At 44.5% G+C, this 72,089-nt stretch overlaps 2 protein-coding genes across 3 annotated transcripts; one reads left to right on the top strand and one right to left on the bottom strand.

Moving 5' to 3' along the window:
* The first annotated feature begins 21,618 nt into the window (after nucleotides 1-21,618).
* Nucleotides 21,619-26,324, top strand: LOC125513772 (replication protein A 32 kDa subunit B-like). Of its 2 annotated transcripts, XM_048678956.1 has the most exons (10): nucleotides 21,619-21,934; nucleotides 22,020-22,130; nucleotides 23,833-23,930; nucleotides 24,022-24,063; nucleotides 24,150-24,227; nucleotides 25,163-25,241; nucleotides 25,353-25,424; nucleotides 25,504-25,589; nucleotides 25,810-25,878; nucleotides 25,955-26,324. In XM_048678956.1, exons 1-10 carry the CDS (start codon nucleotides 21,800-21,802, stop codon nucleotides 26,037-26,039), a joined length of 855 nt encoding a protein of 284 aa, XP_048534913.1. In that variant the 5' UTR covers nucleotides 21,619-21,799; the 3' UTR covers nucleotides 26,040-26,324. The 2 variants fall into 2 exon arrangements, with proteins under 2 accessions (XP_048534913.1, XP_048534915.1); XM_048678958.1 differs by lacking the exons at nucleotides 21,619-21,934; nucleotides 22,020-22,130 and adding an exon at nucleotides 23,531-23,650.
* A 745-nt stretch (nucleotides 26,325-27,069) lies between these two features.
* Nucleotides 27,070-31,735, bottom strand: LOC125513771 (probable metal-nicotianamine transporter YSL14). The gene is made up of 7 exons (XM_048678955.1): nucleotides 31,645-31,735; nucleotides 31,086-31,584; nucleotides 29,516-29,679; nucleotides 29,328-29,425; nucleotides 29,112-29,246; nucleotides 28,675-28,864; nucleotides 27,070-28,551 (listed from the first exon to the last, which is right to left on the bottom strand). The coding sequence occupies exons 2-7, from the start codon at nucleotides 31,528-31,530 to the stop codon at nucleotides 27,448-27,450; spliced, it is 2,136 nt and encodes a 711-aa protein (XP_048534912.1). The 5' UTR covers nucleotides 31,531-31,584; nucleotides 31,645-31,735; the 3' UTR covers nucleotides 27,070-27,447.
* Nucleotides 31,736-72,089: the final 40,354 nt, after the last annotated feature.

The raw sequence follows: 72,089 nt of genomic DNA on the forward strand, positions 1-72,089 counted from the left end.
CGAAGGTGATCGGGTAGGAGGACCAAGGGTTGAACTTTGGGGTGACTGGCTCTAACGCATATACGTCCCTAAGCGTACGCTTCCGCTCCCTCTTGGGGATGTGGGTTGCGTATATCATGTTCACCGTCCGCACTTGCGGGGGAAACCTCTTCTGTCCTCCAGTGTGCGGCTGCCGGGGCTCCTCCTCGTCATCGCTATGCGGCCCCTTGTCCTTGTTTTCGGCAATTAACTTGCCGGCCTGCTTGAACACACAACAATCCCCGTTGGTATGATTGGCTGGCTTGTCTGGGGTGCCGTGTATTTGACACGAGCGATCAAGTATACGGTCCAAGCTGGACGGACCCGACGTACTTTGTTTGAATGGCTTTTTCTGCTGACCGGGTTTAGAGCCTTTGAATCTGGAATTGACTGTCGTATCCTTAGTATTTTCGCTGTTAATGCGGCGCTTATGTTTGTTGCGACGTGACCTGCTATTGCCATCCTTGGTATCTGAGGTACCATGGTTCTTTGATATGTTATTACTGTGAGCCAGCCAGCTGTCTTCTCCCGCACAAAAGCGGGTCATGAGCGTCATGAGAGCTGCCATAGATTTCGGCTTTTCCTGACCAAGGTGCCGGGCTAGCCACTCGTCTCGGATGTTGTGTTTGAAAGCCGCTAAGGCCTCCGCATCCGGACAGTCGACGATTTGATTTTTCTTTGTAAGGAACCGAGTCCAGAATTTCCTGGCCGACTCTTCTGGCTGCTGAATTATGTGGCTCAAGTCATCGGCGTCTGGTGGTCGCACATAAGTGCCCTAAAAGTTGTCGAGGAATGCGGCTTCCAGATCTTCCCAATAGCTAATGGAGTCCGCTGGCAAGTTGTTAAGCCAATGTCGCGCTGGTCCTTTGAGCTTTAGTGGGAGGTATTCGATGGCGTGTAAGTCATCACCGCGGGCCATGTGGATGTGGAGGAGGAAATCCTCAATCCATACTGCGGGGTCTGTTGTGTCATCGTATGATTCAATATTTACAGGTTTGAAACCTTCTGGGAATTGATGTTCCATTACTTCGTCTGTGAAGCATAAGGGGTGTGCGGTGCCTCTGTATTGGGCTATATCGCGACGCAGCTCGAATGGGTCTTGCCCGCTGTGTTCAGCCCGGCCGGATTTGCTTTTACTGTATCCGGCGTGACGTTTATCGTCTCGCAGAGTGGTGCACCGTCGTGATCCGTATATCGATCTTGCATGCTTTGCTTTGTCCTCCAATATGTCTCGCAGGTCTGGCGTATCTCCCCATGCCTTTTTATTTGAATGGCGTCGGGGTGGAGGCTGAGCTTTTGGCTGGAATGCCTCTCTATCGCGGCCATGAGGTGGCCGATCAGCCGTATCATACGCTTCTTCCTCCAGTCGGGGTAGTAACCTGCACTTTGGGTAATTCTTGGAGGGGCGCTCGAGTTTATATTCCTCGGCCGCGAGGACTTCAGTCCATCTGTCAGCTAGCAGATCTTGATCAGCTTGAAGCTGCTGCTGCTTTTTCTTCAGGCTATTTGTCGTGGCCGTAAGCCGGCGCTTGAAGCGCTCTTATTCGACGGGATCCTCTGGTATGGCGAATTCACCGTCGCTGAGGCTTGCCTCGTCTTCGGAGGGGGGCATGTAATTGTCATCCTCCTCCTCTCCGTCTGCCGCTCTCTCAGGAGAGCTGGCTCCTCCATCCTCCTGCTCTAAATCATGCTAGAGGGGATTGTTGTTGTCTTCGGCACTATTCGGAGTGTTATTATCTCATGTGCCAGTATCACCACTTTTGCTTTGGCAGGACTTAGAGCGGCTCCGCTGACGTCGGCGCTTGGGTTGTTTCTTGGAGGGGTCATCCTCCGCTATCTAGTTGCCATTGCCTTCTTTGGGTGTATCCACCATGTATATGTCATATGACGAGGTGGCTTTCCAGTGCCCTATAGGCGCTGGTTCATGTTCGTCTCCTACATCGTCGTCCATACCGTCGATGTCTTCGGAGTTGAAGTCGAGCATGTCGGTTAAATCATCGACAGTGGCTACGAAGTTGGTGGTGGGTGGGCGTCGAATTTCTTCGTTGTCCGCATCCCAATCCTGTTGGCCGTAATCTGGCTCTCCTGACAAAGAGAGAGACCTTAGTGAATTCAGAATGTCGCCGAAGGGCGAGTGCTGAAAGATATCCGCGGTGGTGAATTCCATGATCGGCGCCCAATCGGATTCGATTGGCAGGGGCGCGGGCGGTTCGGAGTCAGAAAAAGAGTCCGGCACCTTGGAGTCACGGGCTGCGCAGAGGATTAGGCTGGTGTTCGGCTCGATCGTCGTTGAGACTGCAGCCCCTGAGGCGGTTTCTAACCACCCGTCCTCGATTGGTGCAGTTGGCTCCGAGCTAAGGGTCGAAGCTGATGCGGGCGCGGCCTCTGGGGTACTGTTCGGCAGCAGAGCTAGGTCATACCCATCGTGACAGTCCGGCGTGCCCGGCTGTGGCTCGAATCCGTCGAAGATCAAGTCTCCGCGGATGTCGGCCGTGTAGTTCAAACTTCCAAGTCTGACCTGATGGCCAGGGGCGTAGCTTTCAATCTGCTCCAAATGGCCAAGCGAATTAGCCCGTAGTGCAAAGCCGCCGAATACGAAGATCTGTCCGGGGAGAAAAGCCTCGCCCTAGACCGCATCTCTATCGATGATAGTAGGAGACATCAAGCCTAACGGCGACGACACAGAGGAACTCTCAATGAAAGCACCAATGTCGGTGTCAAAACCGGCGGATCTCAGGTAGGGGGTCCCGAACTGTGCGTCTAGGCCGGATGGTAATAGGAGGCAGGGGACACGATGTTTTACCCAGGTTCGGGCCCTCTTGATGGAGGTAAAACCCTATGTCCTGCTTGATTAATATTGATGATATGGGTAGTATAAGAGTAGATCTACCACGAGATCGGAGAGGCTAAACCCTAGAAGCTAGCCTATGGTATGATTGTATGTTATGGTTGTTGTCCTATGGACTAAAACCCTTCGGTTTATATAGACACCGGAGAGGGTTAGGGTTACATAAGGTTGGTTACAAAGGAGGAGATATCCATATCCGTATTGCCTAGCTTGCCTTCCACGCCAAGTAGAGTCCCATCCGGACACGAGACGAAGTCTTCAATCTTGTATCTTCATAGTCTAACAGTCCGGCCAATGGAGATAGTCCGGCTGTCCAGAGACCCCCTAATCCAGGACTCCCTCTGGTGTGTTGGGGACACAAGAGACTCTTTGTTATTTGGTTGCAGGGTTTCTTGAGAGAGACCATCTTCATCCTATGCCTCCTACGGATTGATAAACCTTAGGTCATCCACTTGAGGGAAATTTTCTACTGTCCTACAAACCTCTGCACTTAGAGGCCCAACAACGTCTACAAGAAGAAGGTTGTGTAGTAGACATCACCCGGTAACTCATCCAGAAATACATCGGGATAATCCTTCACCACTGGTACTTCTTCCTGGACAACTCCCGTAAGAGAGTTCACCTGAGTCCTCTTAGGCTTAAGCCTAGATACATACTTGATCCTCTTCTTCTCTGGGGTGGTGAGAAAAATCGATCTACTAGCACAATCAATGTTTCCCTCATACTTGGACATCCAATCCATCCCTAGGATTACATCCAACCCTTGCGACTCTAGTATAATCATATCTGTGGGAAAAACATGCCCCCCTATGTTCAAAGGCAATTGGAAACATCCCTGACTAGCCATAGACTCGGCTCCTGGGGAACTCACTAGAATGGGTGACTTAAGAGCTATGGTAGGCAACTTATGTTTATCCACAAATCCCCTTGATATGAATGAATGCGATGCACCAGTGTCAAAAAGAATGAGTGCTGGAAATGAATTAACCAAGAACTTACCAATCACTGCGTCAGGCTGCTCATAAACCTCTTCCACATTGACATGATTCACATGCCCCTTAGTGAAAGGATTGGGCTTCTTGCCTCCAGAATTCCCATTTCCATTCTACGCCTCAGGACACTCATTGGAGTAGTGACCTGTCTTCTTGCACTTGAAGCAGGTGATGTGACTCAGGTCCTTCTTCATCGGTGTGGAAGAATTGAAATGTTGTTGATTGCCATTTCCTCCATTGACATTGCCCTGCTTGTGACCATGGTGGTTGTGTCCATTCCCTCCATGATGAATGTGGCCTCCATGGTTATGGTGATTCCCTCCAAACTTGCTAGTGCCTGATCCAGAACTTCCTGAGTACGGGCTGTAACGGGGCTTCTGTTGAACTCCAGAGTTATACTTCCCATGACCGTACTTCCTCTTATGATTCTCCATCCGTTGGTGCTTGCCTTCAAGAATGGTAGCCTTATCAACCAGCTCCTGATAGTCCGCAAATGTTGTCACAGTCAACTAAACTCCCAACTCATCGTTCAGTCCCTCCAGAAACTTCTCCTGCTTGTCTGCATCAGTGGCCACGTCCTCTGGGGCGTAACGGGCCAACTTACTGAACTCATCAACATACTGAGATACCGTGCGTCCTCCCTGGCGCAAGCTGCGAAACTCCTTCTTCAGACTCATGGCTCCAGCTGAGACATGAGTAGTGCGGAACGCCCGCTGGAACTGAGCCCAAGTCACATTCTCCATGGGGTATGTGGTGGTGTAGTTCTCCCACCAAGCAGCGGCCGGGCTATCCAGCTGATGGGCGGCAAACTTCACCTTCTCAGCATCATTGCATCATGTCGTGGCCAGCTCCCTTCCTATCTTGTGAAGCCAGTCATCTACGATGATCGGCTCCGTGCTGCTGGAGAACACGGGTGGGTTCAGCCTCAGAAAATGGGTAAGACTGTCAACTGGGGGTGGCGGCGGTGGGTTGTTGTTGTTGTTGTTGTTCTGATTATGGTTCTGGTTCTGAATGAGCATCTGCATAAGAGCATTCTGTTGTTGGATCAATTGCGTGAGCTCCGGCGGAAAGTTGAATCCGGGGTCACGTCTTGGAGGCATCTGATGGGTTTCAGAGTGGATGAGGAGTTAGAATAGAACAAGGCCTAGTGAGTAAAATCACACTACCCATATGCACATGATAGCAATAAACTTCAAATCACTCCAATTCAATTTCAAACAAAGAGGTTCACATGAATAATCAAACCTAAGGTAAGCCATGTCACAAGATTTGACAAGGTCTTACAAATGAAATAAAACTAATCGGATAATGAAATCGAATTTCTAAGCTCTCATGGTGGTATAAAATCTAACTCTCATCAGATGAGGACCAGTTAACCATGTCGACATCGGGTGTCCTTGCATCGCTCTCCGTGTCATCATCTCTGAGCTCATCATTTTGGTCCCTCTCCTGGCTGACATAGGAACCATACGAGTGATCCTCCTGGATGTTTTCCCCTTCATCCAGCTTCTCCTCGGCCTCCTCAAGCTCAAGCTTCAGGTCGTCGATCTTCTCCTGCAGTGCGTCCAGCTCTCCCTCGTGCTCGATGTGAGCGTCCTGGAGCTCCTCCTCTAGCTCGGCCTTGCGGGTCATGAGGTTCTTGATGACGACCATGTTGTCAGACAGCTCCATCTCCATCATGCAAATGTGCTCCTCCATGTTGCGGGTCATGGATGCGTCCGGGGATATGAGCATCGATCCTCCAACGTGTCTCCTCCGGCAGGGTGGTTGTGAAGGTTCCAGTGAATGTGGGAAGCCCAATCTTCAGGTGCTTCGTGATCTTCACCGGCTGCCGTCCAAAGGGCATGGTCTCATCGGGCTGCTCGAAATCAACAAGGGCGGACGTCATCTACATTTTGAAAAAGAGAAGAAATTTGTATTGAAGCAGAGAAGGTACGAGACCAAAGGATATATAGGGAAAATGAAAAATATAGTTTTTATCCTATGGCTTTTCTCCATTTTTAGGGGTCGCGTCCTACAGTCAACGTGTGCTCTGATACCATCTTGTAGCAACCCGACTCGGTAAGAGTCAAAGTCTCTATGCTTACCGTGCTAGTCCCTGGATCGACTTGCTAGCACACACAGTACTCGATGAAATAACAGAAATAACACACATCTCTTTATTACATCGATAGTCCAGGAGCAATACATTTATTACAAAATAGGGCATAGAGCCAATAAGAAATACTGCGGAAGCAAAGAAGTAAATGAGTCCAACTCCACAAGCAAGGTTGAGTGTAGAACATCGACCTATCGCACCTTAATCTTCGTCAGATATATCTGCAACGTGATAAGTTGCAGCCATATGGGTCAGTACATTGACTGTACTGGCAAGTCACATCATAAGTGTAATGAACCTACTTATACATGCAATTTGGCTGGTGGAAAGCTCTAAGTTTAGTTTTTGCATAAAGCTAGTTTTCCCTATTAGAAAATATGTTATTTTACTACTACACATTTGCATAGGATGAGTTGGCAAACCCAACTACATCCGTTCCCAAGTTTCATTTAAAACCCAACTGTTTAATTAAAGGTGAGGAGATCTCCCAGCATTTCCACTACTAGATGCTCAAGTTGTTCGTAACCGGGGACACGGCTAATCGATTAGGTTGACACTCTACAGAGGTTGCGCACTTTTCCCCACAAGACTCGACCACCTCCATGATCGGAAGATCGAGACATAGCCTTTCGAAAATGTTCCCCCTTAACCCACGGATAGGCCGGTACACCTACATCATTCTACATCTGCTAGCCCATCCCGCAAGGGGTCACACTAACTACTCAACTAAGCCAGAGCCCATATTGGCTTGTGGCTGCACACGTAAGCTTCTAGACATGGGAATACAATTGATCTCTTTGAGCCTGAGCGGACGGTCCACTAGTGGTGCACCACCATGGATTCCCATGCATGCCCCACTGTACTTCGCCACCATTCCCACAAGTTTCCGCCCAGGTAGTTCATTAATTAACTTAGGTCCTATTTACTACATTGTCACTCAAACTTTACAATGATCACTCCCCAATCCACGTCTACTTAGCGTAGCAACATAATGTAAAACGATGGCGACAATGTTATATGGTTCAAACCTACCTCAATGAACTATTGGGTGAAAAGCATAGTCATGCGACATTGGTTTCCTACCATGCAGTCCTACCGCAAAGAACTAAGTGCATAATAAAAACATAGGTAATGAAACATGATCAAGATGCAACTTGCCTTGGTACTGCTGGTTGAATTCTAAAGACTGATAATATTCTGCTTCGCACTACGGGCAATCTATCGCAAAGAAGGTAAACAAACATAAGCAATCATTCCAGAGAACCAAAAGAACATGCATAGCAAAAATTCTCGGAAAAACCAAATGAACATACAACACACTAAGCTACTACAGAAATATTCTAAGTGCAAAACAACTTAGGCCTATGGTTCAAAGAGTGATGTGAAATACAGTGCATACTATGAATACTAGTAAAACATTAAAGGGCAAACTCTAGTGTGAAAGTTATTGTGACAAAGGTCCAGGTGATAGGGTTTTGCTACGGTGACAGCATGCAAAAGGAATCAACTTAATCGGAGCTACGGTTTGGGAGATATGGCCATTTGAAGTTCGAATTCGAATTTGAATAAATTCAAATTTGAATTTGAAAAAGTTTGCAAAAAGTATATCACTGGATAGATCTAAACAATACGAAGAATTTGCCGCTGGTTTCATCGAGTTTGGATCTACGGTTTAAAAGTTATGGCTAATCTAAGATCAGGGACTAATCTATTATAAAAGGGACTAAACAGTGAAGAAAAACTATCGCAAACAGGTCCCTGGTGCGTGGCAGATTCCTATTGGCCGAAAGGTGTTCGCCGCGTAGCTTATACAGCGAACGTTCACAATTTAACCAAAACGGCGGCGACGGCTAATTTTACAAAAACCGATCGGTTTTAAAAATAAAACCCGCGATTAACCGCGTACCGGTTCGACTAAAAAACAACCTAACCAATCTAATCTAAGCCGTTGATATTCGATCTAACGAACCAGAGGAGGTGCGGCGGCTTACAGCGGCTGGCGGCGTCGGCGACGAGCAGAGGACGGCGGTGCTACGTCTTGAGTTTGCGTTGGTTTTCCCCGAAGAGGAAGGGATGATGCAGCAGAGTAGCGTAAGTATTTCCCTCAGTTTTTGAGAACCAAGGTATCAATCTAGTAGGAGCCCACGCTCAAGTCCCTCGTACCTGCACAAAGCGATAGCTACTCGCAACCAACACGATTAGGGGTTGTCAAGCCCTTCACGGTCACTTACGAGAGTGAGATCTGATAGATAGAATATTTTTAGTATTTTTTATATAAAGATGCAAAGTAAAAAGGAAAAGCAAAGCAATATAAAAGTGATGGAGATTGATATGATGAGAATAGACCCGGGAGCCATAGGTTTCACTAGTGGCTTCTCTCAAGAGCATAAGTATTCTACGGTGGGTGAACAAATTACTGTTGAGCAATTGATAGAATTGTGCATAATTATGAGAATATCTAGGCATGATCATGTATATAGGCATCACGTCCGTGACAAGTAGATCGAAACGATTCTGCATCTACTACTATTACTCCACTCATCGACCGCTATCCAGCATGCATCTAGAGTATTAAGTTGAAAATAGAGTAACGCCTTAAGCAAGATGACATGATGTAGAGAGATAAATTCATGCAATATGAAATAAACCCCATCTTGTTATCCTCGATGGCAACGATACAATACGTGCCTTGCTGCCCCTTCTGTCACTGGGTAAGGACACCGCAAGATCGAGCCCAAAGTTAAGCACTTCTCCCATGGCAAGAACTACCAATCTAGTTGGCCAAACCAAACGGATAATTCGAAGAGACTTGCAAAGATAAACAATCATGCATAAAAGAATTCAGAGAAGATTCAAATATTATTCATAGATAGACTTGATCATAAACCCACAATTCATCGGTCTCAACAAACACACCGCAAAAAGAAGATTACATCGAATAGATCTCCACGAGAGAGGGGGAGAACTTTGTATTGAGATTCAAAGAGAGAGAAGAAGTCATCTAGCTACTAACGATGGACCCGAAGGTCTGAGGTAAACTACTCACACTTCATCGGAGGGGCTAGGATGATGTAGAAGCCCTCCGTGATGACGGCCCTCTTCCGGCGGAGCTCCGGAACAGGCCCCAAGATGTGATCTCGTGGATACAGAAAGTTGCGGTGGTGGAATTAGGTTTTTGGCTCCTGTTCTGATCGTTTGGGGGTACGTGTGTATATATAGGAGGAAGGAGTACGTCGGTGGAGCATCGAGGGGCCCACGAGGCAGGGGGCGCGCCCCCCACCCTCGTGACCACCTCTTTGATGCCTTGCAGTAGGGTCCAAGTCTCCTGGATCACGTTTGGCGAGAAAATCACGTTTCCGAAGATTTTATTCCGTTTGGACTCTGTTTGATATTCTGTTTATCCGAAACACTGAAATAGGCAAAAAAACAGCAATTCTGGGCTGGGCCTCCGGTTAATAGGTTAGTCCCAAAAATAATATAGAAGTTGAAAATAAAGCCCAATATAGTCCAAAACAGTAGATAATATAGCATGGAGCAATCAAAAATTATAGATACGTTGGAGACGTATCAGGCATCCCCTAGCTTAATTCCTGCTCGTCCTCGAGTAGGTAAATGATAAAAAGAGAATTTTTGATGCGGAGTGCTACTTGGCATAATTTCAATGCAAATCTTCTTAATTGTGGTATGAATATTCAGATTAGAAAGATTCAAGACAAAAGTTTATATTGACATAGAAAATAATAATACTTCAAGCATACTAACAAAGCAATTATGTCTTCTCAAAATAACATGGCCAAAGAAAGTTATCCCTACAAAATCATATAGTCTGGCTATGCTCCATCTTCCCCACACAAAGTATTTAAATCATGCACAACCCCGATGACAAGCCAAGCAATTGTTTCATACTCTAACTTTTTCAAAACTTTTTCAATCTTCACGCAATACATGAGCGTGAGCCATGGATATAACACTATAGGTGGAATAGAATGGTGGTTGTGGAGAAGACAAAAAGGAGAAGATAGTCTCACATCGACTAGGCGTATCAACGGGCTATGGAGATGCCCCTCAATAGATATCAATGTGAGTGAGAAGGGATTGCCATGCAACGTATGCACTAGAGCTATAAATGTATGAAAGCTCAACAAAAGAAACGAGTGGGTGTGCATCCAACTTGCTTGCTCACGAAGACCTAGGGCAATTTGAGGAAGCCCATCATTGAAATATACAAGCCAAGTTCTATAACGTAAAATTCCCACTAGTATATGAAAGTGACAACATATGAGACTCTCTATATGAAGAACATGGTGCTACTTTGAAGCATAATATATGAGACTCGCTATATCATGGTGCTACTTTGAAGTACAAGTGTGGAAAAAAGGATAGTAGCATTGCCCCCTTTTTTATTTATTTATTTTTTTGGGCCTTCTTTTTTTTGGCCTTGCTTTTTTTGGGACAATGCTCTATTGAATGATGATCATCACACTTCCATTTATTTACAACTCAATGATTACAACTCGATACTAAAACAAAGTATGACTCTATATGAATGCCTCCGGCGATGTACCGAGATATGCAATGAATCACGAGTGACAAGTATGAAAGAATTATGAACGGTGGCTTTGCCACAAATACTATGTCAACTACATGATCATGCTAAGCAATATGACAATGATGGATGTGTCATGATGAACTAGATGGTGGAAAGTTGCATGGCAATATATCTCGGAATGGCTATGGAAATGCCATAATAGGTAGGTATGGTGGCTGTTTTGAGGAAGGTATATGGTAGGTGTATGATACCGGCGAAAGTTGCGCGGTATTAGAGAGGCTAGCAAGGGTGGAAGGGTGAGAGTGCGTATAATCCATGGACTCAACATTAGTCATAAAGAACTCATATACTTATTGCAAAAATTTAGAAGTTATCAAAGCAAAGTATTACGCGCATGCTCCTAGGGGGATAGATTGTTAGGAAAAGACCATCGCTCGTCCCCGACCGCCACTCATAAGGAAGACAATCAATAAATAAATCATGCTCCGACTTCATCACATAACGGTTCACCATACGTGCATGCTACGGGAATCACAAACTTCAACACAAGTATTCTTTAAAGTCACAACTACTCAACTAGCATGACTTTAATATTATCACCTCCATATCTCAAAACAATTATCATGCTTCAATCTTTTATTAGTATTCAACACACTCAAAAGAAAGTTTCAAAAATCTTGAATACCAAGCATATTATTATTAGGCAAATTACCATGCTATTAAGAGACTCTCAAATTAATTTAAGTGAAGCATGAGAGATCAATAGTTTCTTTAAAACGAATCCACCACCATGCTCTAAAAGATCTAAGTGAAGCACATAGAGCAAAATTATCTAGCTCAAAAGATATAAGTGAAGCACATAGAGCAAAATTATCTAGCTCAAAAGATATAAGTGAAGCACATAGAGCAAAATTATCTAGCTCAAAATATATAAGTGAAGCACATAGAGCAAAATTATCTAGCTCGAAAGATATAAGTGAAGCACATAGAGTATTCTATCAAATTTTAATTCATGTATGACTCTCTCAAAAGGTGTGTACAGCAAAAATGATTGTGGCATACTAACAAACAAAGACACAAATAATACAAGACGCTCCAAGCAAAACACATATCATGTTGGTGAATAAAAATATAGCTCCAAGTAAATTACCGATGGAAGTGGACGAAAGAGGGGATGCCTTCTGGGGGCATCCCCAAGCTTTGACTTTTTGGTGTCCTGGGATTATATTGGGGGTGCCATGGGCATCCCCAAGTTTAGGCTCTTGCCACTCCTTGTTTCATGATCCATCAAAATAATTCACCCAAAACTTGAAAACTTCACAACACAAAACTCAAAATAGAAAACTCGTGAGATCCGTTAGCAAAAGAAAACAAAAGACCACTTCAAGGTACTGTATTGAACTCATTCTTTATTTATATTGGTGTTAAACCTACTGTATTCCAACTTCTCTATGGATTATAAACTATTTTACTAGCCATAGATTCATCAAAATAAGCAAACAACACACGAAAAACAGAATCTGTCAAAAACAGAACAGTCTGTAGTAATCTGTAGCTAGCGCAAGATCTGGAACCCAAAAAATTCTAAAATAAATTGCTGGACGTGAGGAATTTATCTATTAATTATCTGCAAAAATAATTAACTAAATAGCACTCTTCAAATAAAAATGACAGCAGTTCTCGTGAGCGCTAAAGTTTCTGTTTTTTACAGCAAGTTCAACAAGACTTTCCCCAAGTCTTCCCAACGGTTCTACTTGGCACAAACACTAATTAAACACAAAAAATACAACCAAAACAGAGGCTAAATAATTTATTTATTAATAAACAGGAGCAAAAATCAAGGAATAAAAATAAAATTGGGTTGCCTCCCAACAAGTGCTATCATTTAACGCCCCTAGCTAGGCATAACAAGCAAGGATAGATCTAGGTATTGCCATCTTTGGTAGGCAGTCCATAAGTGGCTCTCATGATAGTTTTATAAGGTAATTTTATTTTATTTCTTGGAAAGTGTTCCATGCCCTTTTTTAATGGAAATTGAAATCTAATATTCCCTTCCTTCATATCAATAATCGCACCAGCCGTTCTAAGGAAAGGCCTACCAAGAATAATAGGGCAAGAAGGATTGCAATCTATATCAAGAACAATGAAATCTACGGGCACATAATTCCTATTTGCAACAATAAGAACATCATTAATTCTTCCCATAGGTTTCTTAATAGTGGAATCCGCAAGACGCAAGTTTAGAGAGCAATCATCAAAATTACGGAAATCTAGTAAATCACACAAAGTCTTGGGAATAGTAGAGACACTAGCACCCAAATCACACAAAGCATAAAACTCATGATCTTTAATTTTCATTTTAATAGTAGGTTCCCACTCATCATAGAGTTTTCTAGGGATAGAAACTTTCAACTCAAGTTTTTCTTCATAAGATTGCATCAAGCCATCAACAATATGTTCGGTGAAGGCTTTATTTCGACTATAAGCACGTGGAGAATTTAGCACGGATTGCAACAAGGAAATACAATCAATCAAAGAACAATTTTCATAATTAAATTCCTTGAAATCCAATATAGTGGGTTTAGCAACATCTAGATTTTTATTTCTTTCAATCCCACTTTCATCAATTTCATCATTAAGATCTAAACACTCCAAATTTTTAGAACGCCTTCTAGGTAAAGGAAGATCATATTCAGTTTCATCAAGATTCATATTGCAAAATAAAGATTTAATAGGAGACACATCAATAACTTTTAGATCTTCATCTTGATTTTCATAGGAATTGGAAGAACATGCTTTAATAAAGGCATCTTTGGAAGCACGCATCCTAGCGGTTCTTTCTTTACACTCATCAATTGAAATTCTCATGGCTTTTAGGGACTCATTAATATCATGCTTAGGTGGAATAGATCTAAGTTTCAAAGCATCAACATCAAGAGCAATTCTATCAACGTTCCTAGCCAAATCATCAATCTTAAGCAATTTTTCTTCAATCATAGCATTAAAATTCTTTTGTGAAGAAATAAATTCTTTAATATTAGATTCAAAATTAGAGTACATCTTATTATAATTTCCATAAGAGTTGTTGTAGGAATTCCCATAATTATTAGAAGGATTACTAGGATATGGCCTAGGATTAAAATTCCCTCTATAAGCGTTGTTACCAAAACTATTCCTACCAACAAAATTCACATCCATAGATTCATTATTATTCTCAATCAAAGTAGATAAAGGCATATCATTAGGATCAGAAGAAACACTCTTAGTAGCAAATAATTTCATAAGTCCATCCATCTTTCCACTCAACACAATAATTTCTTCTATCACATGCACTTTTTTATTAGAAGTTCTTTCAGTATGCCATTGAGAATAATTAACCATAATATTATCTAGGAGTTTAGTAGCATCTCCTAAAGTGATTTCCATAAAAGTGCCTCCTGCGGCCGAATCTAAAAGATTTCTAGAAGCAAAATTTAATCTGGCATAAATTTTTTTGTATAATCATCCACAAATTCAAACCATGAGTAGGACAATTACGTATCATTAATTTCATTCCCTCCCAAGCTTGTGCAACATGTTCATGATCAAGTTGTTTAAAGTTCATTATATCGTTTCTAAGAGAGATGATCTTAGCGGGAGGAAAATACTTAGAGATAAAAGCATCTTTGCACTTGTTCCATCAATCAATACTATCTTAGGCAAAGACGAAAACCAAGCTTTAGCACGATCTCTAAGCGAAAAAGGAAATATCTTCAATTTAACGACATCATTATTGACATCTTTTTTCTTTTGCATATCACATAAATCAACGAAGCTATTCAGATGAGTGGCGGCATCTTCACTAGGAAGGCCGGCGAATTGATCTTTCATAACAAGATTCAACAAAGCAATATTAATTTCACAAGATTCAACATCGGTAAGAGGAGCAATCAGAGTGCTAAGGAAATCATTATTATTGGTATTGGTGAAGTCACACAATTTGGTAGCATCTTGAGCCATCGCGACAAACAAGCATTCTAACACACGGGCAAACAAAAAGCAAGCGGACAAAAAGAGGCAAATAGAGAGGGAGGATAGAGAGAGGGCGAATAAAACGGCAAGGGTGAATTGGGGGGGAGAGGAAAACGAGAGGCAAATGGCAAATAATGTAATGCGAGAGATAGGGATTGCGATGGGTACTTGGTATGTTGACTTTTTGCGTAGACTCCCCGGCAACGGCGCCAGAAATCCTTCTTGCTACGTCTTGAGCTTGCGTTGGTTTTCCCCGAAGAGGAAGGGATGATGCAGCAGAGTAGCGTAAGTAGTTCCCTCAATTTTTAAGAACCAAGGTATCAATCCAGTAGGAGCCCACGCTCAAGTCCCTCGTACCTGCACAAAGCGATAGCTACTCGCAACCAACGCGATTAGGGGTTGTCAAGCCCTTCACGGTCACTTACGAGAGTGAGATCTGATAGATAGAATATTTTTGGTATTTTTGATATAAAGATGCAAAGTAAAAAGTAAAAGCAAAGCAATATAAAAGTGATGGAGATTGATATGATGAGAATAGACCCGGGGGCCATAGGTTTCACTAGTGGCTTCTCTCAAGAGCATAAGTATTCTACGATGGGTGAACAAATTACTGTTGAGCAATTGATAGAATTGTGCATACTTATGAGAATATCTAGGCATGATCATGTATATAGGCATCACGTCCGTGACAAGTAGATCGAAACGATTCTGCATCTACTACTATTACTCCACTCATCGACCGCTATCCAGCATGCATCTAGAGTATTAAGTTGAAAATAGAGTAACGCCTTAAGCAAGATGACATGATGTAGAGAGATAAATTCATGCAATATGAAATAAACCCCATCTTGTTATCCTCGATGGCAACGATACAATACGTGCCTTGCTGCCCCTTCTGTCACTGGGTAAGGACACCGCAAGATCGAACCCAAAGCTAAGCACTTCTCCCATGGCAAGAACTACCAATCTAGTTGGCCAAACCAAACGGATAATTCGAAGAGACTTGCAAAGATAAACAATCATGCATAAAAGAAATTCAGAGAAGATTCAAATATTATTAATAGATAGACTTGATCATAAACCCACAATTCATCGGTCTCAACAAACACACCGCAAAAAGAAGATTACATCGAATAGATCTCCACGAGAGAGGGGGAGAACTTTGTATTGAGATTCAAAGAGAGAGAAGAAGCCATCTAGCTACTAACTATGGACCCGAAGGTCTGAGGTAAACTACTCACACTTCATCGGAGGGGCTAGGATGATGTAGAAGCCCTCCGTGATGACGGCCCTCTTCCGGCGGAGCCCCGGAACAGGCCCCAAGATGGGATCTCGTGGATACAGAAAGTTGCGGCGGTGGAATTAGGTTTTTGGCTCTTGTTCTGATTGTTTGGGGGTACGTGTGTATATATAGGAGGAAGGAGTACGTCGGTGGAGCACCGAGGGGCCCACGAGGCAGGGGGCGCGCCCTAGGGGGGCGCCCCCCACCCTCGTGACCACCTCTTTGATCCCTTGCAGTAGGGTCCAAGTCTCCTGGATCACGTTTGGCGAGAAAATCACGTTTCCGAAGATTTTATTCCGTTTGGACTCCGTTTGATATTCTGTTTATCCGAAACATTGAAATAGGCAAAAAACAACAATTCTGGGTTGGGCCTCTGGTTAATAGGTTAGTCCCAAAAATAATATAAAAGTGGAAAATAAAGCCCAATATAGTCCAAAATAGTAGATAATATAGCATGGAGCAATCAAAAATTATAGATACGCTGGAGACGTATCAGGCGGCGCGGCGGCGGTCGATGGCGGGGCAGCGACTACGGCGGTCCTCGGCGTCGGGGAAGGAGATGGGAGGTGCGGTGCGGCTTGGGCGTCAGGATGGTGGCGTCGGGGCTTCTCAGGGGCGTCGGGGTCGGCGAGGCGAGAAAAAGATGTCAAACGGATCCGCCTTGCCGTGGGAGTCATTTGACGAAGAAGATGGATGTCGTGGTGGCTTACTGGCGACGAAAAGCTCCGGCGAGGTCCGTTCGGCCGGCGAGATGCGTACGACAACGACGGCGTCTACAGGCGGCATGGGGAGAAGCGTGACGGCGAGGACAGAAGAGGGGGTTCGGGGCATTTATAGGTCAGTTAGAGGGCTCGGGGTCGACGGATAAGGCCTCATCCACGAGAGAGGCGGCCGACGGTTGCGGGCGGCGAGGCGCGGGTGTTTATCCCGCGCGATGCAGGAGGTTGGGGACGGCCTGACGGGTGGGGCCCGCCTGGCAGCGGCAGCGAGAGGAGGCGAGCAAGGGCGGGCGCGGAGCGGTCGACCGGTGCAGGGGTTTCGGGCGCGCGGGCGGCCTTGGGCCGAAATGGCCAGCTGGGCCGGTCGGGCGCTCTTGGGCCGAACCCAATTTCGGTTCAGGCTGCGTGCGTGTGTGTGTTTTTTTCTAACAGGAGACTAAATTGGCCGTAAATAATTCAAATGAATTACTAAAAACACCAAAATAATTCTAAAATAACTATGCAATATTTAGAACCTAACGAACATTTACTTAAGCACAGAACATTTTGAAAATATTTTTCCTAATGCAATTAATGCACTTTTGCAAAAAAAATACCAATAAACTCCAAAAACTTCAAATAATATTCAAAATAAAACTTCTCACTCTTTTATATTTTCAGGAAGTCATCTTATCCCCTCTCATTTGTTTTTCTCGAGTGAAAAAATATTATTTAAATATTTTAAAAACTCCAAAATGCAAAGAAATATGATATACATTGAATGATTATATTAACATCCAAATTTAATAAAAATTGGGATGTTACATCCATGGCCTCCATGGCGTGGGAGGGGCGAGAGCCCCTCCAAGATTGGATCTGTCTCTCTGTCTCTCTCTGTTTCTGCGTTTCAGAGTTTGCCCTTTCACCATTTCTTAAATTCCCTGAGATCCGTAACTCCGATTGGTCTGAATTTTGGACACGATTTTTATCCGGATATTAGCTTTCTTGCGGCGAAAGAAGGGTACCAACTGCCTTACGGGTGGCCACGAGGGCCCAGGGCGCCCCCCTTTCTCGTGGCCCCCTCGGGCATCGTCTCGCGTTGATTCTTCTTCCCAAAAATCACATATATTTTAAAAAAGATCATCATCAGTTTTTATCCCGTTTGGACTCCGTTTGATATGGATTTTCTGCGGAAAAAAAAACATGCAACAAACAAGAACTGGCACTTGGCACTGAATCAATATGTTAGTCCCAAAAATAGTATAAAAAGTTGCCAAAAGTATATGAAAGTTGTGGAATATTGGCATGGAACAATAAAAAATTATAGATACGACGGAGACGTATCAGCACCCCGGATGGGTGTTCTTCAAATGCGAAAACGACGGGGCACGTGCACTTGCGGTAGCTCATTTTGATAGCTCATTCTTTGGTTCAATTGCGGTAGCTCATTTCGAACATACTCATTCATGTGTGTGTGAAGATGGATGCTCATTTTTCCGCGAATTGCAAACACGTTTTGCGAGCCGGCGGGATGCGGAGACTGCTATAGTTGCTCTAAGAAAACGTTAAACATGTATTTGGCAAAATGTTACTGTATATTCAAAAAAGGTTGAAAACATGCATTTTAAAATGTACATAACTTATTTGAAAAATGTTGAAAGTGTATCAGAAAATGTTTCATGTGTGTGTTAATGTACATAATGTATTTAGAAAATATCAAAAGAGTATCAAAAAATGTTTCATGTGTGTGTTAACGTACATAATGTATTTGAAAAAAATTCAAAATTGTAAATAAAATTAGAGAAAACAAATAATACGAAAAAATGAGAAAGAAACAAAAGAAAATCAAAAGTATAACGAAGAAAGAAAAACCAAAGAAAACTAGTGAAAAACAAATTATAACGAAGGAAGAAAAGGATGAAAATAAAGAAAACCCAAAGAAAAAAAGGAAAATAAAATGGAAAAAATGAAAACCATAGCAGAGCGGGCACGCGAGCGACTGCTCTAATGGGCGGACCCAATTTGATTGCCACATCAGCGAATACCAGCGAAACACTCTCAAAATTTGAAATAGACGGGGATCGAAGAATTTAGTGCGTTGATTTCAGGGATTGGAAGTTCATTGTTCGATTTGGTTTTCGTCTACGAATTCAAGGTTTATTTTGGACTTTTCCCTTCTAAGCATCCAATGCGGGTTACTAAATTGGGCAAAAGGAGCACTGGGAGAAATTAGAGCTCTGATATTAACATCCCACACAAAACCTCATCGAGGGCACGTGCACTTTCATAATCCCACCCTTCTTTTCATGCAAAAGCCCACCTCCCCCTCCCCCGCACCCGTCAACATCATGATGGATCCTCCAAATCCCTTCACCATGTTCGACATCCTGTTGGACCCGGACAAGCTTTCCCACGTGGCCCGGTCAGCGATCAGCAAGAGTGGTGTGTGAGTGAGAGGGCCATCAAGAAGGTCGCGGCCACTCGAGCCACTTCTCCTCCTCCACGATGGACCACTGTGTCGGTGACGCCCAAGCAACAACATCCCTCCCCCCTCAAGCCGTCGTACTACTAGCCGGCCATCCAAATGGACAGCCTGAGACGCAGTCGTCGCAACACTCTGTTGTCTCCTTGACCTCCGCCTTCGAACGACTTCTACCATACACAATTGACATCAACACATACTACACGTTCATGGAGACACATTCACCGCAAACTCGTCCGATGGCGGTTTTCGTCCAAGGAGCCCTCATTCGGCAATGCCCAGCCACTGTTCGGCGGAATGTCTTCTGCAAGTTTGATGGCGGCCATCGACGTGGCGATTATGAACATGATCCACTACGACGGTGGCCGTGAGGACGACTACTCATTGCGGCAGGAGCAATAGGTGCCCGATTCGGACACCCATCAGTCGGAGCCGAATGTGCCCAGTTCAGCTAGAAAAGAAAGACGAGCAGTTCATCATACTCAATGAGAGATGATAAACTTTTGTGCGACGCGTGGTTGGGCACGAGTACTGAACCAGACACATGGCACGGAGCAGAAGGGCTTGTTATTTTTTGAGCAAAACCAAAAGACACCCCCCCTCCCCGCCCTCCCCCCCCACACACACAACAAAGAAGTGATACATGACCCCAGTGCGAAGTCGCTAGGCCATCGATGACACATCATTCAACATGAAGTCAATAAGCATTGTGACATGTATAAACAAACACAAAACCCTCGAAATAGTAAGTTTTGCTTCTTATAGCCCAATATGTTTATTATTGGATTGGTTTGCTCTATGTTGCAACTTGTTGATCGTGCCATTGTCTTACTCGAACCGAGCTTGCACCTTGTGCTGCAAGACCAAGAAAAGGTCATTCATGTAGATGTACTATTTATACAAGTTGAACAAAGCAAGTGGCAAGCATTGCTCATTCCACCTACGCCTCCACCCCCAAAGATGTGATGTTGATCCAACCATTCGAGAGGAGGAAATGAGACACGAAGAAGGAGAAGCGAGAAGGGGCGACGACCAAGGTGTCAAAGAAGTTCGAGGACATCGCGACGAAGAAGAAAGACCATGTGCCAAACGCAATGAGGCGAAGGACGAAAAGTGGTCGAAGATGTTTGACATTTCTATGGAGATGCAAACACAAGAAGATTAAGCTTGAGGAGATGAACGTAGTTATCAAGGCATGAGTAAAAACTGTTGTTCATGAATGCGACAAACTTGGGTCCGACATAACAAAATTTGTTCAAGACTTTCGTGCTAGCATGTACAAACCCTTTGCGCAAAAGGATGGTGAAAAGGAGGCCTAAATTTGAGAATTAGGCATGCACAATTCGGACTAGGGGGCTTTCGGTATTGTTGGATGTATAAACTCACAAAACATATTGGTGCTTTCGGTACTATTGCATTTATTTACAACTATTTAAATATGAGCAGCGCTACACTTTATAAATTGATTCGATCGGACGTCTTGACAACCATTGCATGCCGTCCGAAATAGAGGTCTAATCTGTCTCACCAGCGGACCTTTGCAACAACTACCTTGTTGCGTTAAGAGGTTTTGCAAAAATGACCTTGTTACGAAGGTCCACCATTACAACATCTAGCTAGCCGAGACATGCCGGCTAGATCATAGTTGTTGCGCCGCCACTACACCATGGCCCGAGCGGACATGGAGCGCCGCCGATCGTCGTTGGTCTCGCACGACGACGACGACTTGTCACATCGGGCGCTCCTTTGACGTTTTCTGCAACATGGGCTATGTTTCTAAAATGTCTCATGTTGCAACGCGTGGTCAGGGCTACGTTTTCAAAACAAGGCACATGTTGTGGAGAAAAACTTCACGATAAACCATTTTTTATTTCGGAAAAAAGAAAATCTTGTCATAGAAACCTTATGAAACAAGACCCATGTTGCAAAAGAAAAAAAAAGGTTATGCGGGACTTATGACCAGCATGAGCGCTCGATCAGGATTGATGCGATAGCTACGCAAACGACGGCTGAAGCGCATGCATCAGCCGTCTGAACGGTAATGTTTCCTTCAAATACATGATCAAATTGCTACTCTTTCTATTTCAAAATATAACACGCTCGCGCTTCCCGAGGTCAAGCTTTGACCGTAAATTTAACCAATGAGACCAACTGCGGCGGAAGAAAAAATTATATAATTGAAAACTTCTTTCGAATACGAATTCACTGATATAATTTTTGCTTCTGCCACAATCGGTCTTGATAGTTAAATTTACGTCAAAGTTGAAGCAAATAGATAGAGGAAACACTATATTGTGAAATGAAGAGAGTATTAATTTAGATAATAAAAAAGAAGATCAGACCAAAGATGCCACAGATCGATGATGTCTAATCCGCGTGGGAGATGCCCATGCCCTGGGCTCGCCTGACCCTGCGCAAATAGGCCACGCGTCGTCTGAGAGCTTTCCTGCTGCGCCGCGCACCGTCCGTGAGCGCACGAGTCACGATAACCCTCGAGCCGCACCGCTCCCGCGCACGCATCCAAACCAATCAGACGCGCGGCGCGGGGCCCGGCTGCAAATTTTTTACCCGTGACTTGACCCGACGCTGCGCCGCACCGCCACCCGGCGACCTGCGCCTGCCGACCCATTGGGCCGCGCGCCGCACTGCCATAACCATACCGGAGACCCAAGGTTTCGTACCGGAGAAGACCCCCTCCTTCCCCTCCCCACAAAACAAAACGACCGCCCCTACCCCCTTCTCCCGCCCTCGCCCCTCTCCCTCTCCCCTCCCCCCCTTCCCCGGCAAGACTAGGGTTTTCAGCCACCGGTCCGCCCTCACCATGTATAACGGGGGCGACCACTACGACGGGAACGGCGGCGGCGCCGCCAACGCCAACAGCCTCTTCAGCGGCGGCGGGTTCATGCCCTCGCAGACCACCAACACCCCGGAGGGCAGCGGCGGCGGCATCACCAAGGTACGTCTTCCTAGTACCCCCGCCCAATCTCCCCTTGTTTTGTTTCCGGCCCCCAAATCTGATGACGCCCTTCCCTCCCGCCCAGACTCGCGGCGCGCAGACGCTGCTCCCGCTCACCGTCAAGCAGATTATGGACGCGTCCCAGACCAACGACGACAAGTCCAGTTTCGTTGTCAATGGCACCGAGGTGTCCACGGTACGAATCCTGCCTCTTAGCCGGGTGCTTTTTAGTATTTTTTTTTGAACACCTCTTCACCCGGTGCTTAATGACATTGTAAATAATCGATTCTCCTTTTTGGGGAAAACAATCGTTTCTTTTGTTTGAGCACTGATTCGACTTGTTTTGTATGCTTACTGTGAATGGTTTCACATTGTAGTTGGCAGAGCGGATTATAGTCGGACCAACATCTTCCTGGGAAAAAAAGAACCTTCCTCCGGACTGAAACATGTCCGTTCTTAAATTATCATTACTCCCTCCGATCCATATTTGTACTCGTAGGGAGTACTATATATATAAGAGGAAACGAATCTCCTCTCGTAATTTTATTTAGCCAAGCGGATTTGAAATTTGAACATATAACACTGGCCAGGTGTATTGGTTCAACTATGCAATAGGGAAAGAAACAGTACCTTGGTTAGCGTCCATATTGCATTTGCTGAAGTTCTGTAATTTCTGTTCCTCTCCTAACCACACCCACCATCTGTACTGGGGGCCTAAATGGCCTACACCAATGGGACTGCTTGCTACCAGCGTTCCCAGAGTCATGAGTTGATGTCCGTTTGATGGAAGGGATGCCGGAGGCTCTTGCGGCCTCCCTTCCACTTGTCACATATACTCCCTCTGTTCACTATTATAATATGTTTTCGGTATTTCAAGATGGACTACATACTCAATGTAATGAGTGAACAAACACACTAAGGCCTCTTTTGGTTCATAGGATAGGATTATCATAGGAATAGGAATCTTGTAGGAAATGAGATGACATGTATCTCAAATCCTATGAGTAGGAATAGGAAACAAGATGTCATTTGGTTGACACCAAAGGAATTTTTCCATTGAGTCTAGGCTCTTTTTTATTTTCCTATGAAATGTGGAGGATAGGAACCAATCCTATGTAGGAATAGGAATCCATTCCTATGAACCAAAGGGCTCTAAAGGAAAAAATCCTATAAGAATCCTATCCTCTAGAATTCCTATGAAATTCCTCTAAACCAAAGGAGGCCTAAACCGTGTCTACATACTCCCTCCGTTTTTATTTACTCTGCATATTAGGTTTGACTGAAGTCAAACTTTGTAAAGTTTGACCAAGTTTATAGAAAAATATATGAAGATTTACCATAACAAATCTATATGATGTGAAAGTACATTCAATAACGAATCTAATTGTATTGATTTGTTATTGTATATGTTAATATTTTTGTTTATAAACTTTGTCAAAGTTTGCAAAGCTTGACTTTGACCAAAGCTAATATGCGGACTAAATAAAAACAGAGGGAGTACATCTAATTTAGAAAAAAAGTTAGAACATCTTATAATAGTAAACGGAGGGAGTACTTCCTAAGCATACACATGACTAGTGAGCCACTGAGGCATCCCGGTTAACCATACACATGTCCCAAATTGCTAGTAAAACACTCCTGATTCAGCCATTTAATCAGGTTGGGGCTGGCTGCAGTGCAAGTGCAAGGATTGTGCAGTCATGTACTGACGTGAAGGTATTCCGAACCTTGTGGTTTTGTGAAATGGACGCAGTTTAGAGGGCTCAATGGCAACTGACCTTTGGCTGTCTGTGTAGTGTGGTTTTGAAATGGTTTTTCTTTGAACACTTTGCTTCCTATCGAGATCGACAGAGATCAGCTCGCTGTTTATCTAATTGTTTTATTGCCCTGGATTGCAGGTTAGGCTTGTAGGACGCATGATGAATAAGGCAGAGCGGATCACAGATGTACGATTCATTCTTGATGATGGTACAGGCAGGATAGAAGTGAATCGCTGGTGAGATGTTATGTATTGATTTGGTTTGTCTACAGTCGACCAAATTTTGGAGTGTCACCCATATACGCTGTCCCTTATTTTATTTTTCCAGGGCAAATGAGACATCGGACAATACAGAAATGGGTTTAGTCAAGTAAGGACTAAAACTAATTGTCATATGATGGGAAATTGGTTTCCCATGCAATAAACTTTACATCTTCGTCTTCTTTTGTTTACAAGGGATGGTGACTATGTTATTGTCAATGGTGGACTGAAAGCCTTTCAAGGGAAGCGTCACATTGTTGCTTATTCCGTGCGGTGAGCACTCTGATCCTCCTTGTATGATATTAGAATGTGAGCTTTCAATAATTTATTTCGTTAGTTAGGCTGTGCTTGGCATTGTGATGAATTATAAAAATGTTGTTTGTCCAACAGTTTTTGCCTCTTTTATTGTTGGGTAACCACCCTTTTCCTGCCTTTATGGATACATTTTCCCACTGCAGATTATTAAATAGTGAATGTTTCTTTCTAAGTTGACTGAGAAACTCGTATTGCTAAGTCGATTGAGAAACTCATATTTCTAAGTCGCAACCACAACCCTTAATCCTTTATCCAATGGACACATTTTAGAAGTATGCAATGCCAGTTGCACACTTCTACACATGAAGTTCCACAAGAAGTTCTGTGCGACTCTAGGTCTCACGATGTGCAATTTGATCAGCTTATAAATGATATTTTACGGGTCACCTTACAAATGGCCAAACTGTATGAAGTTCAGTGTTGCGCAGTTCAGCTGCTGCAAACTGAGCCTTAGTATTTTAGTGAAGTTTGCTGTATAAAGATTTGCTCTCTATTGAATCATGTCACTATAAAGGTGATTTGTATTTGTGCAGCTTTTCCATGCGCAGAAGTAGTAGAACAATTTAAATGGCTGGTGTTAGGGACAACAGTCCCTCTGTTACGAATCATAAATATCTAAATGTTGTAGTACACATGCACACGTATGTGATTACCGTACTTCTGAGTTCTGACCAACATACTGATATGGTGCTGTTAATATTGTTTTAGTGTCGACTGTTTCTCATCCAAATGCGTTGATATATAAGACTGAAAGTGTTTTGCTGTATGATGCATGTAAAAGCAGTTAAGATTTTCTGTGGTGGAATGTTGTCTAACCTATGAGAATATTTTCTATACCCATTTGACATTGTTCAGCTACATTTTAATACTACTTTATATGAATTCTTTGTCAGGCTTGTAACCAACTACAATGATATAACACATCACTTTCTGTACTGCATTTATGTGCATTTGGATCTTGCCAAGGCTAAGGTACTGTCATCCAAGCCTTTCTTTCTAGTAGGATTTTATTTTGTACAAACTTAACAGTATCTATGATTTCTGAAGATGCTTTCATTTCTTTGGATCTCTTATTGTTGGTAGAAATCTGCGACGCAGCCCCAAGTAACTGCTAATGCATCAACATGGAACCAAGCTCCACCCCCTAATAATCAGGTAATTTGAGGAAGTATATCATCATTTTACTAGAATCCACTGAATTGCTGTCGAACATTTTTTTCTCCTCCTTACTCAGGTCCCAACACTATCTGCATCTGGGAATGCTGGTGGGCAAGAGTTAACTGATATGGTCATGAATGTTTTTCATGACCCAGTGCTTGTGTAAGTTAACTGTGCTGCAGTGTCATGTTATGTTAGCGCTTGTGTGTTCCTTTCCATATAATTTGTACCACCTGTGTCCCCTCCGGCCCTCCCCTTCCAGGCCTCCATGGTCATGCTGATGGGAAATATATAAGCTTTTCTGCTGTATATATGCCTCAATATTGTTAGGTATTCTCTCATTTATAGAGTGGAGAACACTGACTGCATTGTGTTCCTGCAGAAACCTGGACCATGGAGTTAGTATCGCACAGGTTGCAAGCCGTCTTAACATATCAGATGCAGTTGCCAGGTATCATCACCCTTTACCCCGGCCCCTCTGAAATACTGTACATTTGACTTTCTAATAATCCTGATTTTTTTCACAGGTCGACTGTTGCACATCTTATTGATCTTGGCAACCTCTATCCAACTATCGATGACAACCATTACAAGTCTACACTGAATGGTTGATATGGCTATGTCCACGCATGCAAGCGTTAGGCTCCCCTGGAGCTATCGAAATAATATAAGCACTCTTGCAAGAGTTGTTTTTGCAGAGTGGCTTGCTGGTCCTCTAGACAGTCGCAAGGAGAGCAACTTAACGGCTAGGTTAAGTTGCATATCTAAGTACTTGCGCCTTATGTGTAATGGATATGAGTAGGTTAGATCTCTAGGTGCTTTGTGTTTGCTACTGCAGTACCTCCAGAACATCCATGCCTGTGTGACCTGCAATTAGTTTCGACTTGTTTGTGGTTATGACCTTGGTGTATGCACTCTGCCCTGCATATTGTTTCTGGATTCAGTTAATGTTTGCCCTAAAAATGCATATCATGCATCTGATTCCAAATGCTCGGTGCACCTCAAAAGAATGCAATATCAAAAAGGAGAGAAGGTTTTTGGCACCAGATTATTTTTGCTGTAGCAGATGATGTAAAACTGCTGCCAAAATACGACTGGGGGAGGCTGGGAAGCTGATCTAAGGAGCTTGGCGGGGACGGTGGCGGGCAAGTTCAGTGATAGTGGCAGGAGCTTAGGGATGGCGAGGTATGGGTGGCCGTGTTGCGAGCTCGGTGGGGACGGGTGGCCGTGGCGAACAGCACCGAAGGGTGTGATGGTCCGGCCGGCGTCGACGGGACATGGCGGCTATTTTGCGAGCTCGACGGGGTCAGGGGGCAGCTGGTCACTGAGGGATGAGGTAATATATTTATGTTGGTAGACAAGTGGGATTTATATGGTATAGAAGCTTGTGTGTGTATGGATGGTTTGATGCTCACGTGAAATAATGAGTGCAGTTCTACGCACGACGAACTAATAAGTGCAGTTCCAACGCACGACTTCAGTTGACAAAAACAAAGAAGATAGCGCTAGCACCCGCATGATAGAGCGGCGGGGTTCATGGTGGCCGGCGGAGTGAAAAGAGTTCGAAATATGCAGCATTGGAGCTAAAATTTGGGGATCATAGGGCTGGAGCTGGTGTTTTGGGTAAAAATGCACTAAACCGTGGGCAAGGCCGCAGTTTTCATATCTGTTGGAGATGCTCTTACGATCCAGATCGAACAATGTTATGGAGGAACATGTCACAACTCACAGCCGCCACAGTTACACAAGACAGACAAAATGTGAAATGCTGCTAGACCTAATACTATGTCGTTCTGCCTCTAAAGTTTTTCCTCTTCCTTTTTTACATTGTGAAGGAACAGCTACAACCGTTTCAGAAATTTGATTCGTAGGGATAATTCTCCCTTGCATGGACCCAAGTTCTGGCTTTTCTACAAAACAAGTGGCCTGGGAAGTGGCTGTAATTACATGCTGATGCTGATGCGTGGCCGTGGCTTGCCGTTGTCCCTTGTCCTCCGTAGAAGACCAGGACTGACCATGACTAGCCACCAAGGAATTTGTCCACTTTGACGTTGTCTCCTCTTGTCAAGAACTTCATGCAAATGGGAGGATTCACCTTGGCAAGGGCAAGAATGGACTGAGGCAGGGTCCAGATCCCATCCCCGCAAATCAGCCCTGAAGCGACAGCAGGTCCGTAGGCATCTGCTTTTGCCTTGTTCATCTTCTCCCAAACAAAGAGTATGAAGCTGCCCAGGAACATGTCGATCGCAAAGTATGATCCTATGTAGAAAGGTATGGCCATTGCCATAGGGAGCGGGATGAACCTCGAAAACTTGTGCGGTGTCAAGTCTCTTATCAGGTTGATGACAATAGCTGCAGCAAAGAAGATGTAGCAGAGAGTCAGGCAGTTCTCCGGAAGCGTGTTGAAGCCATCCACACCCAATATCGCCATGTTTCGGTACACAATGGCATAAGGCGCTGGGTATTCGCTGCCGCTTATGCCGATGTCGCTGAAGGCCTTGTAGAACAGCCAGAAGACACAGGGCGAAATGACACAGCCCATTGATGTGCCTATCACCTGGCTGATAAACATGGACTTTGGTGACGCCAAAGTCAAGTAACCAGTCTTGAAGTCTTGCATCAGGTCAGAGGCAGTTGACACGATGCTCATCATCACACCACACGCGGCAAGTCCTACAAGCACACCGCCATTGGCAAGGCCAGCCCATGCACCGAAGACGAAGATAGCAAGCTTGCCATAGGTGGAGGCAAGGGACCAATCAGTGAGCCCACTTCCGTAGGCATTGCAGAAGGCCAGCACAGGTGCTACCACATAGGCAACTAAAATGTAGTACCACTTGAGCTGCGGGAAGATCTGAGGAAGAGTGCCGATAGATATAGAAGCAACTACGGCATAGCCTCCATATGCAACTGCCATGGGGATTTGATCTTTCAGGAATAGTTCAGTGCGACGCTCATCATCAAAGGACATAGCTTCAGCGGTGGGGCTGCCATTGTCTGAAACAGGAAGCATGGCTTTTGAATTTTTATGAACCATTGATATGAAGCCAGCAATTGTGCGGATAAGCACCTTGACAAAGTTATACAATCCATCCCCAAGAATCAAAGCAATGGATATAAAGACCTGTAATGGTAAAGCAACCAGCAATCAAAAATCTTGGTCGCAAAACTGTTGGTTTTTTCAGACAACATTGCTGGATTTTAGCTTAGACAAAACTGAAGACAGTGGCAAGATCAGAGTGCTTACCCTGTAAGCCTGCAGCCCATGAAGACTAGATTCTGGGAGAGAAGCAGGGTACCAACTCCCCTTTTTCTTGCCAATGAGGGGCCACATTATACCCCACGAGATGATACCTCCTAGCATAACAGACACATTCACGATGTGTGGGCAGATCATGCCAACCCCAATATATGTAGGAGAGAAATCAAAGTAAAACCTGGAAGACAATAAGTTAGGTTCAGTATAGGAGACTGCCTTGGAACTACGGTAAGCAAATGTTCAGACACTAGACATTATCTTGCAGCAGGTACATAAGCATAAATAATTTCCACCATGATATAGAAGAAAAACATAGTGTAGCAAGATATAGACGTTTCTGTAGATATATTAGTTAAGTTGTTCCCAGATATTGGACAAATCATAATCAATGCTGTCAGCAGAACCAAGATAATGCCATTACTGACCTATTCTTGTAAGCTTCAAGGCCTAATGTTGGGAAGTTCTTGAAACCGCAGTCATCGCCACCACTGAAGAACCATTGGAAAAAGCCCCAGAAAAAGCTCACCATAAAGTACCTGCCCAGTATCTTCACTTGCTTCCTGAAATAAGATGGTCACTGCTGTCAGCAAAGTTTTTTGGCACTTGTATAAGCAGTAGAGAACAGAACTGTATCAACATACTTTGCAAGCTTGGCGCCCTCAGGTGTGTGAAAACCATTGATGAGATAAGCAGTTGCTGTGCCACTTGGATAGGTCAACTTGTAGTCGACAATCATGATCTGGAAGCGCAACTCAGCTGATGAGAACAAAGTTTGCTTGTATACAGTTATTTAGTAAGAACAAAGGGAGAAACATGTTGAAGGTCTTACTTTTCTCATGGGCACAAGTGCAAAAATCCCAATAAAGCTGACGAGGAAAAGAAAGCCTATCATCCATCCAAGGTGAGGTTCCTTGATGTTCCAAGGATCATTAGCCTCCGTTGCTTGCTTAGCTATTGTGTCACTCATTCCGAATAGATAACTGCCAAACCCACCTGAACCAATCGTAACAAATAAGCATATCAACATGTCAATTAGCCAAATTTATTTGTTCGTGCAAAATGACATACTAGCGAGTACAGTTTCACAAGGCAGGCAGATCGATCAGCAAAGGTAAAAAGGGTTATGTGCTGTGTGCTATCCACAAGTACAGAAATTAATCAAGCAGTTGATTTCATGCATCGAATGATGCCCTCATCCTATGATCACATATTTTTGCGAATCATCCCATGACCAATTCGAAACATAGATAATCAGTTAATCATTGCTCACCATCCTGGAAATTCCTGCTGGTGCAGTTGCAAGAGAAACAGGAACATATGCAAAAAAAATGTAAGGCTGCTGATAAGAATTTCCACATAGACCAACTTATAAACAAAGGACATTTGCTGTCAATTTTCAAATCAGCGACGTATGTGCACTGTTGCGGCGCTCTCTGTATGACATCAGTGACTATCACATGAAAGTATTCCCATATAAGCTTGAACGTACATGTAACATGGTTCCAAAATAAACCCACAGACCATACTAGTTGTTTATGTTCATGTGGACTCAATGCTTCACATGCATGCGTCATGTCTATCATAGATAAATAAATACTAGAAAACAATGAGCCGTGCATCTATCTATTTTAAGGTGAGAAGTCAAAGCAAGCACGCTCCACCATTTTCAGCTTGTCCTCAACACTAGCTGTAATTTGCCTCTCCATCCTTATCACCAGCGCCAAAACTTCAAAAGATGTTGTTGACCATTGCACCTAGTTCCTTCACTCATTCACCTATAATGAACCAACCAAAAATGGTCCCTAATTTCGTGATACTTCACAATTCAGTCAGGTGCACGCAAGGACCGTCGTCTCCAACAGCTATTTCGGAAGATTAGGAGAACAAAAGGCACACTGCAGTCCACCTAACACACCTATCAAACCACAAGTCCGAATCCAAGAAGTTTCTTGTGTTGTGCTTTCCCTATCGTTGCTCTCATCATAAACCCACTTTGGAGGATTTGAATGCGACTGGTTCGTATTTTTCCTTTGGGGGCAAAAGAAACAACGGATTCCCTGATGCCCCAAGCCACCAACCCACTAGTGCAAAAACGCTATGCCCACCTCTAGCTCCTGAGCCCAGATCTGCATCGTGCTCCTCCTTATCCCCCATAGCCCAGATTACGACGAATCCCAAAGCTATCGACATACACGCACGAAGGAAATGGATTCGTCTACTGGTCAATTTATGTCAGATAAACTTTTCATACGAAGGTAAGAGCACGAAATTGAGGCGTTGAAGCAAAGCCGACGCTGAAACTTGACATTCGCAAAACCCAATGTTCCTAGTAGCACGCTTCAATTGTACTAATTGTAACTGTAACCGAGCGTAGTGGAAGGTTGGGGGAGGTTACCGACCGCTGAAGGCGATGCCGTAGGCGGAGACGACGCATGTCTGGATGACGGTGTTCTCCTGGCGGGGGAAGGGGTGGCCGACGAGGCCCATCCGCTCGAAGGCGTTGGTCCAGAGGCGGACGAAGAAGAAGCCGAGCAGCCCCGCGGAGACGTTGAGCGAGGGGATGATCCCCGTGGTGAGGTTGAGCTTCATGACGATGACGCTGAACATGACGGCGAGCAGCGCGCTGACGACCAAGGCCCGGACCGTGAGCTGCTCCCTCCACGACGGCACCGCCTTGTCCGCGAACACCTGCTCCACCGAGGCGTCCTCGGGGCTGGCGCCGCCATTGGCGGCCTCCCCCGCGCCCTTGCCCGCGTGGCCGTGGCGGTGGCGGAGCGCGGTCCCCGCCGCCTCCGCCACCTCGTCGTCCCCGGTGGCGCCGTGGGCGGTGGTGCGCGTGGCCATTGGCTTGGCCGCTCGGACTCGCGGTCGTGGTGGTGCTTGCTTCGTTGGAGTGGTGGTGGTGGGGGGGGGGGGGGGGGGGGGGGGGGGGGGGGGGGGGGGGGGGGGGGGGGGGCGCGATGGCTACGGCCCGGCCCCGGCGTCAGGCGTGAGCTGTCTGCGCTGCGCTGTGCCGGGCAATATTTATTGGGGGTGTGGCCCGTGCGGCAGCGGGTGCTGTGCCGTGGGGGGTGGCGTCCCCCGAGGCGCTTGGCGACCGTCGCGATGGGATCGGACGGCGCAGGATTGCTGGTGGCCGGGTAGTATATTTGATTTGATTTGATTTGTCGTCTCCACGATGCATGGGCCGGCCGAACCGCACGCACCGTTTCTTATCGAACTCGTTCCTTCCACGGTATGGCGTGCTCCTGCCACAGCGACGCCTTCCCGAATCAAATCAATTCAAACGATATAATAGCAGATTGTAATCTCTCTCTCTCTCTCTCTCTCTTAATCCATAGAGGTAGAGGAACGATCTAGTACTATTACATTTGCGGTTTCTTATGTTAGCTGGTGATGTTGTGATGTACTTGAACCCAGCTCTCGTTAATTAGTTAGTTGATTATTAGTGGAGATATGAGCTCAGCATATACTAGGCATTATGCCGCGTTCACGTACGTCTTGGGAGAACTATGCCGTGTTCACGCTGAGGTCTGTGTGCTATGTTCGTGGCCGTATCATTTGCGCGTGTAACGTTCGTACGCAGTCTCTTTTCTTCATTTGCTCTCGCCGTCAATCATTGCGAGGCAGAACCAGCCGTAGCCTCCTTGGTTATCTCGTCGAGCCATCTGGAGACAGGAAGCACCGCGACGTAACGCAACATGGTGTTTGAAATGATTTTTGTGATGCCCGCGAAATGGAGCGCATCTCGAAAAACTATCGTTTGCATCTCCCGAGTGGATCAGCCGTTCCCGTTATGGACCAGGGACCAACCGTTTTTCGCCCAGGCTCGTCGTCGTTGCCTCCCATCTCGGAGCTTGATACGGCAGGATCACGCCACTCGTTGATTTGTGTGGCTGGGCACGCCGCGCATTGTGCCGCGTATATCTTGGGAGACTATGCCGTGTTATTGCACCAACGGGCAGCCCGCAAATTTTCTCATGCATTCATGCGTGGACAGGGAATCAGTCCGCAGACACAAAAGCCGTCATCCAACGCTGGCCGCATACATTTTCATTTTTTTTAACAAACTGGATGAAGTTCATGCAAACTTGGCCGGATTTCATATAAACAGGATGAAAATGGTTATATTTTGGACATATTTAAACTAAAAGGGTAAAATTATGTGCATGTACAGTCGTGCGGAGCTCCACTGGCACGGCACAGATACACTACACTAGTCTACGTCCGTCCGCGGCAGATCCCTTTCTCTTTCCCATGTCCGGCAGCCCGCTAACCAGACTGCCGAAGTCCCGGAGGCATCTTCTTCCGCCGTATCTTTCCTATGTCCAGCTACATCGTTCATCAGAGTGGCGAAAGAGGGTGCTTCAACCGAAGGGGAAGGTGCTTCCGTGGAGCCCACACGGCGCGCCCATGATGGTCTGAGATAAAGACCAGACAGGTGACCCGTACAAGCCGACGATACGTCGACGGTGGCCTTCATGGGATAAAAGCGGCGGCGGCCTACCGTGTTCCACTTCTTCTCATTGATGACGGCGGGCACAGGCATGCTGGTCGACATCCCCGCAACCGGCTTCTTTCTTTGCGTGCATGGCACGGGTACGCGCGCGTTGACGGCGGGTGGCGCGGTTGCAGGCACTGGAGGTGACGATGCCTGTGCTGGCGTGCTCCCCGTCGTGCCGGGATGGAGCAACTCGTCACTCCTCCATGAGCCGGCTTCGAGCGGCGAGTTGCTAAACCACGCGCTGGCTTCGGGCGGCAACTTGCTCCGTCGGGCTAGGCGAGAGAGGTAGAGCAGCGAGCTGCCTCGCTCGTATCCGCTGGGCTCGGCAGGCCACCCAGCTGGCTTTCATGCCGGAGAACTGTTTTTCCTGCCCGTTTCTGAAAGGACGTGTGGTCGGAGTAGGTTTTTCAGTTTCCACGCGGGTTTAATGGAGGCGTTTGAATGCGGCGAGGAGGCATGTTCAGCCAGGCGTGCAGCGGGTGGCGCCCTCGGCTCACACGTCGCTTCAATGGCAGAGGCAATGAGAGGTCGCGTCCGCCCTGAGCTGCCTTAAATGTGGAGCGAGGCGCTCTACACTGGCATGAATGCGGGCAGCTAGCGCCGGGTGGGAACGCGCACGGGCGAGGGAGGAGTGATTTTGATGGGCCAGGGCGGTCAGAAGCGGGCGTGACAGCGGTCCGGACTCCCGCAAAGCCCCCCCCCATGTTTATTTGCGGTTTGCGGGAGAAAACGCATCCGGGCCGCGCCGCGGGCCGATAAAGGACCGCATTGGATGACTTCCGTGGTCCGAACGGTTGCGGGAGGTTTGCGGGTCGGTGTTGGAGATGCGCCCGCAAAGTCCATGAACATGGGGCTAGTCCGCGGACACGAATGTAGGAGCCAGTCATTCAACGATGTCCGCATACATTTAAAACACCATTTCAACAAATGGATGAAATTCGTGCAAATATGACAGATTTTCATATAAACCGGACGAGATTCAGCAAACACACCAGATTTTCATTACATTTTGAACATTTAGAACCAAAAAAATCCCAACCCTAAACCTATCCTACGGCGGCGACCGGTTGTCATCCACTTCCTTTCTATTCCACGTCGGCGACCACCTCCTCCATCTCCCGTCTCCATGAACTGCGGCGGTAAGACCCGTGAGTGAAGCTGTGGTCTCTGGCGAGAAAGAGTAGAACACAGGAGACAGACTAGCCCACATGAGACACAAGGACCTCCCCCTCTTGCCCTATTCTTCCTCGGAGGAGTCCGCGACCTGTCCATCGTCGGTGGACGTGAGGTCCAAGGTCAAAATGGTGGCGATGGCATTGTCGTCGTCCAACCGGGCCGCCCGATAGTTTGTGAAGGAAATATGCCCTAGAGGCAATAATAAAGTTGTTATTTTATATTTCCTTATTCATGATAAATGTTTATTATTCATGCTAGAATTGTATTGATCGAAAACCTTAATAGATGTGTGAATACATAGACTAACACTGTGTCCCTAGTGAGCCTCTACTTGACTAGCTCGTTAATCAAATATGGTTAATGTTTTCTAACCATGGACATGAGTTGTCATTTGATAACGGGATCACATCATTAGGAGAATGATGTGATGGAAATGACCCATCCGTTAGCTTAGCATATTGATCGTTCAGTTTTATTGCTTTTGCTTTCTTCATGTCAAATACATATTCCTTCGACTATGAGATTATGCAACTCCTGGATACCGGAGGAATACCGTGTGTGCTATCAAACGTCACAACGTAACTCGGTGATTATAAAGATGCTCTACAGGTATCTCCGAAGGTGTTTGTTGGGTTGGCATAGATCGAGATTAGGATTTGTCACTCCGAGTATCGGAGAGGTATCTCTGGGCCCTTCGGTAATGCACATCACAAGAAGCCTTGCAAGTAAAGTGACTAAGGAGTTAGATGCGGGATGATGTATTACGGAACGAGTAAAGAGACTTGCCGGGTAACGAGATTGAACTAGGTATGTAGATACTGACGATCGAATCTCGGGCAAGTAACATACCGGTGACAAAGTGGAATAACGTATGTTGTCATAACAGTTCGACCGTTAAAGGTCTCCGTAGAATATGTAGGAGCCAATATGAACATCCAGGTTCCGCTATTGGTTATTGACCGGAGAGGTGTCTCGGTCATGTCTACATAGTTCTCGAACCTGTAGGGTTGATACGTCTCCAACGTATCTACAATTTTTGATTGTTCCATGCTATTATATTATATTATCCATCTTGGATGTTTTATATGCATTTATATGATATTTTATATGAATTTTGTGACTAACCTATTAACCTAGACCCAGTGCCAGTTTTTGTTTTTCCTAGTTTTTGAGTTTTACAGAAAAGGAATATCAAACGGAGTCCAAATGAGTTGAAAATTTATGGTGATTTTTATGGACTAGAAGAAGCCCCCGAAGCAAAAGAGTTGGGCCAGAAGAGTCCCGAGCCAACCACAAGGGTGGAGGGCGCGCCCTACCCCCCGGGAGGGTGCTCCACCCTTGTCGTTGACTCGTGGACTCCCCTGACTTGTTTCCGACACCAAAAATTCCTATAAATATAGAAACCCCCAGAAATAAACCTAGATCGGGAGTTCTGCCGCAGCAAGCCTCTGTAGCCACGAAAAACTAATCGGGAGCCCGTTCCGGCACCCTGCCGGAGGAGGAAACCGTCACTGGAGGCCATCTTCATCATCACAGTGCTCTCCATGACGAGGAGGGAGTAGTTCATTCTCGGGGCTGAGGGTGTGCTCCCCCTCTATCTTCTTGTGATGAGTTGAGTTTTACCTTTGAGGTTTCACTATTATCGGATTGAATACTATTATGGATTTGAGAACACTTGATGTATGTCCTGCGTGGGATACCCGTGGTGACAATGGGGTATTCTATTGATTCACTTGATGTATGTTTTGGCACTCAACTCACGGATTCCCGAGGTGACATTGGGGTAATCTATGCATAGGGGTTGATGCGCGTTTTCGTCCTTGTTTCTCCGGTAGGAATCATGGGGCACTCTTTGAGGTTCTTTATGTTGGATTGAATATTATGAATCTAAAGTTGTTTAATGTATATCGTATAATTGACCCATGGATACTTGTGGTGACATTAGGGTTGATTGATGTGTATCAATGGATTGATCAGAAAGAATAACTTTGAGGTGGTTTCGTACCCTACAAGCAATTTCATCTTATGTTCTCCGTGATAGGAACTTTGGAGTGACTGTTGTCGCACGCTGAGGGATTGCCATATGATCTAATTATTTTATCATTGTTGAGAGAACTTGCACTAGTGAAAGTATGAACCCTAGGCCTTGTTTCTAAGCATTGCAATACCGTTTTCGCTCACTTTTGTTACTGGTTACCTTGCTGTTTTTATATTTTCAGATTACAAAAACCTATATCTACCATCCATATTGCACTTGTATCACCATTTCTTCACCGAACTAGTGCACCTATACAATTTACCATTGTATTGGGTGTGTTCGGAACACAAGAGACTCTTTGTTATTTGGTTGCAGGGTTGTTTGAGAGAGACCATCTTCGTCCTACGCCTCCCACGGATTGATAAACCTTAGGTCATCCACTTGAGGGAAATTTGCTACTGCCCTACAAAACTTTGCGCTCGGAGGCCCAACATGAGTCTACAAGAAGAAGGTTGTGTAGTAGACATCAAGCTCTTTTCTAGCACCGTTGCTGGGGAGGTTAGTGCTTGAAGGTATATCTTTAGATCTTGCAATCGAATCTTTTAATTTCTTGTTTTATCACTAGTTTAGTCTATAAATGAATACTAAAAAAACTGAATTGAGGTTGCCTCATATGCTTCATCTTTTTAATGTCTTTCGTGAAAATAAGGATCCCGATAATTGTGCCAAAGTGTTATAAGAAGAATGCATTAAAATATTTGGCACTAAATCTTTGAATGATGAGCATGATTGCAATGTTGTTAGTATGAATTCTTTGAATATCCATGATGCTAATGATATGCAAAGCCATAAGCTTGGGGATGCTATGTTTGATGAAGATGATATTTTTTGTCCCCCAAGTTTTGATGAGCAAATTTATTATGATGATAGCATGCCTTCTTTTTATGGTGATTATATTGATGAAAGTTGGTTTGGAAGAGTGTCAACTCTAGGTAATGATCCCATTATTTTGGAGGGTGTTGACTCTTATAATATTTATGGAAGTGGATTTGGAGAGGTCATGACTTTATTTAGTGATGAATCCACTATTTCGGAAGAGGTTCCAATTGATTATGGGGACAAAGTTGCTATCTATGATGATTATTGTGATGACTTGTATGCTATAAAGAATAATGATAACCATGAAACTTTTCATCATGATTTTAATTTTCAATTCGATTATGTCTCACATGATAGTTATTTTGTTGAGTTTGTTCCCACTATTATGAATGAGAAGAATTTTGCTTATGTGGAGAGTAGTAAAATTTCTATGCTTGTGCATCGTGAAAATAATGCTTTATGTGATGGTTATATCGTTGAATTCATTCATGATGCTACTGAATATTATTATGAGAGAGGAACATATGCTTGTACATTTTGCAATAATATCAAGTTTCCTTTCTATGTGTTGAAAATCTTGAAGTTTTGCTTGTTTCACCTTCCTATGCTAGTTGATTCTTATTCCCATAAGTTGTTTGCTCACAAACTCCCTATGCATAGGAAGTGGGTTAGAATTAAATGTGCTATTCATATGCTTCCTGATGCTCCCGCTATGTTTCAATTCTTATCCTTTATGTGAGCATCATTGAATTCGTCATGCCTAGCTAAAAAGGCATTAAAGAAAATCGCTTATTGGGAGACAACCCAATATTTTTTTCCTACTGTTTTTGTGTGTTCACATGATTATGCTACTGTAGTAATCATGTTTTATAGATTTTGTTTCAATAAAGTGCCAAGTAAGACCTTTGGGATGATCTATGGTGATAGTTGATTTGATCTTGCTGAAAAACAGAAACTTTTGTGCTTAGGAAAACAATTCTCATTTTTAACAAAAGCGTGATAAAATACTGATTCTTTTTGCAGAAGATTATTAAACAAATTTCTCAGGTTGTCCTAATTTTTCAGAATTTTTGGAGTTACGGTCTTCGAAAGTTACAGATTGCTACAGACTGTTCTATTTTTGACAGATTCTGTTTTCTAAGTGTTGTTTGCTTATTTTGATGAATCTATGAGTAGTATCGGAGGGTATGAACCATGGAGAAGTTGGAATACAGTAGATATTACACCAATATAAATAAAGAATGAGTTCACAACAGTGCCAAAAGTGGTGATCTATTTTCTTATACTAACGGAGCTTATGAGATTTTCTATTGAGTTTTGTGTTGTGAAGTTTTCAAGTTTTGGGTGAAGTTTCAATGGACTAGGGAATAAGGAGTGGCAAGAGCCTAAGCTTGGGGATGCCCAAGGCACCCCAAGATAATATTCAAGGACAACCAAGAGCCTAAGCTTGGGGATGCCCCGGATGGCATCCCCTCTTTCGTCTTCGTTCATCGGTAACTTTACTTGGGGCTATATTTTTATTCACCACATGATATGTGTTTTGCTTGGAGCATCATTTTCTTTTATTAGGATTTGCTTGCTGTTTGAATAAAATATTAAGATCTGAAATACTTAAATGAGAGAGAGTCTTCACATAGCTAAATAATTATTTGACTACTCATTGATCTTCACTTATATCTTTTTGGAGTACTTTGTCATTTACTCTCGTGCTTCACTTATATCCCATGAGTAAATGGTTGAATGAATTGAATATCATAAATCTGAATTTGTATATGTTTCATATGCTTATACCATGGGGAGTAATGACTTCACATTTAATAAGTGGAGGTGGTAAATTTATTGAAAGTTAGCAAACATAGTATTGATCACTTGAACAATTCATGAAAGAATATTGAAGGAAGAGAGATTTCACATATAAATATACTATCTTGGACATCTTCAATGATTGTGAGCCCCATTAATTATTTTCAAGCTTGATCAAATTAGTTGAAGTTGGACAAGCAAGACAACTTAATGAGTTATGTTTGGGTATATTTGTATAGAATTTATATTGTTATGGATCCTCCGACATGTGGTGCTTGCTTTTTAGAATCTTTTGCTCGCCAAAATTTCTGTACTAAGTAGAGATACTACTTGTGCATCCAAAAACCCTTGAACCAAGTTTCTTCCATGAATGTCCACCAAATCTACCTATATGCGGTATTTACCTGTCGTTCCAAGTAAATTTGCATGTGCCAAACTCTAAACCTTCAAATGATAATATGTTTTGTATGCCTGAATCGCTCATATAGCGACTAGGGGCTATCAGTATCTTCCATGCTAGGTGGGTTATTCTCACGTTGAGTGGAATCCGCTCATCATTCACGAGAAAATGGATGGTTACCGGGATGCCCAGTTCCATGCTCAAATCAAATCAAAATTTAATTGCAAACAAAACTCCCCCAGGATTGTTGATAGTTGGACGGTACCCATTGTTTCGGACCAGCCGTGGAATGTGCTTGTTGGTGGTGAGGGAGTAAATTTTTTACCATTTTGTTTGGGAACCTCCTATAATGTGTCTAGCATGGAAGATAGTGAGAACTCTTGGTTGCTATGTTGACAATGAAAGCATACCTCTCAAAATTATTTTCATCTCTGTTTTAAAAGCTTTGAGCTATGGCACCTCTGCAAATCCCTGCTTCCCTCTGCGAAGGGCCTATCTTTTACTTTTATGCAAGAGTCAGTAGTATTCCTTCTCATTCCAACCTACTCTTTAGTTGGCAAGCATCATGTGATGGGGAAAGATCTAAGAATATATGGCCATTCAAATATATTTGATCATGAATTATTATTGTTGACAATTATCTATATGATAAATAAGTTGGGAGGCGAAACATTAAGCCCCTATCTTTCTTTGTGTTCAATGGATGCTATTTGTTCTAAAAATATGCTTTGAGTGGTAGCAATCATGGAAGACTATATGATAGTTGAGTATGAGGGATTTGCTAAATCAAAGCTCTTACATAGACCCTTCCTGAAAATAAGATGAATTGCAATTGTTTGATGACCGAGAACATAGTTTGTTAGTTTTCAAGAAAGTTTATGATGTATGCTTCAACATGTGAATAGCTTGGTACTTGATCGTGAGAAGCTTTGTGATATGAACTACTGTTATGATATATAATGATGCTAGAAAAAGTGATTAAAATTATTATTGTTCAAACTTGTGTACTTGATAGCATTCCACATCAAAAAATATGTTTTTATCATTTACCTACTCGAGGACGAGCAGGAATTAAGCTTGGGGATGCTTGATACGTCTCCAACGTATCTATAATTTTTGATTGTTCCATGCTATTATATTATCCATCTTGGATGTTTTATATGCATTTATATGCTATTTTATATGATTTTTGGGACTAACCTATTAACCTAGAGCCCAGTGCCAGTTTCTGTTTTTTCCCTTATTATTGAGTTTTACAGAAAAGGAATATCAAACGGAGTCCAAACGAGCTGAAAATTTATGGTGATATTTTATGGAACATAAGAAGCCCCCGAAGCAAAAGAGTTGGGCCAGAAGAGTCCCGAGCCAACCACAAGGGTGGAGGGCGCGCCCTACCCCCCAGGAGGGTGCTTTATAACCCACAAGTATAGGGGATCAATTGTAGCCTCTTTCGATAAGTAAGAGTGTCGAACCCAACGAGGAGCTAAAGGTAGAACAAATATTCCCTCAAGTTCTATCGACCACCGATACAACTCTACGCACGCTTAACGTTTGCTTTACCTAGAACAAGTATGAAACTAGAAGTACTTTGTAGGTGTTTTTGGATAGGTTTGCAAGATAGTAAATAGCACGTAAATAAAAGCTAGGGGCTGTTTTAGGTAAAGAAGCAATAAATTTAGTATAGCGAGTGTGGAAAAGTGGTGGTAGGAGTTCGAAATTGTCCCTAAGCAATTGACTATGTTACTAGACCAATAGCAAGTTTTATGTGGGAGAGGCCACTGCTAGCATGTCATCCCTGACTTGGAATTCTATGCACTTATGATTGGAACTATTAGCAAGTGATAACCCACAAGTATAGGGGATTGCAACAGTTCTCGAGGGTAGAGTATTCAACCCAAATTTATTGATTGGACACAAGGGGAGCCAAGGAATATTCTCAAGTATTAGCAGCTGAGTTGTCAATTCAACCACACCTGGAAACTTAATATCTGCAGCAAGGTATTTAGTAGCAAACTAATATGATAGTAGTGGTAACGATGGTAAAAGGTAACGGTAGCAAAAGTAATGTTTTTGGGTTTTGTAGTGATGGTAACAGTAGCAACGGAAAAGTAAATAAGCGAAGAACAATATATGGAAAAGCTCGTAGGCATTGGATCGGTGATGGAGAATTATGCCAGATGCGATCGATCATGTAACAGTCATAACCTAGGGTGACACAGAACTAGCTCCAGTTCATCAATGTAATGTAGGCATGTATTCTGAATATAGTCATACGTGCTTATGGAAAAGAACTTGCATGACATCTTTTGTCCTACCCTCCCGTGGAAGCGGGGTCCTATTGGAAACTAAGGGATATTAAGGCCACCTTTTAATAGAGTACCGGACCATAGCATTAACACATAGTGAATACATGAACTCCTCAAACTATGGTCATCACCCGTAAGTATCCCGATTATTGTCACTTCGGGGTTAGCGGATCATAACACATAATAGGTGACTATGGACTTGCAAGATAGGATCAAGAACTCTCATATATTTATGAAAACATAATAGGTTCAGATCTGAAATAATGGCACTCGGGCCCTAGTGACAAGCATTAAGCATAGCAAAGTCATAGCAACATCAATCTCAGAACATAGTGGATACTAGGGATCAAACCGTAACAAAACTAACTCGATTACATGATAAATATTATCCAACCCATCACCGTCCAGCAAGCCTATGATGGAATTACTCACGCACGGCGGTGAGCATCATGGAATTGGTGATGGAGGAAGGTTGTTGATGATGATGGCGACGAATTCCCCTCTCCGGAGCCCCGTGCGGACTCCAGACCAGCCCTCCCGAGAGAGATTAGGGGTTGGCGGCGGCTCCGTATCGTCAAACGTGATGAATCCTTCTCTCTGATTTTTTCTCCCGGAACACGAATATATGGAGTTAGAGTTGAGGTCGGTGGAGCGTCAAGGGGCCCACGAGGCATGGGGTGCGCCTAGGGGGTAGGGCGCGCCCCCACCCTTGTGGTCAGGGTGTGGGCCCCCTGACGTGGATCTTTCTTCCAGTATTTTTTATATATTCCAAAAATAATCTCTGTTGATTTTCAGGTCATTCCGAGAACTTTTATTTCTGCACAAAAATAACACCATGGCAATTCTGCTGAAAACAGCGTCAGTCCGGGTTAGTTCCATTCAAATCATGCAAGTTAGAGTCCAAAACAAAGGCAAAAGTGTTTGAAAAAGTAGATACGTCGGAGACGTATCAGCAAGCATCCGCAACTACTAATGTTCATTAAGGTAAAACCCAACAATAGCATTAAGATATATTGGTCCCGCTTCAATCCCGTATGCATCAATTTCTATGCTAGGTTGAAGCTTCTGTCACTCTTGCCCTCCAATACATAGTCCCATCAACATACAACTAACCCTATGGTGTGATCCACACGTGCGCTCATATGATGGGCACCAAAGGACAACAACATAACCACAAGCAAATTAAATCAATCATAGTAATTCACCAATCACCGATAGGACAACGAAAATCTACTCAGACATCATAGGATGGCAACACATCATTGGATAATAATATGAAGCATAAAGCACCATGTTCGAGTAGAGGGTACAGAGGGTTGCGGGAGAGTGGACCACTGTAGATAGAGGGGGAAGGTGATGGAGATGTTGGTGGAGATGGCGGAGGTGTTGGTGAAGATCGCGGTGATGATGATGGCCCCGGCGGCGTTCCGGCGCCACCAGAAGAGAGGGGGAGAGGGGCCCCCTTCTTCTTCTTGCTTGACCTTCTCCCTAGATGGGAGAAGGGTTTCCCCTCTGGTCCTTAGCCTCCATGGCATGGGAGGGCCGAGAGCCCCTCCGAGATTGGATCTGTCTCTCTGTCTCTCTCTCTCTGTTTCTGTGCTCTGGGATTCTGCCCTTTCACTGTTTCTTATATATCCGGAGATCCGTAACTCCGATTGGATTGAAACCTTCGCCCCTATTTTTCTCCGAAAATTAGCTTTCTTGCGGACAAATAAGAGTAGCAACCACCTTACGGGGGGGGGGGGGGGGGGGGCACGAGGGTCAGGGGCGCGCCCATGGGGCAGGCACGTCCCCCTGCCTCATGGCCCCCTCGGGCACCTTCTCGCGTTGATTCTTCTTCCCATATCTCACAAATATTCCAAAAATATTCTCCGTCCGTTTTTATTCCGTTTGGACTTCTTTTGATATGGATTTTCTGCGAAACAAAAAAATGCAACAAACAGGAACTGGCACTGGGCACTAGATCAATATGTTAGTCCCAAAAATAGTATAAAAAGTTGCCAAAAGTATATGAAAGTTGTAGAATATTGGCATGGAACAATAAAAAATTATAGATACGACAGAGACATATCAGCATCCCCAAGCTTAATTCTTGCTCGTCCTCGAGTAGGTAAATGATAAAAAGGATAATTTTTGATGTGGAATGCTACCTAGCATAATCTTGATCATGTAATCTAATCATGGCATGAATATTAAGACACGAGTGATTCAAAGCAATAGTCTATCATTTGACATTAAGATAATAATACTTGAAGGATACTAATAAAGCAATCATGTCTTTTCAAAATAAGATGGCCAAAGAAAGTTATCCCTACAAAATCATATAGTCTGGCTATGCTCCATCTTCACCACACAAAATATTCAAATCATGCACAACCCCGATGACAAGCCAAGCAATTGTTTCATGCTTTTGATGTTCTCAAACCTTTTCAACTTTTCACGCAATACATGAGCGTGAGCCATGGACATAGCAATATAGGTGGAATAGAATATGATGATGGAGGTTGAGTGGAGAAGACAAAAAGGAAGAAATTCTCACATCGATGCGGCTAATCAATGGGCTATGGAGATGCCCATCAATTGATGTCAATGCGAGGAGTAGGGATTGCGATACAATGGATGCACTAAGAGCTATAAGTGTATGAAAGCTCAAACTGAAAACTAAGTGGGTGTGCATCCAACTTTCTTGCTCATGAAGACCTAGGGCATTTGAGGAAGCCCATCGTTGGAATATACAAGCCAAGTTCTATAATGAAAATTCCCACTAGTATATGAAAGTGATAACTCAAGAGACTCTCTATATGAAGAACATGGTGCTACTTTGAAGCACAAGTGTGGTAAAAGGATAGTAACATTGCCCCATCTTTTTTATTTTTTTGCGGGCTTCTTGGCCCCCTTTTTTTATTTAGTCTTCTTTAGCCTCTCTTTTTTTCTTTTTTTTCATGGGGCAATGCTCTAATAATGATGATCATCACAATTTTATTTACTTACAACTCAATATTACAACTCAATACTAGAACAAAGATATGACTCTATATGAATGCCTCCGGCGGTGTACCGGGATGTGTAATGATCTAGCGTAGCAATGACATCAAAAACGGACAAGCCATGAAAACATCATGCTAGCTATCTTACGATCATGCAAAGCAATATGACAATGAATGCTCAAGTCATGTATATGATGATGATGGAAGTTGCATGGCAATATATCTCGGAATGGCTATGGAAATGCCATGATAGGTAGGTATGGTGGCTGTTTTGAGGAAGATATAAGGAGGTTTATGTGTGATAGAGCATATCGTATCACGGGGTTTGGATGCATTGGCGAAGTTTGCACCAACTCTCGAGGTGAGAAAGGGCAATGCACGGTACCGAAGAGGCTAGCAATGATGGAAGGGTGAGAGTGCGTATAATCCATGGACTCAACATTAGTCATAAATAACTCACATACTTATTGCAAAAATCTATTAGTCGTCGAAACAAAGTACTACGTGCATGCTCCTAGGGGGATAGATTGGTAGGAAAAGACCATCGCTCATCCCCGATCGCCACTCATAAGGAAGACAATCAATAAATACCTCATGCTCCAACTTTGTTACATAACGGTTCACCATACGTGCATGCTACGGGAATCACAAACTTCAACACAAGTATTTCTACAATCTACAACTACCCACTAGCATGACTCTAATATCACCATCTTTATATCGCAAAACTATTGCAAGGAATCAAACATATCATATTCAGTGATCTACAAGTTTTATGTAGGATTTTATGACTAACCATGTGAATGACCAATTCCTGTCATCCCTCTAAATAGATATAAGTGAAGCAAGAGAGTTTAATTCTTTCTACAAAAGATATGCCCACGCTCTAACAAATATAAGTGAAGCAAAAGAGCATTCTATAAATGGCGGTTTTCTATGTGAAGAGAAACAGGCAATCCAAACTTCAAAAGATATAAGTGAAGCACATGAAGCATTCTATAAAGCCATACTCAAAAGATATGTAACACCCACAATGCGGCTATATCTCCCACGTGTCGGGGCACGACTTAGAGGCATAGCCGCATAGTAGGCATGTCGCAAGAGGGGTAATCTTCACACAATCCCATGTACTGAATAGAAAGGGATAAAGAGTTGGCTTACAGTCACCACTTCACACAAATACAAGTTAAACATACATCATCCAGAATACAATCAAGGTCCGACTACGGAACCAAAATAAAAGAAGACAACCCCAAATGCTAGATCCCCGATCGCCCCAACTGGGCTCCACTACTGATCGAAAGGAAAACGAAACAACACAACGAACACGATCTTCATCGAGCTCCCACTTGAGCTCAGTTGCATCATCTGCACTGACATCATCGGCACCAGCAACTGTTTGGAAGTATCTGTGAGCCACGGGGACTCAGCAATCTCACACTCGCGAGATCAAGACTATTTAAGCTTATGGGTAGGAAAGGGTAGCGAAGTAGAGCTGCAGCAAGCACTAGCATATATGGTGGCTAACATACGCAAATAAGAGTGAGAAGAGAAGCAATGCAACGGTCGTGAACTAGAAGTGATCCTGAAACTACTTACGCACAAACATAACTCCAAAACCGTGTTCACTTCCCGGACTCCGCCGAAAAGAGACCATCACGGTTACACACGCGGTTGATTCATTTTAAACAAGTTAAGTGTCAAGTTCTCTACAACCGGATACTAACAAATTCCCATCTGCCCATAACCGCGGGCATGGCTTTCGAAAGTTCAAAACCCTGCAGGGGTGTCCCAACTTAGCCCATCACAAGCTCTCACGGTCAACTAAGGATATTCCTTCTCCCAGGAAGACCCGATCAGACTCGGAATCCCGGTTACAAGACATTTCGACAATGGTAAAACAAGACCAACAAGACCGCCCGATGTGCTGACATCCCGATAGGAGCTGCACATATCTCGTTCTCAGGGCAACACCGGATGAGCAATCCGTACAACTAAAACCAGCCCTCAAGTTTCCCCGAGGTGGCGCTGCAAGGGGCTCTAGTTCGGACCAAACTTAGACAAGCACTGGCCGGGGGGGGGGGGGGGGGTTAAAATAAAGATGACCCTCGGGAGAGCGACTCCCAAGGGAAAAATAGGTGGTGGTGAGGCAAATGGTAAAACCAAGGTTGGGCCTTGCTGGAGGAGTTTTAATCAAAGCGAACTGTCAAGGGGTCCCCATAACACCCAACCGTGTAAGGAACGCAAAATCAAGGAACATAACACCGGTATGACGGAAACTAGGGCGGTAAGAGTGGAACAAAACACCAGGCATAAGGCCGATCCTTCCACCCTTTACCAAGCATATAGATGCATTAGTTAAAATAAGAGATATTGTGATATCCCAACAAAACCATGTTCCAACATGGAACAAACTCCATCTTCACTTGCAACTAGCAATGCTATAAGAGGGGCTGAGCAAAGTGGTAACATAGCCAAACAACGTTTGCCAGGAAAGGAGGGTTAGAGGCTTGACAAGGCAATATGGGAGGCATGATATAGCAAGTGGTAGGTATCGCGGCATAGCAATAGATCGAGCAACTAGCAAGAAAAGATAGAAGTGATTTCGAGGGTATGGTCATCTTGCCTGAGATCCCGCAAGGAAGAAGAACGAGTCCATGAAGAAGACAAACGGGCGTAGTTCGAACGGATCCTCACAAACGCGACGTTATCAGAACTAACCCGAAGAAGCAACACCGAAAAGAAGAAAACAACATAGTAAACAACCATCACATAATCAACATGGCATGATGCACAACCAAGTATGATGCATGTCTGGTTTAATGAAGCATGGCATGGAAAAGTGCACAAACAAAACTACAAATTAAGTGGAGCTCAATATGCAATGAGGTGCATATTGACGAAACACCACATGACTTATTTAGTTCGATCTTGTTTATGTACCCAACAATATTAAATGTTTATTAACATGGCAAGAGGTGGAGCGTAAGTAAACTACCTATCTAGGCAAGTTTAAATGAGGCCGGAAATAACAAACACAATTCCAGAAAATCCTCATGTGCATAATATGAATTTGGTACTGTTCTGCCCTAAACCATATTTTATAGTTTTTAAACATGCAAGAAAAGTGCACCATGTTAAACTAGGCATTTTTCTACCCCATTTACATATGGAGTTTATTTAAAACCGAGCTATGGTTATTTAGTTACGAATTAAAGCATTTTAGCATGGCAATTAAGCAAATACATGCAAACAGCAGTTTAAACATTTCAGACATGCATGAAAGTTGGATATTATTAATCTACACATAATTCTAAGCATCTTTCATATATAACTTATTTTAATATGATGCATGGTTGGTGAGTTATAATATGCATGATGTTGGAGGACTTTTCTGCAAAACTGTAGTCTCTGGATAAATGATTAAATTCGTCCAGAGAAAAAAACGTTATATGGGCCGAATCTGTTGGACCAACAGTACACAGGGAAAAAAAGGGGAGGGCGCTCATGGGTGGCCTCACCATGGGCCAAGCCCAGGCTGAAGAGAGGCCAAGCAGGCCTGCTCGCTCGCTGGATCGGGTCGAGACGGGCGCGGTCAACGCGAGCGGGGCGAGCAGGCGCGGGATGAGCGAGCTCCTACTCGTTGTAGAGGAAGCAGAGACCGCGGTAGGCGATGGCGAAGCAGGGGACGTCGCGCGGTAGCTCAAGGGAGTCGCAGCGGCGGAGGACTCCGGCAAGAAAGGGCTCGTGGAGGAAGGGTGATTCGGCGGGGATCCGAAGGGCGGCGATGAGGAAAAACGGCGGCCACGATGGTCTCCTGTACGAACAAAAAGAGAGAGAGCTCAGAGAGTTGCGTGAGATGGGAGGGAGAGCAAAAGGGAAAGAACGAAAGGGAGAAGGAGAGGGACGGTGAGGCCCGGCCTGGTCATGGTCGAGGCGAAGCAGAGGCTGGGCGCTGGCCTTGGCGATTGGCGCCCACGACGTCGCCTGTTGCCTGAAGAACGAAGGAAGGGGGATTCAGAGAAGAAAACTGGGAAGTGAAGAAGAAAAAGACGGCGAGGGAGATGGCAGGGTAAAGAAGGAAGCAAGGGTAGTGCGGGGCACCTGTCTGCTCGTCGGGGACTCGCCGGAGCAGCGAAGCAAGGTCGGGGCCGGCAAGGAGGCGGCGCCGCAGAGCTGCTGGTGGCGGAGGAGCTCGGGCATGAGCTCCTGCTCGAGGAAGATGACGGGGAGGCAACAGAGCAGGGTGAGGTCAGCCTGATCCAGAGCTTGGACGACATCGAGGCGGATCCTGGTGGTTGCAGTCGCTGGCGGGAGGCGGCATGGAAGCAGATCAATGACGACTGGTCTCGAAGAAGCGGGGTGATGGCCATGGTGTCGAGGCAGGACTGCTGTTGCACGAATAGAGAGAGAGATGAGACTTCGAGAGAGAGAAAAGGAACCAAGGGAAGGAGGAGAAATAAAAGGGGCACGACGGGAGGGCCCCTGGTCGCCGGCGGCTCGAGAAGCTCGAGATCGAGCCTCCTGCTCGGTCTGGAGGTGGGCACTCGGCTGGCTGTGTGCCCGAGCGCGAGGGGAGCAGGGGAGCTGCGGATGCGGCGAGGACTGAACAAGGGAGGCGGCGGAGCTGATTGGTTGGGTGGATCGAGGGAGGCCTCGGGATGGAGGGGATCGAGAGGGGTTGTGGTGATTGGTGGGTTTGGATCCGCAGGGATCCCGAGGTGGGTGGCGGCGGGTCGACGGGACAAGTCCCTAGATTTTAGGGTTTGTCCAAAATAGACTAGGAGTGGACTATATATATGGAAAATAGAAGAGATTTGATCAACGGATTAAAATCTGATGGCTGAGAAACTATAGGTTAGAAATACCAATTAAGAAAACAGAGATATTTCATAGATGTTTGGGGATGATCCGGACCCAACGGTGACGACTGCCCGGGCCGGGTCCGGGACAGCTTTCGGACACGCGCGCGAGGAGGTTCGCAGGCTGAAGAGAGAGGTTAGATTGGGCCTGTCGGTTGGTAGTGGACTGTGAAGACAGTCTAGGGAGGAAAGAGACGGAAAGTCTGGCAACAGTTTTCGGAGACCAAAAACGTCCGATGATTTGACCGACTATATTGTCGCTATAGTTATCCGTTGGGGCGTCAAACAGACTCCGAACGCAATGAAACTTGGCAGGCGGCCTACCTACAACAAAACAACACCACATGCCAACTTTCATCCCATTCCGAGAACATTTTCCGGCCACTTATAAAATACTATTTCGGACGTGCTGCGGGCGCGTGCAAGTGTGTCTGGGCTCAGAACGGACAACGGAAAGAATGGGGGGACCCGGATGGATGCAAGTTTTGAAAACATGATGATGCAATGCACATGATGACATGGCAAGATGCAACACACAAGCAAATGACATGGCAACGACGGCGAATAACCGGAAGACACCTGGCGCGTCGGTCTCGGGGCGTCACAAGATATAAATGAAGTGCAATGAGCATTCTATAAATCAACCAAAGACTATCTCATACCAGCATGCTGCATAAAAGAAAAGTGAAAACTAAATGCAAAAGACGCTCCAAGATTTGCACATATCGCATGAACGAAACAAATCCGAACACATACCGATACTTGTTGAAGAAAGATGGGATGCCTTCCGGGGCATCCTATCCTCAAGCTTAGATGCTTGAGTCTTCTGGAATATTTACTTGTTCGGGAACGTAGCAATAATTTAAAATTTTCCTACGTGTCACCAAGATCAATCTAGGAGATACTAGCAACGAGAGAGAGGGAGTGCATCTTCATACCCTTGAAGATCGCTAAGAGGAAGCGTTGCAAGAACGCTGTTGGTGGAGTCGTACACGCAGCGATTCAGATCGCGGTCGATTCCGATCTAAGCGCCGAACAACGGCGCCTCTGCATTCAACACACGTACAACCCGGTGACGTCTCCCGCGCCTTGATCCAGCAAGGAGAGAGGGAGAGGTTGGGGAAGACTCCGTCCAGTAGCAGCACGACGGCGTGGTGGTGGTGGAGGAGCGCGGTACTCCTGCAGGGCTTCGCCAAACACTATGAGAGACGAGGAGGGAGAGAAGTAGGGCTGCGCCTTGGGAGAGAGAGACTCGTGTGTTATGCAGCCCCAAAACCTCCACTATATATAGGGGCAAGGGCAAGGGGAGGCGCCCTAGGGTTTCCCCTAGGGGGGGCGGCGGCCAGGGCAGATGGGATCTCCCCCTTGGGTGACTTGGCCCCCAAGCCAGGAGGTGGGAACCCTAGATGGGGCGCCCCAAACCCCCTGGTCACGTGGGAATAGGTGAGGGGGGCGCACAACCCCTTTGTGGGCTGGTTTTCCCCCTTCCCTTGGCCCATGAAGCCCCCAACACTTGCCGGGGCTCCCGAAACACCTTTCGGTCATGCTGGTCATCACCCGGTACCTCCGGAACACTTCCGGACTCCAAAACCCTTCGTCCAATATATCAATCTTCTCCTCCGGATCATTCCGGAATTCCTCGTGACGTCCGGGATCTCATCCGGGACTCCGAACAACATTCGGTAACCGCGTACATACCTTCCCTATAACCCTAGCGTCATCGAACCTTAAGTGTGTAGACCCTACGAGCTCGGGAATCATGCAGACATGACCGAGACATCTCTCTGGTCAATAACCAATAGCGGGATCTGGATACCCATGTTGGCTCCCACATGTTCCACGATGATCTCATCGGATGAACCACGATGTCAAGGATTCAATCAATCCCGTATACAATTCCCTTTGTCTACTGGTATGATACTTGCCCGAGATTCGATCGTCGGTATCCCGATACCTTATTCAATCTCGTTACCGGCAAGTCTCTTTACTCGTTCCGTAACACATCATCCCGTGATCAACTACTTGGTCACATTGTGCACATTATGATGATGTCCTAACGAGTGGGCCCAGAGATACCTCTCTGTTACACGGAGTGACAAATCCCAGTCTCGATTCGTGCCAACCCAACAGACACTTTCAGAGATACCCATAGTGCACCTTTATAGCCACCCAGTTACGTTGTGACATTTGGTACACCCAAAGCATTCCTACGATATCCGGGAGTTGCACAATCTCATGGTCTAAGGAAATGATACTTGACATTAGAAAAGCTTTAGCAGACGAACTATACGATCTTGTGCTAGGCTTAGGATTGGGTCTTGTCCATCACATCATTCTCCTAATGATGCGATCCCATTATCAACGACATCCAATGTCCATGTTCAGGAAACCATGACCATCTATTGATCAACGAGCTAGTCAACTAGAGGCTTACTAGGGACATGTTGTGGTCTATGTATTCACACATGTATTACGGTTTCCGGTTAATACAATTATAGCATGAACAATAGACAATTATCATGAACAAGGAAATACAATAATAACCATTTTATTATTGCCTCTATGGCATATATCCAACATTACTTGGGGTGCCTTGGGCATCCCCAAGATTGAGCTCTTGCCTCTCCTCCTTCTCCTCACATCGAGACCTCCTCGATCTTCGAACACTTCATCCACACAAAACTCAACAGAAAACTCGGTAAGATCCGTTAGTATAATAAAGCAAATCACTACTCTAATACTGTTGAAAACCAATTCATATTTTGTTTTTGCACTGTAGCTACTGTAATATAACTTTTCCATGGCTTATTCCACTGATAGAAATTGATAGTTTCATCAAAACAAGCAAACTATGCACCAAAAACAGAATCTGTCTTAAACAGGACAGTCTGTAGTAATATGAACATTCACCATACTTTTGTTACTACAAAAATTCTGAACAAATTAGAAAAAATAAAAAAATTGTATAGAAAGACAGTGCAAAAAGTTTCAGAACCGTTTGACGTTCCAGTAAAAAATGTAAAATCGCACACTACAGCCAAAGTTTCTGTCCTGCACCGCACAAACCAACAAGCAATGTAAACATCCTAAAGGCAAATCTTGGCACATTATTTTTATAATAAAAAGGAATTGTACAAGGGGATAATTATTTTTGTTGAAAAGTTTCTGTAATCAAGGGTCACAAAGTTTCCATGGGCATGAACAAAGTTCAAGGCTAGCTCCCATTTTAACAATGCTTGTCTTTCTCACTTTCGCTTTTCTTTTTGAAAAGTTTTGGGTTCCCCTCTTTATTTTTTTGTTTTTAAACTTTATAAAAGCATTCAACATAAATAAATGACTCTCTAAAACTTCCGGGTTGTCTCCCTGGCAGCGCTTTCTTTAAAGCCATTAAGCTAGGCATATAGTGCTCAAGTAATGGATCCACCCGGATCCCAAGGTATATCAAAGCCAATTTTAAGTTACAATGATTTGTGATTTAGTAGTGAGCACAAAGTAACATATATCTTGCAACAACAAAGTCTAACTCTCTTCCTATTCATAGGCATGTCATAAAAGAACAATTCATGCACCCAAAGTAAAGGCCAATACATAGTATAAATAGTTTCTTGCAATTTTTTCGTGTTGGAAACATAAAGAGGTGGAGATGTAATTCCTCTCTCATAATAATTGCAAGTAGGAGCAGCAATAACATGCATATTATATCTATCAAAATCATCATGTGTAGTAGTAAAATGCAACCCATCAATATAATCCTTAACAAGAGCAAACTTCTCCAATATAGTATAGTCGGGAGAATTCAAAAACATAATAGGACTATCATGCGTGGGTGCAATAGCAACAATTTCATGTTTAACATAAGGAACTATAGCAAGTTCATATCCATAAGCATAATTCATATTGGCATCTTGGCCACAAGCATAGCAAGCATCATCAAAAAGGGATATTTCAAGAGAATCAACGGGATCATAACAGTCATCATAGCAATCATCCTTCGGTAAGCACGAAGGAAAATTAAACAATGTATGGGATAAATAGTTACTCTCATTAGAAGGTGGGAACGGGTGATCAATCCGCTCTTCCTCCTTTTGTTCTTCGCTCTCCTCCTCATCTTTTTCATCCAATGAGCTCACAGTTTCATAAATTTCTTCTTCCATAGACTCCTGCAAAATATTAGTCTCATCTTGGACAGCGGAGACTCTCTCAATAAAATCATCAATATTGGAATTGAATTCATAATTCTCATAGCAATATTTAAGGATAGCTAAATTTTCAGGTCTATAAACTGAATCATCAAAATTTTCACACTCTTTAAACAAAGATTCAATTTCATAAGCACCCATAAAAGCAACAAATTCTTCTATTCGTTCCACATCACAGTAATCATATATACCTCTAGCATAAGAAGTAAAGGTTTCATTATCATTAAATTTGCATGAAAAGGGAAGGTGTGGAGCCTTCATCCTAGAGCAACAAGCATAATCATATCTCAAGCATAGTTCCCGAGCATACCAACGCAACATATGAATTTGATCCCATAATAGTTTCCCTTTTTAAGTCAAGCGATAATCCCTAAAGTATTCACGTTGATCCAACGTGTCTCCCATTACATAATTGAATGGGGTTTTCTCAGGACTATCAAAGTAGTACATAATATTTTTCACATAACCAACATTGAGGGTTTTAGGAGGTTCCCCATCTCCATGAGTAGCAGGTACACCTAATGTTTTTGGTATTTCGTGTTCCATATCCATAACTAAAGATAGAGAACAACTTAGAACAGCAAATATAAATTACTTAGTGATAAAGCAAACAAGCACACACGAGAATATTCACCCCACGCTATAACTCCCCGACAACGGCGCCAGAAAAAGGTCTTGATAACCCACAAGTATAGGGGATCAATTGTAGTCTCTTTCGATAAGTAAGAGTGTCGAACCCAACGAGGAGCTAAACGTAGAACATATATTCCCTCAAGTTCTATCTACCACCGATACAACTCTACGCATGCTTAACATTTGCTTTACCTAGAACAAGTATGAAACTAGAAGTACTTTGTAGGTGTTTGCGGATAGGTTTGCAAGATAGTAAAGAGCACATAAATAAAAGCTAGGGGCTGTTTTAGGTAAAGAAGCAACAAAGTTAGTATAGAGAATGTGGAAAAGTGGTGGTAGGAGTTGCGAAATTGTCCCTAAGCAATTGACTATGTTACTAGACCGATAGCAAGTTTTATGTGGGAGAGGCCACTACTAGCATGTCATCCCTGACTTGGAATTCTATGCACTTATGATTGGAACTATTAGCAAGTGATAACCCACAAGTATAGGGGATCGCAACAATTTTCGAGGGTAGAGTATTCAACCCAAATTTATTGATTGGACACAAGGGGAGCCAAGGAATATTCTCAAGTATTAGCAGCTGAGTTGTCAATTCAACCACACCTGGAAACTTAATATCTGCAGCAAGGTATTTAGTAGCAAAGTAATATGATAGTAGTGGTAACGATGGTAAAAGGTAACGGTAGCAAAAGTAATGTTTTTGGGTTTTGTAGTGATGGTAATAGTAGCAACGGAAAAGTAAATACGCGAAGAACAATATATGGAAAAGCTCGTAGGCATTGGATCGGTGATGGAGAATTATGCCAGATGTGATCGATCATGTAATAGTCATAACCTAGGGTGACACAGAACTAGCTCCAGTTCATCAATGTAATGTAGGCATGTATTCCGAATATAGTCATACGTGCTTATGGAAAAGAACTTGCATGCTATCTTTTGTCCTACCCTCCCGTGGCAGCGGGGTCCTATTGGAAACTAAGGGATATTAGGGCCTCATTTTAATAGAGTACCGGACCAAAGCATTAACACATAGTGAATACATGAACTCCTCAAACTACGGTCATCACCGGTAAGTATCCCGATTATTGTCACTTCGGGGTTAGCGGATCATAACACATAATAGGTGACTATAGACTTGCAAGATAGGATCAAGAACTCTCATATATTGATGAAAACATAATAGGTTCAAATCTTAAATGATGGCACTCGGGCCATAGTGACAAGCATTAAGCATAGCAAAGTCATAGCAACATCAATCTCAGAACATAGTGGATACTAGGGATCAAACCGTAACAAAACTAACTCGATTACATGATAAATCTCATCCAACCCATCACTGTCCAGCAAGCCTACGATGGAATTACTCACGCACGGCGGTGAGCATCATGGAATTGGTGATGGAGGAAGGTTGATGCTGACGATGGCGACGGATTCCCCTCTCCGGAGCCCCGAACGGACTCCAGACCACCCCTCCCGAGAGAGATTAGGGCTTGGCGGCGGCTCCGTATCGTAAAACGCGATGAATCCTTCTCTCTAATTTTTTCTCCCCGAACACGAATATATGGAATTGGAGTTGAGGTCGATGGAGCGTCAGGGGGCCCACGAGGCATGGGGCGCGCCTAGGGGGTAGGGCGCGCCCCCACCCTTGTGGTCAGGGTGTGGGCCCCCTGACGTGGATCTTTCTTCCAGTATTTTTATATATTCCAAAAATAATCTCCGTTGATTTTTAGGTCATTCCGAGAACTTTTATTTCTGCACAAAAATAACACCATGGCAATTCTGCTGAAAACAGCGTCAGTCCGGGCCAGTCCCATTCAAATCATGCATGTTAGAGTCCAAAACAAGGGCAAACGTGTTTGGAAAAGTAGATACGTCGGAGACGTATCATCAAGCATCCACAACTACTAATGTTCATTAAGGTAAAACCCAACCATAGCATTAAGATATATTGGTCCCGCTTCAATCCCGTATGCATCAATTTCTATGCTAGGTTGAAGCTTCTGTCACTCTTGCCCTCCAATACATAGTCCTGTCAACATACAACTAACCCTATGGTGTGATCCACACGCGCGCTCATATGATGGGCACCAAAGGACAACAACATAACCACAAGCAAATTAAATCAATCATAGTAATTCACCAATCACCGATAGGACAACGAAAATCTACTCAGACATCATAGGATGGCAACACATCATTGGATAATAATATGAAGCATAAAGCACCATGTTCGAGTAGAGGGTACAGAGGGTTGCGGGAGAGTGGACCACTGTAGATAGAGGGGGAAGGTGATGGAGATGTTGGTGGAGATGGCGGAGGTGTTGGTGAAGATCGCGGTGATGATGATGGCCCCGGCGGTGTTCCGGCGCCACCGGAAGAGAGGGGGAGATGGCCCCCCTTCTTCTTATTCTTCCTTGACCTTCTACCTAGATGGGAGAAGGGTTTCCCCTCTGGTCCTTGGCCTCCATGGCATGGGAGGGCCGAGAACCCCTCCGAGATTGGATCTGTCTCTCTGTCTCTCTCTGTTTCTGCGCTCTGGGATTCTGCCCTTTCACCATTTCTTATATATCCGGAGATCCGTAACTCCGATTGGATTGAAACCTTCGCCCCGATTTTTCTCCGAAAATTAGCTTTCTTGCGGCCATAGAAGAGCAGCAACCGCCTTACGGGGGGCCCATGAGGGCCAGGGGCGCGCCTTGGGGGGAAAGCGCGCCCCTGCCTCGTGGCCCCCTCGAGCACCTTCTCGCGTTGATTCTTCTTCCCATATCTCACAAATATTCCAAAAATATTCTCCGTCCGTTTTTATTCCATTTGGACTTTGTTTGATATGGATTTTCTGTGAAACAAAAAACATGCAACAAACAGGAACTGGCACTGGGCACTGGATCAATATGTTATTCCCAAAAATAGTATAAAAAGTTGCCAAAAGTATATGAAAGTTGTAGAATATTGGCATGGATCAATAAAAAATTATAGATACGACGGAGACGTATCAGTGCTCCACCCATGTCGTTGACTCGTGGACCCCCTGACTTGTTTCCCACGCCAAAAATTCCTATAAATATAGAAACCCCCAGAAATAAACCAAGATCAGGAGTTCCGCCACCGCAAGCCTCTGTAGACACGAAAAACCAATCGGGAGCCCGTTCCGGCACCCTGTCGGAGGGGAAATGTTGGGGAACGTTGCAGAAAATAAAAAATTTCTATGGTTTCACCAAGATCTATCTATGAGTTCATCTAGAAACGAGTGATCAAAGTGCATCTACATACCTTTGTAGATCGCGAGCGGAAGCGTTCAAGAGAACTGGGTTGAAGGAGTCGTACTCGTCGTGATCCAAATCACCGGAGATCCTAGCGCCGAACGGACGGCACCTCCGCGTTCAACACACGTACGGAGCGGATGACGTATCCTCCTTCTTGATCCAGCAAGGGGGGAGGAGAGGTTGACGGAGATCCAGCAGCACGACGGCGTGGTGGTGGATGCAGCAGTGATCGCAGCAGGGCTTCGCCGAGCTTCTGCGAGAGGGAGAGGTGTAGCAGGGGAGAGGGAGGTGCCAAGACTTCAGGTGCGGCTGCCCTCCCCCTTTATATAGGCCCCCTAGGGGTGTGCCGGCCCTAGGAGATGGGATTTCCTAGGGGGGGCGGCGGCCAAGGGGGTGGAGTGCCCCCCAAGGCAAGTGGAGGCGCCCCCTCCCCTAGGGTTCCCAACCCTAGGCGCATGGGGGGCCCAAGGGGGGGGCGCACCAGCCCACTATGGGCTGGTTCCCCTCCCCACTTCAGCCCATGGGGCCCTCCGGGATGGGTGGCCCCACCCAGTGGACCCCCGGGACCCTTCCGGTGGTCCCGGTACAATACCGGTGACCCCCGAAACTCTCCCGATGGCCGAAACTGCACTTCCTATATATAATTCTTCACCTCCGGACCATTCCGGAACTCCTCGTGACGTCCGGGATCTCATCCGGGACTCCGAACAACTTTCGGGTTACTGCATACTCATATCTCTACAACCCTAGCATCACCGAACCTTAAGTGTGTAGACCCTACGGGTTCGGGAGACATGTAGACATGACCGAGACGGCTCTCCGGTCAATAACCAATAGCAGGATCTGGATACCCATGTTGGCTCCCACATGCTCCTCGATGATCTCATCGGATGAACCACGATGTCGAGGATTCAAGCAACCCCGTATACAATTCCCTTTGTCAATCGGTACGTTACTTGCCCGAGATTCGATCGTCGGTATCCCAATACCTCGTTCAATCTCGTTACCGGAAAGTCACTTTACTCGTACCGTAATGCATGATCCCGTGACCAGACACTTGGTCACTTTGAGCTCATTATGATGATGCATTACCGAGTGGGCCCAGAGATACCTCTCCGTCATACGGAGTGACAAATCCCAGTCTTGATCCATGTCAACCCAACAGACACTTTCGGAGATACCCGTAGTATACCTTTATAGTCACCCAGTTACGTTGTGACGTTTGGTACACCCAAAGCACTCCTACGGTATCCGGGAGTTATATGATCTCATGGTCTAAGGAAAAGATACTTGACATTGGAAAAACTCTAGCAAATGAACTATACGACCTTGTGCTATGTTTAGGATTGGGTCTTGTCCATCACATCATTCTCCTAATGATGTGATCTCGTTATCAATGACATCCAATGTCCATAGTCAGGAAACCATGACTATCTGTTGATCAACGAGCTAGTCAACTAGAGGCTTACTAGGGACATGTTGGTGCCTATGTATTCACACATGTATTACGATTTCCGGATAACACAATTATAGCATGAATAAAAGACAATTATCATGAACAAGGAAATATAATAATAATCCTTTTATTATTGCCTCTAGGGCATATTTCCAACAGTCTCCCACTTGCACTAGAGTCAATAATCTAGTTACATTGTGATGAATCGAACACCCATAGAGTTCTGGTGTTGATCATGTTTTTCCCTAGGGAGAGGTTTAGTCAATGGATCTGTGACATTCAGATCCGTATGTACTTTACAAATATCTATGTCTCCATCTTGAACATTTTCACGAATGGAGTTGAAGCGACGCTTGATGTGCCTGGTCTTCTTGTGAAACCTGGGCTCCTTGGCAAGTGCAATAGCTCCAGTGTTGTCACAGAAGAGTTTGATCGGCCCCGACGCATTGGGTATGACTCCTAGGTCGGTGATGAACTCCTTCACCCAAATTGCTTCATGCACTGCCTCCGAGGCTGCCATGTACTCCGCTTCACATGTAGATCCCGCCACGACGCTCTGCTTGCAGCTGCACCAGCTTACTGCTCGACCATTCAACATATACACGTATCCGGTTTGTGACTTAGAGTCATCCAGATCTGTGTCGAAGCTAGCGTCGATGTAACCCTTTACGACGAGCTCTTTGTCACCTCCATAAACGAGAAACATGTCCTTAGTCCTTTTTAGGTACTTCAGGATATTCTTGACCGCTGTCCAGTGTTCCTTGCCGGGATTACTTTGGTACCTTCCTACCAAACTTACGACAAGGTTTACATCAGGTCTGGTACACAACATGGCATAGATAATAGACCCTATGGCTGAGGCATAGGGGATGACACTCATCTCTTCTATATCTTCTGCCATGGTCGGACATTGAGCTGAGCTCAATTTCACACCTTGTAACACAGGCAAGAACCCCTTCTTAGACTGATCCATATTGAACTTCTTCAATATCTTATCAAGGTATGTGCTTTGTGAAAGACCTATGAGGCGTCTTGATCTATCTCTATAGATCTTGATGCCTAATATATAAGCAGCTTCTCCAAGGTCCTTCATTGAAAAACTCTTATTCAAGTAGGCCTTAATGCTGTCCAAAAGTTCTATATCATTTCCCATCAAAAGTATGTCATCTACATATAATATGAGAAATGCTACAGAGCTCCCACTCACTTTCTTGTAAACGCAGGCTTCCCCATAAGTCTGCATAAACCCAAACGCTTTGATCATCTCATCAAAGCGAATGTTCCAACTCCGAGATGCTTGCACTAGCCCATAAATGGATCGCTGGAGCTTGCATACCTTATTAGCATTCTTAGGGTCGAAAAAACCTTCCGGCTGCATCATATACAGTTCTTCCTTAAGATAACCGTTAAGGAATGCCGTTTTGACGTCCATTTGCCATATCTCATAATCATAGTATGCGGCAATTGCTAACATGATTCGGACGGACTTCAGCTTTGCTACGGGAGAGAAAGTCTCATCGTAGTCAACCCCTTGAACTTTTCGATAACCCTTAGCGACAAGCCTAGCTTTATAGATGGTCACATTACCATCCGCGTCTGTCTTCTTCTTAAAGATCCATTTATTTTCTATGGCTCGCCGATCATCGGGCAAGTCAGTCAAAGTCCATACTTTGTTTTCATACATGGATCCTATCTCGGATTTCATGGCTTCCAGCCATTTGTCGGAATCCGGGCCCGCCATCGCTTCTTCATAGTTCGAAGGTTCATCGTTGTCTAACAACATGATCTCCAAGAAAGGGTTGCCGTACCACTCTGGTGTGGAACGTGTCCTTGTGGACCTACGAAGTTCAGTAGCAACTTGATCTGAAGTTTCATGATCATCATCATTAACTTCCTCTCTAGTCGGTGCAGGCACCTCAGGAACATTTTCCTGAGTTGCGCCACTTTCCGGTTCAAGAGGTAATACTTCATCAAGTTCTACTTTCCTCCCACTTACTTCTTTCGAGAGAAACTCTTTCTCTAGAAAGGATCCATTCTTGGCAACAAAGATCTTGCCTTCGGATCTGAGGTAGAAGGTATACCCAATAGTTTCTTTAGGGTATCCTATGAAGACGCATTTTTCTGACTTGGGTTCGAGCTTTTCAGGTTGAAGTTTCTTGAGATAAGCATCACAACCCCAAACTTTTAGAAACGATAGCTTAGGTTTCTTACCAAACCATAATTCATACGGTGTCGTTTCAACGGATTTCGACGGAGCCCTATTTAGAGTGAATGCGGCAGTCTCTAAAGCATAGCCCCAAAATGATAGTGGTAAATCGGTAAGAGACATCATAGATCGCACCGTATCTAATAGAGTGTGATTACGACGTTCGGACACACCATTACGCTGAGGTGTTCCAGGCGGCGTGAGTTGTGAAACTATTCCACATTTTCTTAAGTGTGTGCCAAATTCGTGACTCAAGTATTCTCCCCCATGATCTGATCGCAAGAACTTGATTTTCCTGTCACGTTGATTGTCAACCTCACTCTGAAATTCCTTGAACTTTTCAAAGGTCTCAGACTTGTGTTTCATTAAGTAGACATACCCATATCTACTCAAGTCATCAGTGAGGGTGAGAACATAACGATAGCCACCGCGAGCCTCAACACTCATTGGACCGCACACATCAGTATGTATGATTTCCAATAAGTTGGTTGCTCGCTCCATTGTTCCTGAGAACGGAGTCTTGGTCATCTTACCCATGAGGCATGGTTCGCACGTGTCAAATGATTCGTAATCAAGAGACTCTAAAAGTCCATCTGCATGGAGCTTCTTTATGCGTTTGACACCTATGTGACCAAGGCGGCAGTGCCACAAGTATGTGGGACTATCATTATCAACCTTACATCTTTTGGTATTCACACTATGAATATGTGTAGCATTACGCTCGAGATTTATTAATAATAAACCATTCACCATCGGAGCATGACCATAAAACATATCTCTCATATAAATAGAACAACCATTATTCTCGGATTTAAATGAGTAGCCATCTCGAATTAAACGAGATCCTGATACAATGTTCATGCTCAAAGCTGGCAGTAAATAACAATTATTGAGGTTTAAAACTAATCTCGTAGGTAAATGTAGAGGTAGCGTGCCGACGGCGATCACATCGACCTTGGAACCATTCCCGACGCGCATCGTCACCTCGTCCTTCGCCAGTTTCCGCTTATTCCGCAGCTCCTGCTTTGAGTTACAAATGTGAGCAACCGCACCGGTATCAAATACCCAGGAGCTACTACGAGTACTGGTAAGGTACACATCAATTACATGTATATCACATATACCTTTCGTGTTGCCGGCCTTCTTGTCCGCTAAGTATTTGGGGCAGTTCCGCTTCCAGTGACCACTTCCCTTGCAATAAAAGCACTCAGTCTCGAGCTTGGGTCCATTCTTTGGCTTCTTCCCGGCAGCTTGCTTACCGGGCGCGGCAACTCCCTTGCCGTCCTTCTTAAAGTTCTTTTTACCCTTGCCTTTCTTGAACTTAGTGGTTTTATTCATCATCAACACTTGATGTTCCTTTTTGACTTCTACCTCTGCTGATTTCAGCATTGAATATACCTCAGGAATGGTCTTTTCCATCCCCTGCATATTGAAGTTCATCACAAAGCTCTTGTAGCTCGGTGGAAGCGACTGAAGGATTCTGTCAATGACCGCGTCATCCGGGAGATTAACTCCCAGCTGAGTCAAGCGGTTATGTAACCCAGACATAGTGAGTATGTGCTCACTGACATGACTATTTTCCTCCATCTTACAGCTGAAGAACTTGTCGGAGACTTCATATCTCTCGACCCGGGCATGAGCTTGAAAAACCATTTTCAGCTCTTCGAACATCTCATATGCTCCGTGTCTCTCAAAACGCTTTTGGAGCCCCGGTTCTAAGCTGTAAAGCATGCCGCACTGAACGAGGGAGTAATCATCAGCACGTGTCTGCCAAGTGTTCATAACGTCTTGGTTCTATGGGACGGGTGCGTCACCTAGCGGTGCTTCTAGGACATAATCTTTCTTGGCAGTTATGAGGATGATCCTCAGGTTCCGGACCTAGTCCGTATAGTTGCTGCCATCATCTTTCAGCTTGGTTTTCTCTAGGAACGCGTTGAAGTTGAGGACAACGTGGGCCATTTGATCTACAAGACATATTGTAAAGATTTTAGACTAAGTTCATGATAATTAAGTTCATCTAATCAAATTATTCAATGAACTCCCACTCAGATTAGACATCCCTCTAGTCATCTAAGTGAAACATGATCCGACTCGACTAAGCCGTGTCCGATCATCACGTGAGACGGACTAGTCATCATCGGTGAACATCTCCATGTTGATCGTATCTTTCATACGACTCATGTTCGACCTTTCAGTCTCTTGTGTTCCGAGGCCATGTCTGTACATGCTAGGCTCGTCAAGTTATCCTAAGTGTTTGCATGTGTAAATCTGTCTTACACCCGTTGTATGTGAACGTTGGAATCTATCACACCCGATCATCACGTGGTGCTTCGAAACAACGAACTGTCGCAACGGCGCACAGTTAGGGGGAACACTTTCTTAAAATTATTATGAGGGATCATCTTATTTACTACCGTCGTTCTAAGTAAACAAGATGCAAAAACATGATAAACATCACATGCAATCAAATAATAGTGACATGATATGGCCAGTATCATATAGCTCCTTTGATCTCCATCTTGGGGCTCCATGATCATCTTGTCACCGGCATGACACCATGATCTCCATCATCATGATCTCCATCATCGTGTCTCCATGAAGTTGCTCGCCAACTATTACTTCTACTACTATGGCTAACACGTTTAGCAAAAAAGTAAAGTAATTTACATGGCGTTTCTCAATGACACTCAGGTCATACAAAAAATAAAGACAACTCCTATGGCTCCTGCCGGTTGTCATACTCATCGACATGCAAGTTGTGATTCCTATTACAAGAACATGATCTCATACATCACATATATATCATTCATCATTCATCACAACTTTGGCCATATCATATCACAAAACACTTGCTGCAAAAACAAGTTAGACGTCCTCTAATTGTTGTTGCAAGTTTTACGTGGCTGCAATAGGGTTCTAGCAAGAACATTTTCTTACCTACGTAAAAGCCACAACGTGATTTGTCAACTTCTATTTACCCTTCATAAGGACCCTTTTTGTCGAATCCGCTCCAACTAAAGTGGGAGAGACAGACACCCGCTAGCCACCTTATGCAACTAGTGCACGTCAGTCGGTGAAACCTGTCTCACGTAAGCGTACGTGTAAGGTCGGTCCGGGCCGATTCATCCCACAATACCACTGAAGCAAAATAAGACTAGTAGCGGCAAGAAAGTTGACAACATCTACGCCCACAACAAATTGAGTTCTACTCGTGCAAAGAGAACTACGCATAGACCTAGCTCATGATGCCACTGTTGGGGAACGTTGCAGAAAATAAAAAATTTCTACGGTTTCACCAAGATCTATCTATGAGTTCATCTAGCAACGAGTGATCGGAGTGCATCTACATACCTTTGTAGATCGCGAGCGGAAGCGTTCAAGAGAACGGGGTTGAGGGAGTCGTACTCGTCGTGATCCAAATCACCGGAGATCCTAGCGCCGAACGGACGGCACCTCCGCGTTCAACACACGTACGGAGCGGATGACGTCTCCTCCTTCTTGATCCAGCAAGGGGGGAGGAGAGGTTGACGGAGATCCAGCAGCACGACGGCGTGGTGGTGGATGCAGCAGTGATCGCAGCAGGGCTTCGCCGAGCTTCTGCGAGAGGGAGAGGTGTAGCAGGGGAGAGGGAGGCGCCAAGACTTCAGGTGTGGCTGCCCTCCCTCCCCCTTTATATAGGCCCCCTAGGGGTGCACCGGCCCTAGGAGATGGGATCTCCTAGGGGGGCGGCGGCCAAGGGGGTGGAGTGCCCCCCAAGGCAAGTGGAGGCGCCACCTCCCATAGGGTTCCCAACCCTAGGCGCATGGGGGGCCCAGGGGGGGGCGCACCAGCCCACTATGGGCTGGTTCCCCTCCCCACTTCAGCCCATGGGGCCCTCCGGGATGGGTGGCCCCACCCGGTGGACCCTCGGGACCCTTCCGGTGGTCCCGGTACAATACCGGTGACCGCCGAAACTCTCCCGATGGCCGAAACTGCACTTCCTATATATAATTCTTCACCTCCGGACCATTCCGGAACTCCTCGTGACGTCCGGGATCACATCCGGGACTCCGAATAACTTTCGGGTTACTGCATACTCATATCTCTACAACCCTAGCGTCACCGAACCTTAAGTGTGTAGACCCTACGGGTTTGGGAGACATGTAGACATGACCGAGACGGCTCTCCGGTCAATAACCAACAGTGGGATCTGGATACCCATGTTGGCTCCCACATGCTCCTCGATGATCGCATCGGATGAACCACGATGTCGAGGATTCAAGCAACCCCGTATACAATTCCCTTTGTCAATCGGTACGTTACTTGCCCGAGATTCGATCGTCGGTATCCCAATACCTCGTTCAATCTCGTTACCGGAAAGTCACTTTACTCGTACCGTAATGCATGATCCCGTGACCAGACACTTGGTCACTTTGAGCTCATTATGATGATGCATTACCGAGTGGGCCCAGAGATACCTCTCCGTCATACGGAGTGACAAATCCCAGTCTTGATCCATGTCAACCCAACAGACACTTTCGGAGATACCCGTAGTATACCTTTATAGTCACCCAGTTACGTTGTGACGTTTGGTACACCCAAAGCACTCCTACGGTATCCGGGAGTTATATGATCTCATGGTCTAAGGAAAAGATACTTGACATTGGAAAAACTCTAGCAAACGAACTATACGACCTTGTGCTATGTTTAGGATTGGGTCTTGTCCATCACATCATTCTCCTAATGATGTGATCTCGTTATCAATGACATCCAATGTCCATAGTCAGGAAACCATGACTATCTGTTGATCAACGAGCTAGTCAACTAGAGGCTTACTAGGGACATGTTGGTGCCTATGTATTCACACATGTATTACGATTTCTGGATAACACAATTATAGCATGAATAAAAGACAATTATCATGAACAAGGAAATATAATAATAACCCTTTTATTATTGCCTCTAGGGCATATTTCCAACAGGAAAACCTTCACCGGATGCCATCTTCACCATCCCGGCAATCTCCATGACGAGAAGGGAGTAGTTCACCCTCGGGGCTGAGGGTATGTACCAGTAGCTATGTGGTTGATCTCTCTCTCTCTCTCTCTCTCTCGTGTTCTTGATTAGGCACGACCTTGATGTACTGCGAGCTTTGCTACTATAGTTGAATCATATGGTGTTTCTCCTCCTCTATCTTCTTGTGATGAATTGAGTTTTACCTTTGAGTTATCAATATTATCGGATTGGATACTATTATGGATTTTAGAACACTTGATGTATGTCTTGCATGGGATACCCGTGGTGACTATGGGGTATTCTATTGATTCACTTGATGTATGTTTTGGCACTCAACTCGCGGATTCCCGAGGTGACATTGGGGTAATCTATGCATAGGGGTTGATGCACGTTTTCGTCATTGTTTCACCGGTAGGGATCTTGGGGCACTCTTTGAGGTTCTTTATGTTGGATTGAATATTATGAAGCTGAAGTTGTTTGATGCATATCGTATAATTGACCCATGGATACTCGTGGTGACATTGGAGTATCTAGGTGACATTAGGGTTGATTGATGTGTGTCATATGGTGTTATTTTACTATGAACTCTAGGGCTGTTTGTGACACTTATAGGAATAGCTCAATGGATTGATCGGAAAGAATAAATTTGAGGTGGTTTCGTACCCTACAAGCAATTTCATCTTATGTTCTCCGCGATAGGAACTTTGGAGTGACTTTTATCGCACGTTGAGGGATTGCCATATGATCTAATTATGTTATCATTGTTGAGAGAACTTGCACTAGTGAAAGTATGAACCCTAGGCCTTGTTTCTAAGCATTGCAATACCGTTTTCGCTCACTTTTGTTACTAGTTACCTTGCTGTTTATATATTTTCAGATTACAAAAACCTATATCTACCATCCATATTGCACTTGTATCACCATTTCTTCGCCGAACTAGTGCACCTATACAATTTACCATTGTATTGGGTGTGTTCGGGACACAAGAGACTCTTTGTTATTTGGTTGCAGGGTTGTTTGAGAGAGACCATCTTCATCCTACACCTCCCACAGATTGATAAACCTTAGGTCATCCACTTGATGGAAATTTGCTACTGTCCTACAAAACTCTGCACTTGGAGGCCCAACACGAGTCTACAAGAAGAAGGTTGCGTAGTAGACATCAAGGGTCCGCATGCTTAATGTTCGATGGCGATTTAGTATTATATGAGTTATGTGATTTGATGACTGAATGTTGTTCGTAGTCCCGGATGAGATCACGAACATAATGAGGAGTCTCGAAATGGTCGAGAGGTAAAGATAGATACTCCCTCCATTTTTGTATACAAGACCACAAACCCATAATACAGGTACCAAGGCAAATGTTAATGTCTTCTAAGTCAATGTTGCAAGCCAGCTTATCTCCTTGTTTGCCGTGTAAATTAATGTGTTTTCTTCTCTTTCATGCATATCAAGCCAATGCTCCCACTCCCGCATGCATGCAAGAGATAATTAATGTCCTTCTTTTCTAGTACTACGAGGCAAACACCTTAATATTTGCATCGATTAGTGTTAGTGGCCCTGTATATCTGCAAATTATAATTTTGATAGTGGTCTTGTATATAAAAATGGAGGGAGTATATAGGATTATAGTATTCGGACACCGGAAGTGTTCCGGATAGTATTTGGTATTTATTAGAGTACCGGGGGGGGGGGGGTTACCGGAACCCCCAGGGGAAAGATATGGGCCATAGGAGGGGAGCACACCAGCCCACAAGGGGTGACGCCCCCCCCAAGGAAGGAGGCCGAATTGGAGAAGGAAGAGGGGGTTCGCCCCCCTTTCCTTCCTCCCTTCCCTCTTCCCTTTTCCCCCTCCGGAAATAAGGAAGGGGGAGCCCGAATTGGGAGTGGACCCCAAGTAGGATTCCTCCTACTTGGGGCGCCCCAAGGCTGCTCCCCTCCTCCTCCCACCTATATATACGTGGGGAGGGGGTGCCTAGAACACACAAAAACAATTGTTAGCCGTGTGCGGCGCCCCCCTCCACAGTTTACACCCCTAGTCATAGTTTTGCGGTCCTTAGGCAAAGCCCGGCAAGAATACTACACCATCACCGTCACCACGCCGTTGTGCTGACAGAACTCATCTACTTCCTCGATGCCTTGCTAGATCAAGAAGGTGAGGGACGTCATCGCGTTGAATGTGTGCAGAACTCGGAGGTGCCGTATGTTCGGTGCTTGATCGGTCAGAGCTAGAAGAAGTTCGACTACATCAACCGTGTTGTCAAATGCTTCCGCTTCCGGTCTACGAGGGTACGTGGACACACTCTTCCCCTCTCATTGCTATGCATCTCCTGGATAGATCTTGCATGAGCGTAGGATTTTTTTTGAAATTGCATGCTACGTTTCCCAATAGTGGCATCCGAGCTAGGTCTATGCGTATATGATATGCACGAGTAGAACACAAAGAGTTGTGGGCGGTGATCGTCATATTGCTTACCACCAATGTCTTATTTTGATTCGGCGTTATTGTTGGATGAAGCGGCCCGGACCAACCTTACATGACCACGTTCATGAGACCGGTTCCACCGACAGACATGCAACTAGTTTTGCATAAAGGTGGATGGCGGGTGTCTGTTTCTCCTACTTTAGTTGAATCAAATTTTACTACGGCCGGTCCTGGTTGAAGATTAAAACAACAAACTTGATAAATCACCGTTGTGGCTTTGATGGGTAGGTAAGAACGATTCTTGTTAGAAGCCCGTAGCAACACGTAAAACTTGCAACAACAAAGTAGAGGACGTCTAACTTGTTTTTGCAGGGCATGTTGTGATGTGATATGGTCAAGACATGATGTGATAAACGTTATTGTATGAGATGATCATGTTTTGTAAGATATCTGACAACCGGAAGGAGCCTTATGGTTGTCTCTTTATTGTATGAAATGCAAACGCCATGTAATTGCTTTACTTTATCACTATGCGTTAGCGATAGTTGTAGAAGCAATAGTTGGTGAGACGACCACGACGCTACGATGGAGATCAAGGTGTCGAGACAGTGATGATGGAGATCATAACGATCCTTTGGAGATGGAGATCAAAAGCACAAGATGATGATGGCCATATCATGTCACATATTTTGATTGCATCTGATGTTTATCTTTTATGCATCTTATTTTGCTTAGTACGACGGTAGCATTATAAGATTTTCCCTTAACAAAATTTCAAGGTATAAGTGTTCTCCCCGAGTTTGCACTGTTGCGACAGTTCGTCGTGTCGAGACACCAAGCGATGATCGGGTGTGATAGACTCTACATTCACATACAACGGGTGCAAGACAGTTTTGCACATCTGGAATACTCGGGTTAAACTTGACGAGCCTGTCATGTACATACATGGCCTCGGAACACTGGAGACCGAAAGGTCGAACGTGAATCATATAGTGGATATGATCAACATAGAGATGTTCACCATTGATGACTACTCCATCTCACGTGATGATCGGACATGGTTTAGTTGATTTGGATCACGTATCATTTAGATGACTTGAGGGATGTCTATTTAAGTGGGAGTTCTTAAGTAATATGATTAATTGAACTTAATTTATCATGAACTTAGTCCTGATAGTTTTTGCATATCTATGTTGTAGATCAATGGCCCGTGCTACCGTTCCCTTGAATTTTAATGCGTTCCTTGAGAAAGCTAAGTTGAAAGATGATGGTAGCAACTACATGGACTGGGTCCATAACTTGAGGATTGTCCTCATTGCTGCATAGAAGAATTATGTCCTTGATGCACTTCTAGGCGAAAGGCCTACTGCAGGAGCAGATGCTGATGTTATGAATGTCTAGCAAGCTCGATCTGATGACTACTCGATAGTTCAGTGTGCCGTGCTTTATGGCTTAGAATCGGGACTTCAAAGACGTTTTGAACCTCATGGACCGTATGAGATGTTCCAAGAGTTGAAGTTAATATTTCAAGCAAATGACCGACTTGAGAGATATGAAGTCTCCAAGAAGTTCTATAGCTGCAAGATGGAGGAGAATAGTTCTGTCAGTGAACACATGCTCAAAATGTCTGGGTATCATAATCACTTGACTCAGCTGGGAGTTAATCTTCTAGATGATAGTGTTATTGACAAAGTTCTTCAATCACTGCCACCAAGCTACAAAGGTTCGTGATGAACTATAATATGCAAGGGATGGATAAGACAATTCCCAAGCTCTTCGCTATGCTCAAAGCTGTGGAGGTAGAAATCAAAAAGGAGCATCAAGTGTTGATGGTTAACAAGACCACTAGTTTCAAGAAAAAGGTCAAGGGAAAGAAGGGGAGCATGAAACTGAGTGCTTCTACTGCAAAGGGACTGGTCACTGGAAGCGGAACTACCCCAAGTATTTGGCGGATACGAAGGATGGCAAAGTGAACAAAGGTATATTTGATATACATGTTATTGATGTGTACCTTACTAATGCTCGTAGTAGCGCATGGGTATTTGATACTGGTTCGGTTGCTCATATTCGTAACTCGAAACAGGGGCTACGGATTAAACAAAGATTGGCTAAGGACGAGGTGACGATGCGCGTCGGGAATGGTTCCAAGGTCGATGTGATCATCGTCGGCACATACCTATACATCTACCTTCGGGATTAGTTTTAGACTTTAATAATTGTTATTTGGTGCCAGCGTTGAGCATGAACATTATATTTGGATCTTGTTTAATGCGAGGCGGTTATTCATTTAAATTAGAGAATAATGGTTGTTCTATTTATATGAGTAATATCTTTTATGGTCATGCACCCTTGAAGAGTGGTCTATTTTTGTTGAATCTCGATTATGGTGATACACATATTCATAATATTGATGCCAAAAGATGCAAAGTTGATAATGATAGTGCAAGATATTTGTGGCACAGCCGTTTATGTCATATTGGTGTAAAGCGCAGGAAGAAACTCCATGCAGATGGGATTTTGGAATCACTTGATTATGAAACATTTGATACTTACGAACCATGCCTCATTGGCAAGATGACTAAAACTCCGTTCTCCGGAACAATGGAGCGAGCTAATGACTTATTGGAAATAATACATACCGATGTATGCGGTCTGATGAGTGTTGAAGCTCGCGGCGGGTATCGTTATTTTCTAACCTTCACAGATGATTTGAGCATATATGGGTATATCTACTTGATGAAACACAAGTCTGAAACATTTGAAAAGTTCAAAGAATTTCAGAGTGAAGTGGAGAATCATCATAACAAGAAAATAAAGTTTCTACGATCTGATCGTGGAGGCGAATATTTGAGTTACGAGTTTGGCCTTCATTTAAAACAATGTGGAATAGTTTCACAACTCACGCCACCTGGAACACCAAAGCGTAATGGTGTGTCCGAACGTCGTAATCGTACGTTATTAGATATGCTGCGATCTATGATGTCTCTTACCGATTTACCACTATAGTTTTGGGGTTATGCATTAGAGACAGCTGCATTCACGTTAAATAGGGCACCGTCTAAACCCGTTGAGACGACACCATATGAACTATGGTTTGGTAAGAAACCTAAGCCGTCGTTTCTTAAAGTTTGGGGTTGCGACACTTATGTCAAGAGGCTTCAACTTGACAAGCTCGAACCCAAAGAGGAGAAGTGTGTCTTCATAGGATACCCTAAGGAAACAATTGAGTACACCTTGTACCACAAATCTAAAGGCAAGATATTCGTTGCCAAGAGTGGAAACTTTCTAGAGGAGTTTCTCTCAAAAGAAGTGAGTGGGAGGAAAGTAG

The sequence above is a fragment of the Triticum urartu genome, chromosome 6 (assembly GCF_003073215.2).
Source record: "Triticum urartu cultivar G1812 chromosome 6, Tu2.1, whole genome shotgun sequence".
NCBI classification, from domain to species: domain Eukaryota; kingdom Viridiplantae; phylum Streptophyta; class Magnoliopsida; order Poales; family Poaceae; genus Triticum; species Triticum urartu.

Excerpts from the sequence above, each read along its gene's own strand:
- LOC125513771 (XM_048678955.1), bottom strand. The coding sequence starts at position 31,530 with ATGGCCACGCGCACCACCGCCCACGGCGCCACCGGGGACGACGAGGTG. Across the intron at positions 29,426-29,515 it reads CACTTGTGCCCATGAGAAAA|ATCATGATTGTCGACTACAA; the intron begins GTAAGACCTTCA and ends TTGCGCTTCCAG. Across the intron at positions 29,247-29,327 it reads GAGGGCGCCAAGCTTGCAAA|GAAGCAAGTGAAGATACTGG; the intron begins GTATGTTGATAC and ends ATCTTATTTCAG.
- LOC125513772 (XM_048678956.1), top strand. The coding sequence starts at position 21,800 with ATGTATAACGGGGGCGACCACTACGACGGGAACGGCGGCGGCGCCGCC. Across the intron at positions 23,931-24,021 it reads AGGATAGAAGTGAATCGCTG|GGCAAATGAGACATCGGACA; the intron begins GTGAGATGTTAT and ends TTATTTTTCCAG. Across the intron at positions 24,064-24,149 it reads ACAGAAATGGGTTTAGTCAA|GGATGGTGACTATGTTATTG; the intron begins GTAAGGACTAAA and ends TTTGTTTACAAG.